The sequence below is a fragment of the Hordeum vulgare genome, chromosome 4H (assembly GCF_904849725.1).
Source record: "Hordeum vulgare subsp. vulgare chromosome 4H, MorexV3_pseudomolecules_assembly, whole genome shotgun sequence".
Classification (NCBI taxonomy): domain Eukaryota; kingdom Viridiplantae; phylum Streptophyta; class Magnoliopsida; order Poales; family Poaceae; genus Hordeum; species Hordeum vulgare.
The window spans coordinates 598,962,901-599,034,989 of NC_058521.1; the positions used below are offsets into that span (position 1 = coordinate 598,962,901).

Genomic DNA, 72,089 nt, shown 5'->3' on the forward strand with positions numbered 1-72,089 from the left:
TTCATTTTGGTCTCAGAGATCGCTGATGCACGTCTTTAAACTATGATGAAGGGAGTAGTTTGGACAAGGTTCATAGCTGGTGCAATAGCTCTAATTTGGAATCTATGGAGAAAAAGAAAGAATTATAAATTTTAGTTTTCGGTGGTCTAGCTGCTACGATTTAGGAATGTTCATCCATCCCTCCTACTAGCTTATTTTTTGTTATTTCTCGTTACATAAATTATTGAACTATTCATTACGTTCTTAAATATAAGTATTTTTAAAGGTTCATAAAAAAATTACATCCAGATGTATATAGACATGTTTTAGACTGTATATTCATTCATTTTGCTTTGTATATGGTCTTCTAAAATAATTTCTAAAAAACCTTATATTTAGAAACTGATGGAGTAGTTTTTAGAGAGTGAATCTTTAAAAAACAAATAAAAACGAGATCCAGATTGTGTCGTCAAAATCATGGGTTCATTTCACGGTTGTGTCATGTGTGGCAGTTTATATCGCGACGGCGACGGCGATCAGACAGGACCTCCGGTGTACTGTTGGAGTCGTGCAAAAAGGCGGGATGGCACAATACCAGAGCTCAACAGTTCTCATCCACAATGCAGCAGTGACCAAGCCTGCCTTTTTTATGTTACTATTGCATGACCGACGTAAATCCTTTCCACGAACGTCACGGCATACGACAGCGCCGATCTAGCATGTAGTGCACGTCCAGATCATATCGCTGCAACGGCCATTGGGCCTCTGACTCGCCAGGCAGCAAAAGAGGAGACATGGCCACGAGATGTTCTCCCTTCTCAAAAACGCACTGCGGTAACTTCTCTGTTTCTTCTTTTTATTACTTCACGTATATAAATGTCCTAGGAATAAGAAAAGGAAGTTGCTACGCGTCAGCCGGCGGATTTTTTGAAAACATCTGTCACCTTCTAAGTCGTCGGATCTCACGAATCGAGTGGAACATAGGTTGTGTTGCGGAAACACGGGTCATGTTGTAAATTTTTTTACGATATAGATAAAGTTGTAGATTTTTTTTATTGCAACAAAGGTCTTGCTATAATTTTTTTTCTTGCAACAACAATCTTGTCAAAGAAATTTCTGTAACAAAAGTTTTGTTATAGAAAATTTACAGATGTCAGAAAATTTTCAATAACATTTTGCAGCAAAGGTCTTGCTGCAGAATTATTCTGCAACTAAGATCTTGTTGCAGAAATTTGTATTCTTTCCATAATTGATGTCTGTGCGAGCCGTGGCCGTGTTCCTCGATAAGATGAAGATGTTTCTAAAATAGGAAAGGTAGACACGTGATAGACGATAGAGGCGGTTGACGCCTAGGAGCAATCCGTCAGTAGATACTAATCATTTCCCATAAGAAAATCAGAGGAAATAATATATCATGTACCTCAATTCATATAGGGAGAGAGATGCCATGTATAGGATAGAAAAAAATTCACGAAGTCTAGGCTAACTTTTTTTCAAATGTGAAGGATTGATTCCTTTCCTACATAGGAATAGATAGAAAATCATTCCTACAAACCTAGAACTCCAAAAGAAAGTTTTCAATAAAAAAATTCAATCCTGTAGAATTCCTATAAATTCTTATAAGTCAAAGGAGGCCTAAGATTTTTCTACAGTATGAAGGATAAATAATATGAAAATTAATTTCATGATGCAGCCAATGATATTGATTTGATAATATGAATGTTGATATTCTTTCTATAAACTTGATCATACATTATGAAGTTTGAATTACAAAAATCATATATGCAAAGTAAAAAGAGGGAAGTGTATTTTTTTTTCATTGCGAAATGTAATTAGTGAGCAGCGGTTCTTGTATTACTCATGTTAATCACTCGTAAAATAAAGTTAGTGACAACTTAGCTATTTCGCTAGAATTGAAGGCAGAGCCATGACTTGGTTTGGTTCTGCCCAGGTGATGCTATTGAGCTAGCTCTTGTTGATTGTATGAACACTATTAGTGACACTCCCTCCATTCTTAACTACTTGTGGCAGAAATGAATAAGAATGGATATATATAGAATTAAAAGTACCTTCAAGAACCAATTTGAAAAAGACCGAGTAGGCTCTGGAAATTACATCTTGCATGCTCATGTCGAGTCATGAACCAATTTCTAGGGAGTACTCGCGGCGGATTGGGAGAAATATATGTATTGGACAATTTGCGTTTTGCAACAGTGTTCTCTGCGAGTGGTGGCCATGACACTGGCAGACTTCATTCTTGACGGTCTCAGTTTGCGGGATCGCAAACCCTTGGTTTGATTTTCGGTGGTTTTACCTGGCAATGGAGGTTCCTAGTTGTTTTTTTGTTGAAGGCATTGTTTAGAGACTAGATTTTTTCTGGAATGAAAACTTAGGATCTAGCCATGCTGGTTAGACCGGATGACGACGGTGTGTACGCATTCTTGATGTATAGACTTAATCTAAACATTACATTGTTGCAGAGTGTGAATGTAACTGATATCATCTTGATATTAATACATTATTTTATATAAAATATAGAACTAAAAATACATTTCATTTTATTATAAATAATTTGAGACGAAAAGTGTATAATTTATCTCCCGTAAAAAGAATCTCTCCTTAATAATAAAGTAGCTATTGTTTGTGTCGTCCGTCATGAGATTGCCCCCGAAGTTGCAAATAATTACCCATCATGCCACGAATAAGTAGAAAAACAGTTCAGGTTGAAACATTAGCTATCCTCTTTGGTTCATATAAAACGAAAATTCCATAGAAAATCACAGGCGCATGGGCAGCCTGGTGGCTAACGCCTCTCTCTCCGGGAGAGCATGGTTCGATCCCCGCTACCACCATCTTTTTTCCTTCGCTATTTTTTTTACCCCCTTTTCTCTATGAATCCATAGGGACTATATTGGGCGAGTAATTCTTTGTTTATTTTTTCGGAAGATTAAAATACCTTTTAAATATCAATTCAAAATCTAAAATATTACATATAAAAATCCATCAGAAAAATATGGTGATTTTAAATATGCTATTCAAATATCAATTCTAAATCTAACATATTACATATAAAAATCCATCAGAAAAATATGCAGATTTTCAATATGCTATTATCTTCCATGTTGCTTGTTTCTGAAATTACATTTAGGTTGCCTATTGTATATATTTCCTTCACCATTTATGTAAACAAATGGCTTAATTTGATTTTCATATTGTTTAAAATTGTATCCATAAAGATTTTTAGAAACACCTTGAGCACACAAACAAATCTCCCCACCTTTATTTTTTATGCAACATCATTTATCATATTTTTCTTTACGAACAGGCCCACAAATCTATTAATAAACCAATAAGATACAAAATAGCTCCTCACAAAGATAAATAATTACTATGAAGTCCCTAAGGGGCCATTGAACTGCTGCATCTACCGGAATGAGCTGAGGACGCACCGTCGTCGTCACCGCTACACATGACCGCCTGCGAATCTCCATAGCATACGGGAAGTCTTTCAACTTAGGTCTTGAGAATCAGCACCCCGACGTAATATGATCATCATCATTAAAGATTATAATTATTTTCTTCTGTTGCGACGCACGGACCCTTTTGCTAGTACATACTCAACCGTTATCCCTTGAATAGCAGCATACGTGTGATGACGACACGACACACAATTTCTCTTGAAAAGCATGCGCGTTGCCGGCAGCGATGCCGGCGGCCATGGGCAATCGGCGGGCCCGCCACGGCAGCGACGGCGTACCCGAGAGGCGACGACAGGAGCCACCGGCCCTCAGGTGGCGCCTGCACTGCACTCCTCGTGCCACCACGAGAGAGGCGAGACTGAAGGTTTTACTCACTGTTGGCTCGGCGGACAACCTTTGGCCGACAGGAGCCACTGGGGAGGTCAGGATATTCACCATCACACTCGCCACCATCATCGGAATCCGTCCGTCTTTTCCACGGCGCGTGGAGAAACGATCAAACGACGGGGCACCCGTCCGTCCATCCAACTCGGCGGGCGCGTCGAGACGAGATCGACGACGAAATCCCGTTTCACGTCCCATCCACTCGCTCACTGCTGCATGGCATGGGCAGCTTCGTGGTCAGGCAATCCTCTCGGAACTGTTTTGGGAGGCACTTGCAGTTCCAGGGATGGCGGGCGTATGGGCGCTGGATGATGAACCCACTCCCATAAACCGGAGTGTGCGTACGTACGTACTTCAAGTTCACGGCCATGCTTTGGCGCATTTGCTTTTGCTGCAGATCTCGTTTTATGGGCAACATGGCAAGTAGGAGCACTGGCAAACACAGCCTTTGGAAAACATCACTCAGGCCTTCTTTAGTTCATAGAGTAGGAAAATCACACCCACAGAAAAGATATAAGACAAAAGATGACATGTATCTCAAATCCCATGAATAGATCAAATGATAAGTGTCGCACGCGTGACATAGGCACTCCGATCCTGACGTTTTTTACAAGCAAAGTTGTCATCTGAAAAGAAAAGAAAAGAAAAACTAAAATTTGTCATCAGAAAAAAAAGATCTCGTGCTTGACAAATAAAGTTATCATCTTCGTGTCATTAAACATGTCATAAAAACATTCGGAGTTGCCATGCTTGTTGGTTCACACCATGGTATTTTTTTTCATTGTCTATGCCAAGGGCTCCTTTGATTCAAAGAAATTCTTTAGAACCTTTGGAGGATTGAAATCCCATAAAAAAAGTTTCCTATGAAATCTTTTGTACTATATTTCATACGAAATTTAACATCCATTCTAACCTTGTTTTTTACAATTTATTTGTTTTTTTAAATCAAACACTCCCTACTAATCCTATAGGGTTCAAATGTACATGCCACTCCAACCCTCTACTTTTTATATTCCTGCGTTTTCAAAATCCTGTGAATCAAAGAGTCCCTACATGTTTATTTTCTTATGAAAGGATGGGAAGAAATCTTAGGAATAGGATTCTATTCCTACAAACCAAAGAGCTCTAAAATAGTTTTCTATAGAAATTGTATCCTATGGAAATCCTACAAAACTCCGCCAAACGAAAGGGTGCCTCAAACTTTATTTTTTATAAACGGAGGCAAACGATTTGGAAAACGGAGCTTTAGACGAGTGACGCTCCCCTGAATGTGTGCATAGCTTGGAGTGGTTAAGCCAACTCCAACGCGGCGATCCATTTGGTCCGCTTATGTTCGTTTGGATCCGTATGGACAAAAAATATAGCCCAACGCATCAACGCAAATAGACCCATGTCGTTTTTTTACTGCCAAGACCTATTTCCAGCCAAAATTTTGTTTGAGTTTACAACCGCGCGTACACGTCACGAACGTCCGTGACGCCCTCTCCTGGCCCGCCCGTCTGCGGCGCAATAACGGGATTTCCCACCAATTCTCCCAAACCCTTACACCCTCCCTCCATGGCCGACACGCCCAACCCCATCATCGCCCCCTCCCCGACCACTAGTGTCCCTCATGGCCACCCGTGTCGTGGGCCCAAAGTAGGTAAAGACGGTGCGCACCCCAGAGAAGACGACCGCCGAGATGGCAAAGAGGGTTGCCCGGAGGTAAGAAGTGGATTGCCCGAAGGTATGAGGTGGAGAAGAAAGAAGTCGTTACCACCTAGGCCAGGTCGCGTTGAAAAGAGCGAGGCCCTCGCCGCCAAGGCCGGTCAACCGACCCTCCTCCTGCTAGAGTACCAAGAGTCTGCCTTTCTCGCCGCCACCACCATCATGGCAACACGGGCTCATCGGCGCTTGAACGCCCAAGCTTCCGAAGTCGTCACGCATGTCAACAACACCGGTGTACTGGTACATCCTCGAACGCGACCCGGCCGCGTCCAGCTTCTGCACGCCATCCTGGGACAGCTCACCGGAAATGGGTGGCTTTGTGTTGTTCGTCCCCGTAGTGTCTGCCTTGATCTCAGCGCCACAGTGGTGGAGTGGCCTGTAAGTCCATCAAGACACAAAGGAAGTGCCCACGGGTGATCCCCATGGATCACTTTCAAAATGCTTGCATCATATTCGATGACATGCCGATACCAATGCAAGACGACCCGACGTACTATAGCAATTTCATGGAGGAGATCATTTATAAGGGTGGCCAATAGTATGATGCCGATGTGACTCAAAGCCAAGACGACCACGACCAACACACCCATAACCACCACGGCCAAGGCACACACAGACGCCAAGGCGAATACACCCATGGACAAGAAACTCAATACCAAGGCAACCAAGGACAAGACAGAGATGATATCGAGGATGATCCATTGTTTCGCAATGAGCTATCTCATCAAGCCATTGCACAAAAGAGGTGGCAAAGCGTGAGGATAACAATTGGAAGAGGACAAGTTACCTTTCGAATCTTGGATAAGAATTGGACAAAATCCCGAACCGGCGCCAAGAAAAAGGGAACAACATTTTGAAGGAGGGGGCCATACATACTTCCATGAAAATAGGAAGTTTCAGCCCTACAAATTTGAGAGTGACCATGGTGTCATCTTACTCCAAAAGAGGTGTGCCTTCATCCAGTTGGAGTACAACATGTTTTGTGCCTCCCATGAATGGCCTTGGCATCAAAGACACGGTATAAAATTCCTTCCCTTGTTCATACGAACTAGACGTCATGTCGTCCTCCTACCCATATGAGTCTTGTCGGTTTCCACTCCATACGCATGTGTTTCAAGCTTTGGAAATCTTCAAGGTAGAACAAGCCATGCACTTTGACCCATTGTTGAACGATGATTTGTGAGTGCCCAAAGTTTAAGGAGCATTATACGGTCCAAAAGAAAGGGGGAGCAATCGGCCGTTGAGCCGAGTGAAAGTGTGAAGCGATCGAGGGGGGAGACCAATTTCAAGGTGAATGACAAGTGTGATACTTCGATACTCACGTTGTGAGAAACTTTAAAGGGATTCGACTCAAAAGGAGGTGGCAATTGAGAAGAGGGGAGAGAGGGAAGAGAGGAAGCGTCAAGAGAAAGAGGGACGAGGAAGACCTTTTTTGACATACAAAAAAAAAAGCTCAAGATCACTATGCTCGGTCAAGAGGAAATGAGAAAAAGCTCACACTAATCACGAAGGAAGTGAAGACCATTACAGCTAATTTGAACTAGATGGCCCAAAGACGAAAAGTTTGATTCGAGAAGAAGCAAAAGGAGATGCTTGAGCTAGATGCATGGTGTGTTGGAATGAAAGAAAGAAAAATCTATACCTAGCATGCTCTGACATCATTGATAGAGTCTCTATATCAAAGTGAAGATCATTAAAAAAAAAGAAGCAAAAGGAGTAGACGATATCTAGGGTTCTAGATCAAAGAAACAGAAAAACAAACTTTTCTTCCTCGCCATGAACCACGTACGGGATGCGATTATTTTGTAAGCCGGCATGAATTCGAGCTTCGTTTTGTAAAAGATGCAAAAACTAGGACGGAGATGCTAATGTTTTGGATGCCGGCGTGAATATGAATTCTAGCTTCAATATGCAATGTAGCAGCCGCTGCATCTCTGAAGATTTTACAGATGTGGCTGGCCTCCGTGCTGTTGCGTCGACGACCATCACTTACCCTTGCCCGACAGGAGCCCTGGGGAAGTTGGGGACATTCACGCTCCCTCACTCGTCAGAATCAGAATCCATCCCTCCGTCCTTTTCCCCAGACTGACACGGCAGAGACGACGCCGTCCGTCCATCCATCCATCCATCCAAGTCGACTGTTGGCCGAGAAAAGAAGTGCCAGTGCCAATGCCTGATTCAACTTCACCGGTCGATCGGCCGCATGGCATCAGCATGGGGGCGCCATCATGGTCTTCAGCAGATGGGTTAACTGCAAGTGATCCCGTCTGTCAGAGAACCCGTCGTGCCATGGCATCATTGACATGGCAGAGAGATTTTTCAGCACTGCAGCCGTGGACGGCAAACAAAAGCGAGTGTACTTCATGGCGGCACAGCCACGCCCATGCTTCCACGCACTGCATCCGGATGCGTCCAAAACGCTTTTATATCATGAGGGAAAGACAGTAACGCTTTTATATGACGTCTCAAATGATCTCTGGTGAACAGTAAATTCGTACAATAATTTAAGAATATTTAAAATAGTTTGAATTTTTTTACAGCAAACTTTGACAAATGTTTTAATAGCTTGTAAAATTTTAATACGAAATCATACTTTTTGAAGTCGTCGCAAAAAACAAAATTAATGTTTCAAAATGCTTTTGAAAGTAGCATTTTCAGAGTTTCGATTTTGATTTTTTCGCCACGAATTCCAAAAATGTGATTTCATGATAAAATTTGACGAGCACTTAGAACATTTGTCAAATTTGTTTAAAAAATTCAGATTTTTTTAACATTTTTAAAATAGTTTTCGAATTTACTGTTCACCAGAGCTCATATGAGCTCGGGTGCAAAAACATCATGTCCGTAGCTCAGAGCATCTATAGCCGTAACTTACAAATACAACCCTTCAAACGTCCGTAAATTATTCGGACACGCCCACACACATTAATCGGTCACGTGTCAAATCTAGTCGTACACATTCAATTTTTTCATATTTCATTTCCTAGATTCATATAAAATCATGCAAAACGAATAGCCTACGTATTATGTAATATATTACTTTTCGTCGTTGTTGGAGATAGCCTCAACCGCCTGCGTCGCCTTCTCCGGAGCCTGCGTCGTCTCCATCTGTTACCGATGAAGACGCCTGGCCTTCGCAGCCGACTCTGAGCGGATAGAGTTCACGATGGTCCGTTGTTTCGGCCATAGATCCACGTCCTTCTCCATCGTCGGCGCCTCCTGCGCCGGCTCCTGCTGGTCCTCCCCCACACCTAGCAGCGGCGCATCCTCTGTCAGCTCCTCCTCCTACTACTCTTCCTCCCCCAGCTCTCCCCTTCCTCCTCCACCTCCGCCTCCTCCTTGAAATCCTCCTCCGGATCCAAAGGTAGCCCCGTAGCCCTCCAGATCGGGGCCTGCTCAAGGAGTCAGAGACGGTGATGGACCGTGTAGTACGGCGGCGTGGGGGCATGGCTGACGGGCTCGGGTGACGATGGCGAAAGGGAAGAGGTGGATGTGTTAGGGCTGGGGGGACGACGGCCGGCTTAAATAGCCGGTTGTGGTTTCGGACGGGGAGCCGTAGCGGCGCCACGCGACGTTCACACCGCGACGATGGTTGAGGCACCCGTCGGACCGTTAGGTTTCTCGGCGAGTATGCCCGGGGCCCCGCCGTCAGGCCGACGTGGCGGGCGCGCCCGGGCTCCCACATATCTGCCCCATATTTAGATTGGGTATGATGGGTGCCGATCAACTCGGGTGTTTGAGACTCATTTGAGGGGCTCGGGTGGGTCGATTTTTTATGACCTCTCAGTGACCGGGCGACCTGTCTAGGCGTTTGAGACGGGTATGAGGGATCCAGCTGTAGATGCTCTTAGAGCATCTATAACCGGATCCCTCATATCCCCCTCAAATGCCCGGGCAGGTCGCCCGGTCACTTACCGGTCACAAAAATTCGACCCAGCCGGACCTCTCAAACTAGCCACAAATGCCCGGCCTGATCGGTGTTGGAATTATGCCCTAGAGGCAATAATAAATGTATAGTTATTATTATAATTCCTGTATCAAGATAATAGTTTATTATCCATGCTATAATTGTATTGAATGAAGACTCATTTACATGTGTGGATACATAGACAAAACACCGTCCCTAGCATGCCTCTAGTTGGCTAGCCAGTTGATCGATGATAGTCAGTGTCTTCTGATTATGAACAAGGTGTTGTTGCTTGATAACTGGATCACGTCATTGGGAGAATCACGTGATGGACTAGACCCAAACTAATAGACGTAGCATGTTGATCGTGTCATTTTGTTGCTACTGTTTTTCTGCGTGTCAAGTATTTGTTCCTATGACCATGAGATCATATAACTCACTGACACCGGAGGAATGCTTTGTGTGTATCGAACGTCGCAACGTAACTGGGTGACTATAAAGATGCTCTACAGGTATCTCCGAAGGTGTTAGTTGAGTTAGTATGGATCAAGACTGGGATTTGTCACTCCGTGTGACGGAGAGGTATCTCGGGGCCCACTCGGTAATACAACATCACACACAAGCCTTGCAAGCAATGTAACTTAGTGTAAGTTGCGGGATCTTGTATTACGGAACGAGTAAAGAGACTTGCCGGTAAACGAGATTGAAATAGGTATGCGGATACTGACGATCGAATCTCGGGCAAGTAACATACCGAAGGACAAAGGGAATGACATACGGGATTATACGAATCCTTGGCACTGAGGCTCAAACGATAAGATCTTCGTAGAATATGTAGGATCCAATATGGGCATCCAGGTCCCACTATTGGATATTGACCGAGGAGTCTCTCGGGTCATGTCTACATAGTTCTCGAACCCGCAGGGTCTGCACACTTAAGGTTCGACGTTGTTTTATGCGTATTTGAGTTATATGGTTGGTTACCGAATGTTGTTCGGAGTCCCGGATGAGATCACGGACGTCACGAGGGTTTCCGGAATGGTCCGGAAACGAAGGTTGATATATAGGATGACCTCATTTGATTACCGGAAGGTTTTCGGAGTTACCGGGAATGTACCGGGAATGACGAATGGGTTCCGGGAGTTCACCGGGGGGGCAACCCACCCCGGGGAAGCCCATAGGCTTTGGGGAGACACACCAGCCCTTAGTGGGCTGGTGGGACAGCCCCAAGAGGGCCTATGCGCCAAGAGAAGAAAATCAAAGGAAAAAAAAAAAGAGGGAAGAATTGGGAAGGGAGGGGGACTCCTCCCACCAAACCAAGTCCAACTCGGTTTGGGGGGGAGTCCTCCCCCCCTTGGCTCGGCCGACCCCTTGGGAGTCCCTTGGACCCCAAGGCAAGGTCCCCCTCCCTCCTCCTATATATATGGGGCTTTTAGGGCAGATTTGAGACGACTTTCTCACGGCTGCCCGACCACATACCTCCATAGTTTTTCCTCTAGATCGCGTTTCTGCGGAGCTCGGGCGGAGCCCTGCTGAGACGAGATCATCACCAACCTCCGGAGCGCCGTCACGCTGCCGGAGAACTCTTCTACCTCTCCGTCTCTCTTGCTGGATCAAGAAGGCCGAGATCATCGTTGAGCTGTACGTGTGCTGAACGCGGAGGTGTCGTCCGTTCGGTACTAGATCGTGGGACTGATCGCGGGATTGTTCGCGGGGCGGATCGAGGGACGTGAGGACGTTCCACTACATCAACCGCGTTCTCTAACGCTTCTGATGTACGATCTACAAGGGTACGTAGATCACTCATCCTCTCTCGTAGATGGACATCACCATGATAGGTCTTCGTGCACGTAGGAAAATTTTTGTTTCCCATGTGACGTTCCCCAACAGTGGTATCAGAGCTAGGTTCATGCGTTGATGTCTTCTCGAGTAGAACACAAAAGGTTTTGTGGGCGGTGATGTGCGTTTTGCTGCCCTCCTTAGTCTTTTCTTGATTCCGCGGTATTGTTGGATTGAAGCGGCTTGGACCGACATTACTCGTACGCTTACGAGAGACTGGTTTCATCGTTACGAGTAACCCCCTTTGCTCAAAGATGACTGGCAAGTGACGGTTTCTCCAACTTTAGATGAATCGGATTTGACCGAGGAGGTCCTTGGATGAGGTTAAATAGCAACTCATATATCTCCGTTGTGGTGTTTGCGTAAGTAAGATGCGATCCTACTAGATACCCTTGGTCACCACGTAAAACATGCAACAACAAAATTAGAGGACGTCTAACTTGTTTTTGCAGGGTATGATTGTGATGTGATATGGCCAACGATGTGATGTGATATATTGGATGTATGAGATGATCATGTTGTAATAGAAATATCGACTTGCACATCGATGGTACGGCAACCGGCAGGAGCCATAGGGTTGTCTTTATACTAACATATGTGCTTGCAGATGCGTTTACTATTTTGCTAGGATGTAGCTTTAGTAGTAATAGCATAAGTAGCACGACAACCACAATGGCAACACGTTGATGGATGATCATGGTGTGGCACCGGTGACAAGAAGATCGTGCCGGTGCTTTGGTGATGGAGATCAAGAAGCACGTGATGATGGCCATATCATGTCACTTATGAATTGCATGTGATGTTAATCCTTTTATGCACCTTATCTTGCTTAGAACGACGGTAGCATTACGAGGTGATCTCTCACCAAAATTTCAAGACGAAATTGTGTTCTCCCCGACTGTGCACCGTTGCTACAGTTCGTCGTTTCGAGACACCACGTGATGATCGGGTGTGATAGACTCAACGTTCACATACAACGGGTGCAAAACAGTTGCGCACGCGGAACACTCGGGTTAAGCTTGACGAGCCTAGCATGTGCAGACATGGCCTCGGAACACATGAGACCGAAAGGTCGATCATGAATCATATAGTTGATATGATTAGCATAGGGATGCTTACCACTGAAACTATACTCAACTCACGTGATGATCGGACTTGGGATAGTGTAAGTGGATCATGAACCACTCAAATGACTAGAGAGATGTACTTTTTGAGTGGGAGTTTAGCATATAATTTGATTAAGTTGAACTCTAATTATCTTGAACATAGTCTAAGTCCACTTTGAATATATTTGTGTTGTAGATCATGGCTCACGCAAGTGTCATCCTGAATTTTAATACGTTCCTAGAGAAAGCTAAGTTGAAAGATGATGGAAGCAACTTTGTAGACTGGGCTCGTAATCTTAAGCTAATCTTACAAGCTGGAAAGAAGGATTATGTCCTTAATGCTGCGCTAGGAGATGAACCACCCGCTACGGCTGATCAGGATGTTAAGAACGCTTGGTTAGCACGTAAGGAGGACTACTCAATAGTTCAATGTGCAGTCTTGTATGGCTTAGAACCGGGACTTCAACGTCGCTTTAGCGTCATGGAGCATTTGAGATGTTCCAGGAGTTGAAGTTTATCTTTCAGAAGAACGCCCGCATCGAGAGGTATGAGACCTCCGATAAATTCTATGCTTGCAAGATGGAGGAAAACTCGTCTGTCAGTGAACATGTGCTCAAAATGTCTGGGTACTCAAACCGTCTAGCTGAACTGGGGATTGAACTCCCGCAAGAAGCTATCACTGACAGAATCCTTCAATCACTGCCGCCAAGCTATAAAGGCTTTGTGTTGAACTACAACATGCAAGGGATGAACAAGTCTCCCGGCGAGTTGTTTGCGATGCTGAAAGTCGCAGAGTCTGAACTCCGTAAAGAGCATCAAGTGTTGATGGTGAGCAAGACCACTAGTTTCAAGAGAAACGGCAAAGGCAAGAAGGGCAATTCGAAGAAGAGCGGCAAGCCTGTTGCCAATCCGCCGAAGAAACCCAAAGCTGGACCTAAGCCTGAAACAGAGTGCTTCTATTGCAAGGGTATGGGTCACTGGAAGCGCAATTGCCCCAAGTATCTGGCAGATAAGAAGGCGGGCAAAGAACAATCAGGTATATTTGATATACATGTTATTGATGTGTACTTAACCGGCTCTCGTAGTAGTGCCTCGGTATTTGATACCGGTTCTGTTGCTCACATTTGCAACTCGAAGCAGGAACTGCGGAATAGACGAAGGCTGGCGAAAGACGAAGTGACGATGCGCGTAGGAAACGGTTCCAGGGTTGATGCAATCGCCGTCGGCACAGTGTCACTTCAACTACCATCGGGATTAGTGATGAACTTAAATCATTGTTATTTAGTGCCTGCGTTGAGCATGAACATTATATCTGGATCTTGTTTATTGCGAGACGGTTACTCTTTTAAGTCTGAGAATAATGGTTGTTCTATTTCTATGAGTAACATCTTTTATGGTCATGCACCGAATGTGAGAGGATTGTTCATATTGAATCTTGATAGCGATACACATATACATAACATTGAGACCAAAAGAGTTAGAGTAAACAATGATAGCGCCATATTTTTGTGGCACTGCCGCTTGGGTCATATTGGTGTAAAGCGCATGAAGAAACTCCATGCTGATGGACTTTTGGAGTCACTTGACTTTGATTCACTTGACACGTGCGAACCATGCCTTATGGGCAAGATGACTAAGACTCCGTTCTCCGGAACAATGGAGCGTGCAAGTGACTTGTTGGAAATCATATATACCGATGTGTGTGGTCCAATGAGCGTAGAGGCACGCGGCGGATATCGTTATTTCCTCACCTTCACTGACGATTTAAGTAGATATGGTTATGTCTACTTAATGAAGCACAAGTCTGAAACATTCGAAAAGTTCAAGCAATTTCAGAGTGAAGTGGAAAATCATCGTAACAAGAAGATCAAGTTCCTACGGTCTGATCGTGGGGGTGAATATCTGAGTTTCGAGTTTGGTACTCACTTAAGACAATGTGGAATTGTTTCGCAGTTGACACCGCCTGGAACACCACAGCGTAATGGTGTGTCCGAACGTCGTAATCGTACTTTGTTGGAAATGGTGCGATCTATGATGTCTCTTACTGATTTGCCGTTATCATTTTGTGGTTATGCATTAGAAACAGCTGCATTCACTTTAAATAGGGCACCATCAAAATCCGTTGAGACGACACCATACGAACTGTGGTATGGCAAAAGACCAAAGTTGTCGTTTCTTAAAGTTTGGGGATGTGATGCTTATGTCAAAAAGCTTCAGCCTGAAAAGCTGGAACCCAAAGCGGAAAAGTGCGTCTTCATAGGTTACCCAAAAGAGACAGTTGGGTACACCTTCTATCTCAAATCCGAGGGCAAAGTGTTTGTTGCTAAGAACGGAACTTTTCTCTAGAAGGAGTTTCTCTCGAGAGAATTGAGTGGGAGGAAGATGGAACTTGACGAGGTTGTCGAACCTTGTTGGAATTATGCCCTAGAGGCAATAATAAATGTATAGTTATTATTATAATTCCTGTATCAAGATAATAGTTTATTATCCATGCTATAATTGTATTGAATGAAGACTCATTTACATGTGTGGATACATAGACAAAAACACCGTCCCTAGCATGCCTCTAGTTGGCTAGCCAGTTGATCGATGATAGTCAGTGTTTTCTGATTATGAACAAGGTGTTGTTGCTTGATAACTGGATCACGTCATTGGGAGAATCACGTGATGGACTAGACCCAAACTAATAGACGTAGCATGTTGATCGTGTCATTTTGTTGCTACTGTTTTCTGCGTGTCAAGTATTTATTCCTATGACCATGAGATCATATAACTCACTGACACCGGAGGAATGCTTTGTGTGTATCAAACGTCGCAACGTAACTGGGTGACTATAAAGATGCTCTACAGGTATCTCCGAAGGTGGTAGTTGAGTTAGTATGGATCAAGACTGGGATTTGTCACTCCGTGTGACGGAGAGGTATCTCAGGGCCCACTCGGTAATACAACATCACACACAAGCCTTGCAAGCAATGTAACTTAGTGTAAGTTGCGGGATCTTGTATTACGGAACGAGTAAAGAGACTTGCCGGTAAAACGAGATTGAAATAGGTATGCGGATACTGACGATCGAATCTCGGGCAAGTAACATACCGAAGGACAAAGGGAATGACATACGGGATTATACGAATCCTTGGCACTGAGGTTCAAACGATAAGATCTTCGTAGAATATGTAGGATCCAATATGGGCATCCAGGTCCCGCTATTGGATATTGACCGGGGAGTCTCTCGGGTCATGTCTACATAGTTCTCGAACCCGCAGGGTCTGCACACTTAAGGTTCGACGTTGTTTTATGCGTATTTGAGTTATATGGTTGGTTACCGAATGTTGTTCGGAGTCCCGGATGAGATCACGGACGTCACGAGGGTTTCCGGAATGGTCCGGAAACGAAGATTGATATATAGGATGACCTCATTTGATTACCGGAAGGTTTTCGGAGTTACCGGGAATGTACCGGGAATGACGAATGGGTTCCGGGGGTTCACCGGAGGGGGGCAACCCACTCCGGGGAAGCCCATAGGTATTTGGGGGGGTCACACCAGCCCTTAGTGGGCTGGTGGGACAGCCCACCAAATCCTATGCGCCAAAGAAGAAAAATCAAAGAAAGAAAAAAAAAGGAGGGGAAGTGGGAAAGGGGAAGGACTCCCTCCCACCAAACCAAGTAGGACTCGGTTTGGGGGGGGAGAGTCCTCCCCCCTGGCTCGGCCGACCCCTTGGGGTTCCCTTGGACCCCAAGGCAAGGTCCCCCTCCCTCCTCCTATATATATGGGGCTTTTAGGGCAGATTTGAGACGACTTTCTCACGGCTGCCCGACCACATACCTCCATAGTTTTTCCTCTAGATCGTGTTTCTGCGGAGCTCGGGCGGAGCCCTGCTGAGACAAGATCATCACCAACCTCCGGAGTGCCGTCACGCTGCCGGATAACTCTTCTACCTCTCCGTCTCTCTTGCTGGATCAAGAAGGCCGAGATCATCGTCGAGCTGTACGTGTGCTGAACGCGGAGGTGCCGTCCGTTCGGTACTAGATCGTGGGACTGATCGCGGGATTGTTCGCGGGGCGGAACGAGGGACGTGAGGACGTTCCACTACATCAACCGCGATCTCTAATCGCTTCTGCTGTACGATCTACAAGGGTACGTAGATCACTCATCCCCTCTCGTAGATGGACATCACCATGATAGGTCTTCGTGCGCGTAGGAAAATTTTTGTTTCCCATGCGACGTTCCCCAACAGTGGCATCATGAGCTAGGTTCATGCGTAGATGTCTTCTCGAGTAGAACACAAAAGGTTTTGTGGGCGGTGATGTGCGTTTTGCTGCCCTCCTTAGTCTTTTCTTGATTCCGCGGTATTGTTGGATTGAAGCGGCTTGGACCGACATTACTCGTACGCTTACGAGAGACTGGTTTCATCGTTACGAGTAACCCCCTTTGCTCAAAGATGACTGGCAAGTGACGGTTTCTCCAACTTTAGTTGAATCGGATTTGACCGAGGAGGTCCTTGGATGAGGTTAAATAGCAACTCATATATCTCCGTTGTGGTGTTTGCGTAAGTAAGATGCGATCCTACTAGATACCCTTGGTCACCACGTAAAACATGCAACAACAAAATTAGAGGACGTCTAACTTGTTTTTGCAGGGTATGATTGTGATGTGATATGGCCAACAATGTGATGTGATATATTGGATGTATGAGATGATCATGTTGTAATAGAAATATCGACTTGCACGTCGATGGTACGACAACCGGCAGGAGCCATAGGGTTGTCTTTATACTAACATTTGTGCTTGCAGATGCGTTTACTATTTTGCTAGGATGTAGCTTTAGTAGTAATAGCATAAGTAGCACGACAACCCCGATGGCAACACGTTGATGGATGATCATGATGTGGCGCCGGTGACAAGAAGATCGTGCCGGTGCTTTGGTGATGGAGATCAAGAAGCACGTGATGATGGCCATATCATGTCACTTATGAATTGCATGTGATGTTAATCCTTTTATGCACCCTATTTTGCTTAGAACGACGGTAGCATTATGAGGTGATCTCTCACTAAAATTTCAAGACGAAATTGTGTTCTCCCCGACTGTGCACCGTTGCTACAGTTCGTCGTTTCGAGACACCACGTGATGATCGGGTGTGATAGACTCAACGTTCACATACAACGGGTGCAAAACAGTTGCGCACGCGGAACACTCGGGTTAAGCTTGACGAGCCTAGCATGTGCAGACATGGCCTCGGAACACATGAGACCGAAAGGTCGATCATGAATCATATAGTTGATATGATTAGCATAGGGATGCTTACCACTGAAACTACTCTCGAGTCACGTGATGATCGGACTTGGGATAGTGTAAGTGGATCATGAACCACTCAAATGACTAGAGAGATGTACTTTTTGAGTGGGAGTTTAGCATATAATTTGATTAAGTTAAACTCTAATTATCTTGAACATAGTCTAAGTCCACTTTGAATATATTTGTGTTGTAGATCATGGCTCACGCAAGTGTCATCCTGAATTTTAATACGTTCCTAGAGAAAGCTAAGTTGAAAGATGATGGAAGCAACTTTGTAGACTGGGCTCGTAATCTTAAGCTAATCTTACAAGCTGGAAAGAAGGATTATGTCCTTAATGCTGCGCTAGGAGATGAACCACCCGCTACGGCTGATCAGGATGTTAAGAACGCTTGGTTAGCGCGTAAGGAGGACTACTCAATAGTTCAATGTGCAGTCTTGTACGGCTTAGAACCGGGACTTCAACGTCGCTTTGAGCGTCATGGAGCATTTGAGATGTTCCAGGAGTTGAAGTTCATCTTTCAGAAGAACGCCCGGATCGAGAGGTATGAGACCTCCGATAAATTCTATGCTTGCAAGATGGAGGAAAGCTCGTCTGTCAGTGAACATGTGCTCAAGATGTCTGGGTACTCAAACCGTCTAGCTGAACTAGGGATTGAACTCCCGCAAGAAGCTATCACTGACAGAATCCTCCAATCACTGCCGCCAAGCTATAAAGGCTTTGTGTTGAACTACAACATGCAAGGGATGAACAAGTCTCCCGGCGAGTTGTTTGCGATGCTGAAAGTCGCAGAGTCTGAACTCCGTAAAGAGCATCAAGTGTTGATGGTGAGCAAGACCACTAGTTTCAAGAGAAACGGCAAAGGCAAGAAGGGCAATTCGAAGAAGAGCGGCAAGCCAGTTGCCAATCCGCCGAAGAAACCCAAGGCTGGACCTAAGCCTGAAACAGAGTGCTTCTATTGCAAGGGTATGGGTCACTGGAAGCGCAATTGCCCCAAGTATCTGGCAGATAAGAAGGCGGGCAAAGAAAAATCAGGTATATCTGATATACATGTTATTGATGTGTACTTAACCGGCTCTCGTAGTAGTGCCTGGGTATTCGATACCGGTTCTGTTGCTCACATTTGCAACTCGAAACAGGAACTACGGAATAGACGGAGGCTGGCGAAAGACGAAGTGACGATGCGCGTAGGAAACGGTTCCAAGGTTGATGCAATCGCCGTCGGCACCGTGTCACTTCAACTACCATCGGGATTAGTGATGAACTTAAATCATTGTTATTTAGTGCCTGCGTTGAGCATGAACATTATATCTGGATCTTGTTTATTGCGAGACGGTTACTCTTTTAAGTCTGAGAATAATGGTTGTTCTATTTCTATGAGTAACATCTTTTATGGTCATGCACCGAATGTGAGAGGATTGTTCATATTGAATCTCGATAGAGATACGCATATACATAACATTGAGACCAAAAGAGTAAGAGTAAACAATGATAGCGCCATATTTTTGTGGCACTGCCGCTTGGGTCATATTGGTGTAAAGCGCATGAAGAAACTCCATGCTGATGGACTTTTGGAGTCACTTGACTTTGATTCACTTGACACTTGCGAACCATGCCTCATGGGCAAGATGACTAAAACTCCGTTCTCCGGAACAATGGAGCGTGCAAGTGACTTATTGGAAATCATACATACCGATGTGTGTGGTCCGATGAGCGTGGAGGCACGTGGTGGATATCGTTATTTTCTCACTTCACTGACGATTTGAGTAGATATGGTTATGTCTACTTAATGAAGCACAAGTCTGAAACATTTGAAAAGTTCAAGCAATTTCAGAGTGAAGTAGAAAATCATCGTAACAAGAAGATCAAGTTCCTACGGTCTGATCGTGGGGGTGAATATCTGAGTTTCGAGTTTGGTGCTCACTTGAGACAATGTGGAATTGTTTCGCAGTTAACACCGCCTGGAACACCACAGCGTAATGGTGTGTCCGAACGTCGTAATCGTACTTTATTAGAAATGGTGCGATCTATGATGTCCCTTACTGATTTGCCGTTATCGTTTTGGGGTTATGCATTAGAAACAGCTGCATTCACTTTAAATAGGGCACCATCGAAATCCGTTGAGACGACACCATACGAACTGTGGTATGACAAAAGGCCAAAGTTGTCGTTTCTTAAAGTTTGGGGATGTGATGCTTATGTCAAAAAGCTTCAGCCTGAAAAGCTGGAACCCAAAGCGGAAAAGTGCGTCTTCATAGGCTACCCAAAAGAGACAGTTGGGTACACCTTCTATCTCAAATCCGAGGGCAAAGTGTTTGTTGCTAAGAACGGAACTTTTCTCGAGAAGGAGTTTCTCTCGAGAGAATTGAGTGGGAGGAAGATAGAACTTGACGAGGTTGTCGAATCTCTCATCCCTCTGGATGGTGGCGCAGGGCAAGGGGAAACCCATGTGATTGCGACGCCAGTTGAGGAGGAAGTTAATGATGATGATCATGAAACTCCAGTTCAAGTTTCTGTTGAACCACGCAGGTCGACGAGATCACGCGCTGCTCCAGAGTGGTACGGTAATCCCGTCTTATCAATCATGTTGTTAGACAACAATGAACCTGCAAATTATGAAGAAGCAATGGTGGGCCCAGATTCCAACAAATGGCTAGAAGCCATGAAATCCGAGATAGGATCCATGTATGAGAACAAAGTATGGACTTTGGAGATACTACCTGAGGGCCGCAAGGCTATTCAGAACAAATGGATCTTTAAGAAGAAGACGGACGCTGACGGTAATGTGACCGTCTATAAAGCTCGACTTGTGGCAAAGGGTTTTTCACAAGTTCCAGGAATTGACTACGATGAGACTTTCTCTCCCGTAGCGATGCTTCAGTCCGTCAGAATCATGTTAGCAATAGCTGCATTTTTCGATTATGAAATTTGGCAGATGGATGTCAAAACGGCGTTCCTTAACGGTTTCCTTAAGGAAGAGTTGTATATGATGCAACCCGAAGGTTTTGTCGATCCTGAAAATGCTGACAAGGTGTGCAAGCTCCAGCGATCCATTTATGGATTGGTGCAAGCATCTCGGAGTTGGAACAAACGCTTTGATGAGGTGATCAAAGCATTTGGGTTTATACAAGTGGTTGGAGAATCTTGTATTTACAAGAAAGTGAGTGGGAGCTCTGTGGCGTTTCTAATATTATATGTGGATGACATATTATTGATTGGAAACAACGTAGAGCTTTTGGAGAGCATAAAAGGTTACTTGAATAAAAGTTTCTTTATGAAGGACCTAGGAGAAGCTGCTTACATTCTGGGCATTAAGATCTATAGGGATAGATCAAAACGCCTGATAGGACTTTCACAAAGCACATACCTTGATAAAGTTTTGAAGAGGTTCAAAATGGAACAGTCCAAGAAAGGGTTCTTGCAAGTGTTACAAGGTACGAGATTGAGTAAGACTCAGTGCCCAGCAACTGATGAAGATAGAGAGCATATGCGCTCCGTCCCCTATGCTTCAGCCATAGGCTCTATCATGTATGCAATGCTGTGCACTAGACCGGATGTTAGCCTGGCCATAAGTATGGCAGGAAGGTTCCAGAGTAATGCAGGAGTGGATCACTGGACGGCGGTCAAGAATATCCTGAAGTACCTGAAAAGGACTAAGGAGATGTTTCTCGTGTATGGAGGTGACGAAGAGCTCGCCGTAAAAGGTTACGTCGATGCAAGCTTTGACACAGATCCGGACGACTCTAAGTCGCAAACCGGATACGTATTTATTCTTAATGGGGGTGCAGTAAGCTGGTGCAGTTCCAAGCAAAGCGTCGTAGCAGATTCTACATGTGAAGCGGAGTACATGGCTGCCTCGGAGGCGGCTAAGGAGGGTGTCTGGATGAAGCAGTTCATGACGGATCTTGGAGTGGTGCCAAGTGCACTGGATCCAATAACCTTGTTCTGTGACAACACTGGTGCCATTGCCTTAGCAAAGGAACCAAGGTTTCACAAGAAGACCAGACACATCAAACGACGCTTCAACCTCATCCGCGACTACGTCGAGGAGGAGGACGTAAATATATGCAAGGTGCACACGGATCTGAATGTAGCAGACCCGCTGACTAAACCTCTTCCACGACCAAAACATGATCGACACCAGAACTGTATGGGTGTTAGATTTATTACAATGTAATTCACATGGTGATGTGAGGGCTAGATTATTGACTCTAGTGCAAGTGGGAGACTGTTGGAATTATGCCCTAGAGGCAATAATAAATGTATAGTTATTATTATAATTCCTGTATCAAGATAATAGTTTATTATCCATGCTATAATTGTATTGAATGAAGACTCATTTACATGTGTGGATACATAGACAAAAACACCGTCCCTAGCATGCCTCTAGTTGGCTAGCCAGTTGATCGATGATAGTCAGTGTCTTCTGATTATGAACAAGGTGTTGTTGCTTGATAACTGGATCACGTCATTGGGAGAATCACGTGATGGACTAGACCCAAACTAATAGACGTAGCATGTTGATCGTGTCATTTTGTTGCTACTGTTTTCTGCGTGTCAAGTATTTATTCCTATGACCATGAGATCATATAACTCACTGACACCGGAGGAATGCTTTGTGTGTATCAAACGTCGCAACGTAACTGGGTGACTATAAAGATGCTCTACAGGTATCTCCGAAGGTGGTAGTTGAGTTAGTATGGATCAAGACTGGGATTTGTCACTCCGTGTGACGGAGAGGTATCTCAGGGCCCACTCGGTAATACAACATCACACACAAGCCTTGCAAGCAATGTAACTTAGTGTAAGTTGCGGGATCTTGTATTACGGAACGAGTAAAGAGACTTGCCGGTAAAACGAGATTGAAATAGGTATGCGGATACTGACGATCGAATCTCGGGCAAGTAACATACCGAAGGACAAAGGGAATGACATACGGGATTATACGAATCCTTGGCACTGAGGTTCAAACGATAAGATCTTCGTAGAATATGTAGGATCCAATATGGGCATCCAGGTCCCGCTATTGGATATTGACCGGGGAGTCTCTCGGGTCATGTCTACATAGTTCTCGAACCCGCAGGGTCTGCACACTTAAGGTTCGACGTTGTTTTATGCGTATTTGAGTTATATGGTTGGTTACCGAATGTTGTTCGGAGTCCCGGATGAGATCACGGACGTCACGAGGGTTTCCGGAATGGTCCGGAAACGAAGATTGATATATAGGATGACCTCATTTGATTACCGGAAGGTTTTCGGAGTTACCGGGAATGTACCGGGAATGACGAATGGGTTCCGGGGGTTCACCGGAGGGGGGCAACCCACTCCGGGGAAGCCCATAGGTATTTGGGGGGGTCACACCAGCCCTTAGTGGGCTGGTGGGACAGCCCACCAAATCCTATGCGCCAAAGAAGAAAAATCAAAGAAAGAAAAAAAAAAGGAGGGGAAGTGCGAAAGGGGAAGGACTCCCTCCCACCAAACCAAGTAGGACTCGGTTTGGGGGGGGAGAGTCCTCCCCCCTGGCTCGGCCGACCCCTTGGGGTTCCCTTGGACCCCAAGGCAAGGTCCCCCTCCCTCCTCCTATATATATGGGGCTTTTAGGGCAGATTTGAGACGACTTTCTCACGGCTGCCCGACCACATACCTCCATAGTTTTTCCTCTAGATCGTGTTTCTGCGGAGCTCGGGCGGAGCCCTGCTGAGACAAGATCATCACCAACCTCCGGAGCGCCGTCACGCTGCCGGAGAACTCTTCTACCTCTCCGTCTCTCTTGCTGGATCAAGAAGGCCGAGATCATCGTCGAGCTGTACGTGTGCTGAACGCGGAGGTGCCGTCCGTTCGGTACTAGATCGTGGGACTGATCGCGGGATTGTTCGCGGGGCGGATCGAGGGACGTGAGGACGTTCCACTACATCAACCGCGATCTCTAATCGCTTCTGCTGTACGATCTACAAGGGTACGTAGATCACTCATCCCCTCTCGTAGATGGACATCACCATGATAGGTCTTCGTGCGCGTAGGAAAATTTTTGTTTCCCATGCGACGTTCCCCAACAAACCTATCATCCCTCTGGATAGTGGCGCAGGGCAAGGGGAAACCTCTGTCATTGCGACGCCGGTTGAGGAGGAAGTTAATGATGATGATCATGAAACTCCAGTTCAAGTTTCTGTTGAACCACGCAGGTCGACGAGATCACGCGCTGCTCCAGAGTGGTACGGTAATCCCGTCTTATCAATCATGTTGTTAGACAACAATGAACATGCAAATTATGAAGAAGCAATGGTGGGCCCAGATTCCAACAAATGGCTAGAAGCCATGAAATCCGAGATAGGATCCATGTATGAGAACAAAGTGTGGACTTTGGAGATACTGCCTGAGGGCCGCAAGGCTATTCAGAACAAATGGATCTTTAAGAAGAAGACGGACGCTGACGGTAATGTGACCGTTTATAAAGCTCGACTTGTGGCAAAGGGTTTTTCACAAGTTCCAGGAGTTGACTACGATGAGACTTTCTCACCCGTAGCGATGCTTAAGTCCGTCAGAATCATGTTAGCAATAGCTGCATTTTTCGATTATGAAATCTGGCAGATGGATGTCAAAATGGCGTTCCTTAACGGTTTCCTTAAGGAAGAGTTGTATATGATGCAATCCGAAGGTTTTGTCGATCCTAAAAATGCTGACAAGGTGTGCAAGCTCCAGCGATCCATTTATGGACTGGTGCAAGCATCTCGGAGTTGGAACAAACGCTTTGATGAGGTGATCAAAGCATTTGGGTTTATACAAGTGGTTGGAGAATCTTGTATTTACAAGAAAGTGAGTGGGAGCTCTGTGGCGTTTCTAATATTATATGTGGATGACATATTACTGATTGGAAACAACGTAGAGCTTTTGGAGAGCATAAAAGGTTACTTGAATAAAAGTTTCTCTATGAAGGACCTAGGAGAAGCTGCTTACATTCTAGGCATTAAGATCTATAGGGATAGATCAAAACGCCTGATAGGACTTTCACAAAGCACATACCTTGATAAAGTTTTGAAAAGGTTCAAAATGGAACAGTCCAAGAAAGGGTTCTTGCCAGTGTTACAAGGTACGAGATTGAGTAAGACTCAGTGCCCAGCAACTGATGAAGATAGAGAGCATATGCGCTCCGTCCCCTATGCTTCGGCCATAGGTTCTATCATGTATGCGATGCTGTGCACTAGACCGGATGTTAGCCTGGCCATAAGTATGGCAGGTAGATTCCAGAGTAATCCAGGAGTGGATCACTGGACGGCGGTCAAGAATATCCTGAAGTACCTAAAAAGGACTAAGGAGATGTTTCTCGTGTATGGAGGTGACGAAGAGCTCGCATTAAAAGGTTACGTCGATGCAAGCTTTGACACGGATCCGGATGACTCTAAGTCGCAAACCGGATACGTATTTATTCTTAATGGGGGTGCAGTAAGCTGGTACAGTTCCAAGCAAAGCGTCGTAGCAGATTCTACATGTGAAGCGGAGTAAATGGCTGCCTCGGAGGCGGCTAAGGAGGGTGTCTGGATGAAGCAGTTCATGACGGATCTTGGAGTGGTGCCAAGTGCACTGGATCCAATAACCTTGTTCTGTGACAACACTGGTGCCATTGCCTTAGCAAAGGAACCAAGGTTTCACAAGAAGACCAGACACATCAAACGACGCTTCAACCTCATCCGCGACTACGTCGAGGAGGAGGACGTAAATATATGCAAGGTGCACACGGATCTGAATGTAGCAGACCCGCTGACTAAACCTCTTCCACGGCCAAAACATGATCGACACCAGAACTGTATGGGTGTTAGATTTATTACAATGTAATTCACATGGTGATGTGAGGACTAGATTATTGACTCTAGTGCAAGTGCGAGACTGTTGGAATTATGGCCTAGAGGCAATAATAAATGTATAGTTATTATTATAATTCCTGTATCAAGATAATAGTTTATTATCCATGCTATAATTGTATTGAATGAAGACTCATTTACATGTGTGGATACATAGACAAAACACCGTCCCTAGCATGCCTCTAGTTGGCTAGCCAGTTGATCGATGATAGTCAGTGTCTTCTGATTATGAACAAGGTGTTGTTGCTTGATAACTGGATCACGTCATTAGGAGAATCACGTGATGGACTAGACCCAAACTAATAGACGTAGCATGTTGATCGTGTCATTTTGTTGCTACTGTTTTTCTGCATGTCAAGTATTTGTTCCTATGACCATGAGATCATATAACTCACTGACACCGGAGGAATGCTTTGTGTGTATCAAACGTCGCAACGTAACTGGGTGACTATAAAGATGCTCTACAGGTATCTCCGAAGGTGTTAGTTGAGTTAGTATGGATCAAGACTGGGATTTGTCACTCCGTGTGACGGAGAGGTATCTCAGGGCCCACTCGGTAATACAACATCACACACAAGCCTTGCAAGCAATGTAACTTAGTGTAAGTTGCGGGATCTTGTATTACGGAACGAGTAAAGAGACTTGCCGGTAAACGAGATTGAAATAGGTATGCGGATACTGACGATCGAATCTCGGGCAAGTAACATACCGAAGGACAAAGGGAATGACATACGGGATTATACGAATCCTTGGCACTGAGGTTCAAACGATAAGATCTTCGTAGAATATGTAGGATCCAATATGGGCATCCAGGTCCCGCTATTGGATATTGACCGGGGAGTCTCTCGGGTCATGTCTACATAGTTCTCGAACCCGCAGGGTCTGCACACTTAAGGTTCGACGTTGTTTTATGCGTATTTGAGTTATATGGTTGGTTACCGAATGTTGTTCGGAGTCCCGGATGAGATCACGGACGTCACGAGGGTTTCCGGAATGGTCCGGAAACGAAGATTGATATATAGGATGACCTCATTTGATTACCGGAAGGTTTTCGGAGTTACCGGGAATGTACCGGGAATGACGAATGGGTTCCGGGGGTTCACCGGAGGGGGGCAACCCACTCCGGGGAAGCCCATAGGTATTTGGGGGGGTCACACCAGCCCTTAGTGGGCTGGTGGGACAGCCCACCAAATCCTATGCGCCAAAGAAGAAAAATCAAAGAAAGAAAAAAAAAAGGAGGGGAAGTGCGAAAGGGGAAGGACTCCCTCCCACCAAACCAAGTAGGACTCGGTTTGGGGGGGGAGAGTCCTCCCCCCTGGCTCGGCCGACCCCTTGGGGTTCCCTTGGACCCCAAGGCAAGGTCCCCCTCCCTCCTCCTATATATATGGGGCTTTTAGGGCAGATTTGAGACGACTTTCTCACGGCTGCCCGACCACATACCTCCATAGTTTTTCCTCTAGATCGTGTTTCTGCGGAGCTCGGGCGGAGCCCTGCTGAGACAAGATCATCACCAACCTCCGGAGCGCCGTCACGCTGCCGGAGAACTCTTCTACCTCTCCGTCTCTCTTGCTGGATCAAGAAGGCCGAGATCATCGTCGAGCTGTACGTGTGCTGAACGCGGAGGTGCCGTCCGTTCGGTACTAGATCGTGGGACTGATCGCGGGATTGTTCGCGGGGCGGATCGAGGGACGTGAGGACGTTCCACTACATCAACCGCGATCTCTAATCGCTTCTGCTGTACGATCTACAAGGGTACGTAGATCACTCATCCCCTCTCGTAGATGGACATCACCATGATAGGTCTTCGTGCGCGTAGGAAAATTTTTGTTTCCCATGCGACGTTCCCCAACAAACCTATCATCCCTCTGGATAGTGGCGCAGGGCAAGGGGAAACCTCTGTCATTGCGACGCCGGTTGAGGAGGAAGTTAATGATGATGATCATGAAACTCCAGTTCAAGTTTCTGTTGAACCACGCAGGTCGACGAGATCACGCGCTGCTCCAGAGTGGTACGGTAATCCCGTCTTATCAATCATGTTGTTAGACAACAATGAACATGCAAATTATGAAGAAGCAATGGTGGGCCCAGATTCCAACAAATGGCTAGAAGCCATGAAATCCGAGATAGGATCCATGTATGAGAACAAAGTGTGGACTTTGGAGATACTGCCTGAGGGCCGCAAGGCTATTCAGAACAAATGGATCTTTAAGAAGAAGACGGACGCTGACGGTAATGTGACCGTTTATAAAGCTCGACTTGTGGCAAAGGGTTTTTCACAAGTTCCAGGAGTTGACTACGATGAGACTTTCTCACCCGTAGCGATGCTTAAGTCCGTCAGAATCATGTTAGCAATAGCTGCATTTTTCGATTATGAAATCTGGCAGATGGATGTCAAAATGGCGTTCCTTAACGGTTTCCTTAAGGAAGAGTTGTATATGATGCAATCCGAAGGTTTTGTCGATCCTAAAAATGCTGACAAGGTGTGCAAGCTCCAGCGATCCATTTATGGACTGGTGCAAGCATCTCGGAGTTGGAACAAACGCTTTGATGAGGTGATCAAAGCATTTGGGTTTATACAAGTGGTTGGAGAATCTTGTATTTACAAGAAAGTGAGTGGGAGCTCTGTGGCGTTTCTAATATTATATGTGGATGACATATTACTGATTGGAAACAACGTAGAGCTTTTGGAGAGCATAAAAGGTTACTTGAATAAAAGTTTCTCTATGAAGGACCTAGGAGAAGCTGCTTACATTCTAGGCATTAAGATCTATAGGGATAGATCAAAACGCCTGATAGGACTTTCACAAAGCACATACCTTGATAAAGTTTTGAAAAGGTTCAAAATGGAACAGTCCAAGAAAGGGTTCTTGCCAGTGTTACAAGGTACGAGATTGAGTAAGACTCAGTGCCCAGCAACTGATGAAGATAGAGAGCATATGCGCTCCGTCCCCTATGCTTCGGCCATAGGTTCTATCATGTATGCGATGCTGTGCACTAGACCGGATGTTAGCCTGGCCATAAGTATGGCAGGTAGATTCCAGAGTAATCCAGGAGTGGATCACTGGACGGCGGTCAAGAATATCCTGAAGTACCTAAAAAGGACTAAGGAGATGTTTCTCGTGTATGGAGGTGACGAAGAGCTCGCATTAAAAGGTTACGTCGATGCAAGCTTTGACACGGATCCGGATGACTCTAAGTCGCAAACCGGATACGTATTTATTCTTAATGGGGGTGCAGTAAGCTGGTACAGTTCCAAGCAAAGCGTCGTAGCAGATTCTACATGTGAAGCGGAGTAAATGGCTGCCTCGGAGGCGGCTAAGGAGGGTGTCTGGATGAAGCAGTTCATGACGGATCTTGGAGTGGTGCCAAGTGCACTGGATCCAATAACCTTGTTCTGTGACAACACTGGTGCCATTGCCTTACCAAAGGAACCAAGGTTTCACAAGAAGACCAGACACATCAAACGACGCTTCAACCTCATCCGCGACTACGTCGAGGAGGACGTAAATATATGCAAAGTGCACACGGATCTGAATGTAGCAGACCCGCTGACTAAACCTCTTCCACGGCCAAAACATGATCGACACCAGAACTGTATGGGTGTTAGATTTATTACAATGTAATTCACATGGTGATGTGAGGACTAGATTATTGACTCTAGTGCAAGTGCGAGACTGTTGGAATTATGGCCTAGAGGCAATAATAAATGTATAGTTATTATTATAATTCCTGTATCAAGATAATAGTTTATTATCCATGCTATAATTGTATTGAATGAAGACTCATTTACATGTGTGGATACATAGACAAAACACCGTCCCTAGCATGCCTCTAGTTGGCTAGCCAGTTGATCGATGATAGTTAGTGTCTTCTGATTATGAACAAGGTGTTGTTGCTTGATAACTGGATCACGTCATTAGGAGAATCACGTGATGGACTAGACCCAAACTAATAGACGTAGCATGTTGATCGTGTCATTTTGTTGCTACTGTTTTTCTGCATGTCAAGTATTTGTTCCTATGACCATGAGATCATATAACTCACTGACACCGGAGGAATGCTTTGTGTGTATCAAACGTCGCAACGTAACTGGGTGACTATAAAGATGCTCTACAGGTATCTCCGAAGGTGTTAGTTGAGTTAGTATGGATCAAGACTGGGATTTGTCACTCCGTGTGACGGAGAGGTATCTCGGGGCCCACTCGGTAATACAACATCACACACAAGCCTTGCAAGCAATGTAACTTAGTGTAAGTTGCGGGATCTTGTATTACGGAACGAGTAAAGAGACTTGCCGGTAAACGAGATTGAAATAGGTATGCGGATACTGACGATTGAATCTCGGGCAAGTAACATACCGAAGGACAAAGGGAATGACATACGGGATTATACGAATCCTTGGCACTGAGGCTCAAACGATAAGATCTTCGTAGAATATGTAGGATCCAATATGGGCATCCAGGTCCCACTATTGGATATTGACCGAGGAGTCTCTCGGGTCATGTCTACATAGTTCTCGAACCCGCAGGGTCTGCACACTTAAGGTTCGACGTTGTTTTGTGCGTATTTGAGTTATATGGTTGGTTACCGAATGTTGTTCGGAGTCCCGGATGAGATCACGGACGTCACGAGGGTTTCCGGAATGGTCCGGAAACGAAGATTGATATATGGGATGACCTCATTTGATTACCGAAAGGTTTTCGGAGTTACCGGGAATGTACCGGGAATGACGAATGGGTTCCGGGAGTTCACCGGGGGGGGCAACCCACCCCGGGGAAGCCCATAGGCTTTGGGGAGACACACCAGCCCTTAGTGGGCTGGTGGGACAGCCCCAAGAGGGCCTATGCGCCAAGAGAAGAAAACCAAAGGAAAAGAAAAAAAAAGAGGGAAGAAGTGGGAAGGGAGGGGGACTCCTCCCACCAAACCAAGTCCAACTCGGTTTGGGGGGGGAGTCCTCCCCCCCTTGGCTCGGCCGATCCCTTGGGAGTCCCTTGGACCCCAAGGCAAGGTCCCCCTCCCTCCTCCTATATATATGGGGCTTTTAGGGCAGATTTGAGACGACTTTCTCACGGCTGCCCGACCACATACCTCCATAGTTTTTCCTCTAGATCGCGTTTCTGCGGAGCTCGGGCGGAGCCCTGCTGAGACGAGATCATCACCAACCTCCGGAGCGCCGTCACGCTGCCGGAGAACTCTTCTACCTCTCCGTCTCTCTTGCTGGATCAAGAAGGCCGAGATCATCGTTGAGCTGTACGTGTGCTGAACGCGGAGGTGCCGTCCGTTCGGTACTAGATCGTGGGACTGATCGCGGGATTGTTCGCGGGGCGGATCGAGGGACGTGAGGACGTTCCACTACATCAACCGCGTTCTCTAACGCTTCTGCTGTACGATCTACAAGGGTACGTAGATCACTCATCCTCTCTCGTAGATGGACATCACCATGATAGGTCTTCGTGCGCGTAGGAAAATTTTTGTTTCCCATGCGACGTTCCCCAACAATCGGCACTCCTTATATCCAGCCAAAATGTGGGACGGTAATGGGGCGCCCAAACAGACAGGCCCACCGCGTCGGCCTGACTGCGTAGACCCACGCGAAATCTTCCGAAAACCCGATGGTCCGAGGGACGCCTCCTCCTTTTTCGTAGTGTGAACATTGTGTGGTGCCGCGCTGACGGGTCGCGTAATCCTAGCCATGCTATTTAAGCCATCCGCCGTCACCCAAATCCTACCACTCCACATTTTCATCCTCAAGTCTATTGCATCCGTGAGCCGTGCACCCCACGCTGCCGCCACTACACGATCTAGCACCGGCTTTGGCTCCTTGAGCAGGTCCGGATCTGGAGGGCCGCGGGGCTACCTCTGGATCCGGAGGAGGATGTGAGGGAGGGGGAGCAGGTGTCGACGGAGAAGGGTGGGGGGGAGGAGGAGCAGGCGCCGGTGAAGGACGTGGATATGCAGGTGAAGCAGCAGGCCATCCTGAACTCTATCCGCCCGGAGTCGGCTGCAAAACCAGACCTCTTCGTCGATAGGAGATGGAGGCGACGCGGGCTGCGGCAGACAAGGACGAGCTAGAGGCCACCTCCAATGACGAAGACTAGGATAATTTATAGTACATATGAATTTTTTTCATGCTTTGTACGGATTTAGGTGATGAAATATGAAAGAGTTAGATGTGGACGGATAAATTTAGGAGATGGCCGATCGTTAGCCGTCAACATTTGAGAGCCCACATTTGCAAACCGTGTGTGTAGATACTCTTGAAGCATCTTTAACCACGATTTACAAATTCGGACCATCAAACGTCGTCAAGTTAGTAATCGGACGTGTCTCCTTATTTCTATTCTCATATGTCCGATCACTTGCACGTGATCGGTGAAGAGGAAGTGAGAGAAAGAAAAAAATGTATATAAAAAAATGGTCCGTGTTGGGTAGCGTCCAATGCGATGGACTGATCGGGTGCGTCCACAAGTCCTCATATCATCTTCATATTTGAGATAAATACGAGGGTTCGCGAACATATAGGAACAATACGAGGGTCCGGTTGAATATTTTTTTCATTCTTTCTCCACGGGCTTATGGAAGACTTATACTGCACAGGAAGCACAGGTAGCAAACAGAGCCACACACAGTCACACTCTTGGTTCCGAAGAAAGCACCGGTGGTAAATCGGAAGTGCAGTTCCACCTTCCTCCTCAGCTTATCATCACACACAGTGTTGCTCGTTTGGTTGAGAGCTGGATGGCAGTTTCACCTTGAAAGCACTGCTGGTAACTAGACGGTGCAGTTTCACCTTCATCCTCAGCAAGTCAGTGCATCATCAGGGCAAATAATAAGTGAGGGGATCTGGCATTGCAATACATTCCAGGAGGGAGGTAAAAAGGTCAAGTCCATAACCATACCCAGGCAGGCTGGTCCCTGGAGTTGGGGATCCCATCAGGCCCAACTGCAACTGCACCATCCACATCCATGCATCATCTAGATGAGGGTGGGAGGAAGAGGTCCCCCCACACCCACCTGACCATGTCTACCACCACCACTGAAATGGAGGCGTCAATGTGCACAGTACAACAACAACAACAACAACAACAACATTAACTCAGTCACACAACCAAAACCAAACAACAAATCAAATGAATCCAATATGTGCACTCCATCCTGGAGATCGAGCCCTAGCTAGCTCCCCGCCCGCCCCGACCGACCGGGGCGAGGGAAGTCGAAACTGGCCAAAAACATATGTTCATCCATTCTCTCCTATATATTTACGGAGGGCTCCGGAACAACAGAGAAAACAAACATCATCAAGAGGCCTTGGTTGCCCAGACCCCATCACTAGGGCTTGCATGATTCAGCCAAGGAAGAGGGCCTGGCTACTGCTACAGCAGCATCGTCGTTGCTGGCGGGATCTTGGAGGACCACCCGGGCTACATACAACTTATGGTCCACAAGCATGTTAGCACAAGAAACCAGCCATGTGATGTGACGCTTTGTACCGCAACAGTATATCTGGACGAGCGTCAAGCTCCAGCCAGCCAGGCTTCTTGAGCCGGCATGAACTCATGAGGCGCCGCCCCTTCTGGTGAAGCAATGGTGAGAGAAGACGCCATGTCAAACTTGCACCGGTAAGCCGTAGTTCTGGAATGACCTGATGTGGCCATCCCAGCTTGCGGTGACTATGACCTGGCCCCAGGCATGTGTGGCTGCATTCTGGCAAGACGCCTTCAGGAACTTGTACTGCGATTTACGCAACGTAGATGCCGTCGCTGAGTTGGACGCCAGATGCTCCTCCGGCCACGTGGCTGATCCCCTTGGAGCAGACTCCGCAAGGAACGCCCTGCTAAGAGTGAAATTGCCCGATGGCAACCGGAACATGTTATCGTCTTCAAGGCAATCTTCAGTCTGGCAGCGTGATGTGATGTCCTGTATGTCGCAGAGGTCGCCTGAGACTTCCTGCCGTAAAGAAGGGATGTTGCAGGCCAGTGAAATGGAGTTCCTTGACTGCGAGGCGTTCCACGGTATGGCAATGGAGACATCATTGCTGAAAAACCGCTCGTACGACCACACTGTCTTCACGCGGCTTGTGACTGGGGCAAGTTGGTTCACATGATTCCACATGTAGATACGGGAGTCGTCACTAGCAGAGATAATGTGATCTCCATCTGGGGTAAATGATGCGGCAACTTGGCTTGAACTTTGTAATCCTGAGAAGAGGAGATAGAAATGTGAACTGCAGGGTCACGAATACTATGAGTTACCCCAAGACAAGAAGAGGGTGCCAGTACCTTTGTAGTTGGAAATTACATGAACCCCATCAAGAATGCGAACTTGTGAGTCACCAGATGTTACCATCAACTTCTTTGGATCAGATGGGCAGTACTGTCAACACAAGTTTGAAGAAAAGGGCAAATGTAAGAATCATTTGTAACAATAAGTAGATTCCAAATCTGTATCACACACACACAAAAAAAAAGCTCTTGTGCAGCCAACAGATATTAAGACAGTACCTGGAAACCAACTATTCTTTTAAGTGGAGACTTCTTTCTGCCATTCAGAGAGACCTGAGATTCCAGTTCTAGACGATTTTCTGTGTAAAAAAGGAAAATACATTACAATTAAGATAACATTTAACACTTCAGCATACTAAAAAAGAAACATCAGATAAATAAATTAAGACTCTTTGTGTTCCACAAAATCGATCAGGTTAACAGTTAACAATTTGCTGCCTTACTAGCAAGTTCAATTATGTTTACTATACTGCCTTTTCCAGGCATCCTAAACACTGAATTGATGGTATCACGATTTAAGTACTAAATATGAACTCCTAACACAACAATGATAAATATAAGGTGCCATGTGTTCTCCGAGGTCTATATATAAGCAGGACAAAATTACTCCAAAGGAGCATTATAAATCTTCCAGGCATCCTAAACAATGAATTGATGGCATCACTTTACCTACTGTTCACTCATGGACAGAACAGGAATACCCACTTTTGGAAATGTAGAATTTTGACTGGATTTTTCATTTTTTTCTATTTCAATCTTAGAAGTTGTAAATCCACTCCTGCCAAAACAGAAGCCACTGTTGCATTGCATTAACATGACAATGATCCTATTAAGTAATATATTGTCCACAGCACATTCCACCTATTCAGCGCCAAATATACACGCACTATTTCTTTAGTTTCCCGGCTAATTTTCCAACTGTTGGATGCCTATATTCGTTAATGGCACATTTCTGTTTATTCACCAGGACAAAGAGGGGCGTAAACAGGGAAAACGGAAAATAAGGGAAACAACTGTTTCATTAGCGTAGATGAAAAAACTCTGAGCATTATCTTCTTTCTAATAAAATCAAGGAAACTACATCCATAAGCACAAACAGGATGACTTGCGTAGCAACTAGAGGATAGCAATAATCTTGCTTTCGCTATTCTTGTACCGAGGACAAAATAAGGTATCCCTATCATTACTAATTTGCATATACATCTTTGATGTCCTCATGAAAGCAAACGATATCGACACATTAACAAACAAATGAGGATGTCGACTGAAGCTACTATTTCCAAAATCATTAGTTTGCCAATCATCAGGAAGTACAACTCAAATCTCACAAACAAACCAACTCATGATTACCTGATGCATCGTAGTAGCGGCAATTTCCTGTTATGGTCCCAACCACTACCCCCTGAATAGAGGAGCACCAGCAGAAATATAAGCATCTCAGTGAATCAAACAACAAATGGTCACTTGGTAAAAACAGACTAGTACAAGGAAATTCAAGCTAACCTTTCCATCAGGCCGGTAACAGACTGCGGTTATTATCTCCTTGCTATTAGCCCAGTCTACAACTAGGCATTTACGGACATCCCAAATGCGAACCAATCCGTCGATACAACCGCTGATAAAATAATTGTCACTCGTAGGGTGAAACTGAACGCATGTCACTGCATAATAGACAACAAAGTTGATGTCAGCATCATATGCTGAAGAGCGGCAGGCTGTAAAATGCATTAGCTCAGGTGTGGGAGGGAGGTATTACCATAGTTATTGTGGAAGAAAACCTTGAGAGAACTATTGCATCCGACCCGCCACAATCGAGCAGTTTTATCCATAGAAGCAGAAAGCAAGTCCTGCACAAAACCAAGTGTAGGTAGATGATTAGATGAGCATATAACAACATCTGTAGTAGAGCCTTCGAGTACATGGAAAGGCGCTGTCTGAATTGCCACTCACCCCATTTTTGGACCACGAGAGATCCAAGATGGCATCATCATGCCCATAGAATTCATGCACAGGGACCTGAGACAGCGCAAAGGTCCGGTGAGGAATCACGACGCAGGCCGGATCTGCTTGCCCCTTTGAACTTTTATCCTGTTTGTTCTTGGTCCCTTCGCTGGAGTTGACAGGGGCCAGTTCAGAGTTCTCATTGACAGTGAAGAAGACGCAGGAAGGATCGTCCTCGGCGAAGTCGAGCTCGTCGGGCCTGTCGCCCTCCACCACCCGCCACACCCGCACCACCCCGTCCTCGCCACCGGTGGCCAGGTACTGCCCGTCGGAGCTGAACCTCATGGCCACAATGGCGCCCTTGTGCGCCTTGATCTCTTGGCCCCTGTACACCGCTGACAATTCCTTTGACCGCTTCTTGTGTGGCCTGACCTTGACCCTGTCAAGAACCTTCCTAGAGCAGCTCCGGCAGGAGCTGGAGGAGGTGGAATTGGCCTCGTCCTCGTCCTCGGCGTCGAGGACGCAGGCGCCGATGCCCAGCCTCCGGAGCCACCCGAACCTCCGCCTCCTCCTCCGGCGCCTCGCCCTCGCCGCCGCGGACTTGTCCGGGGTGGAGGGCTCGTCGGAGGAGTCCTCCACGCGGCGCATCAGCTCGCGGATGAACGGGGAGGAGCCGGAGATCCTCTCGAATTCCGCGGCGGTGACCGTCCGGTTGGAGCGGCGCTCCCTGAGGCTCCGGAAGCTGCCGTCCTTGCCCAGCTCGTGGACCACGAAGACCGTGCCGTCGTCCAGGTTCTTGAACACGCACTCCAGGCCCTCCTCGCCGCTTCCGCCAGGCGCCCCCGCCTCCTCCGCCTCCTCCTCCCCGGCCCCGCGCGAGGGACGAGGGGCGGGAGAGGCCGGGTCCGCGGAGCCGGTGTTCCCCAGGACGACGATCTCCTCCTCTGTGGCGCCGGGCCAGGAGCGCGGCTGTGATTCGTGGGCGGGATCCAGGAGGCCGAGGGAGCGGACGAAGCGCTGGCGGCGCTCCTCCACGCTGCTGCAAGGGCCCGTGGCCCAGACCTCGAGCAGGGCCCCGGCGGAGAGCCACCCGTCGCCGTCCTCGCCGTCAAGGCGGCCGGAGCTGGCCGGCGAGGCGACGGAGGACGGCGGCGACACGACCTCCCTCGAGTCGAAGAACTCCTCCTCGACCGCGCGCGCGTCGACCCGCGCCATGGGCACCAAGCGGCCGAGGTGCTACCGCCACCAGCAGCACGCCAGCAAGAAGACAGCTTTAGCGGCGGATCTCGCGGCGCTCGGTCCCGGATCTCGGTGGCCTCCGTCCGTCCGTCCGTCGGCTCGGCTCCGCTCCTTTATGGCGCGCCCACTGCGTGGCGTCCTCTTTCTCTCTGGTGTTGGGGGCGGGCGGGCGGGCGGACGGACGATGCAGTGGTGTGGTACTGCCCCTACCCCGGCCCGGCGCTCGCTCGCTCTGCTATCTCTCGTGGGCTCCGGGTTGGGTGTCAAGCAGGGAACCAACCAACCAACCGTCCACCACACCACACCACACCACGGCAGCCAAGCCAAAAGCGAGTAGAGTATAGAGCGGACGGACGGACGGAGGGGAGGGGAGGGGAGTAGCAATAAAAGGGAGGCCAGAAAGCAGCACAGGAGCGAGGTAGGGGAGGGAGGGAGGGGAGCTTGATCCACTCCCTCGGATCGGTTGGGGTCGGGACTTCATTTCGACGATGACGGACGAATAATCGCCAAAGATAGAGAAATAGTACTATGTAAAAGAAAAGAAAATTTTCTTTTCTTTTTCTTTCTTTTCTCCCAGGAGAGTAATCGTCCGTCCAGTTGGGTTTTCATTTGTGATTATGAGAGACGGTTAGGTGACCCGTCATTGGACTTTTCAATTCAAAACGGGTTTAGAGGCCAAGTATCGTGTTTGTTTCTTTATATCTCTCTCTTTCGAGGTCATAAGTTTAGCTTGGTCTTCGTCGATCCCGCGATGATGACGACGACGACGACGACGATGATGATGCGTCGTGCAAAAAAACGATGTTTTGTAGCGATGGTTTTATTTTTGTGCGGCGTGGACCGGCAAAGACCGGGAAAAAACAATGAAGTCCATCGTCTCCAAGACTACAAGGTTTGCGCTAGTGCATCATTTCATATTTTGCAGCCCCTTATGTCTTGCCGGTCGGTGTCTCCAACACAACAAATACTGAAGACTGAAGTGACGGATGAAAATAAATCGTTGTATTGTTTTCTTTCATTTGCCGAAGAATAATCATCTAATTCGGTTTCTTGGGAAAGTGAGATGGTTGGGTGACCCCCTCAAACTCTTCTATTCAAGACAGGTTTATACGTCAAGCCTCGTGTTTGTTTGTTTCTTTCAGTCGTGACGGGCTAGAAGCTTCGCGTCATTTTCATTGATCCCACGATGATGACGTGTGCAAAAAAATGTTCTGTAGTAACGGTTGAACCATTCAATGAACCGGGGAATAGCGGCAACAATAAAGCCTAACTTTCCAATACTATGAGTATGTGTTAGTGTATATCCGGTGGCGTCTTCTATTTGACCGGCCATCGTATTGACTAAATACAATCATTTCTCCTAAACAAATATTGGAGATGGAGTGACGGCCACAATTTTTTTTTCCCCTTTGGTAGTGATCTAATGGTCTTATATTGTTTTACAGAGGTGACGGGTGAAATTCAAACCCTAGATCGATATCATATAGCTAAAATCCCAAATTATTATTAATCCGTTCATATTGATTATGTTAACTTGTCTAATTTATTCCATGCCACAGGTGAAAGAAAGACAACGGTACCACGGAATCAAGGGAGGGTTCAATCATTTGGAGCGTGCAACCCAGGTAATAGAAGGTTTATTTTCCCCATTTGAATCCCCAGTTTGTATCAATGAGGTAAATTTCTCTAATTTATTGTTGGAGAAACTATGAATTAATGCTATGGATAGAAGTGAAAGCCGCCTTTAATATAGTACTCCCTCTGCCCTAAAATAACTGTCTCAACTTTGTACTAGCTCTAGTACAAAGTTATATTAAGCTTAAGACATTTATTTTAGGACGGAGGGAGTATATAAAGTGGTACACATGTTGGAATCGATGTGTTGCATTTCCAAAAAGAAGACGTACATGTCAAATTTGACAAAGTAAATGCTGGCGATGGAAGCAGCAAGAATTTTATGCAAATAAATCAAAACAAAAACTTACTATAGTATAAAGGGTATAGGTCTAGATGACAAGTTAACGATTGAGACGTACGTAAGAACTGCGCCTGATTGCCCTCACCCCCCCTTCGCCTTTTCTTGCTCCATGGAGCATTTCATTTCAACGTTTATCAGCATTTCAATGATGAATAATCGCCAAACTCTTTTCATTCTTTTGCCAGAGAAGAATAATCCTCGAATTCGGTTTATTTGGGATTGTGAGATGGTTACGTAACCTGTCTCTTGACTTTTCTCGACCTCAAGGTTTTGGAGGCCAAGTTTCGTGTTTGTTTACATATATAAATCGTCACAGGTTAGAAGCGTCGCGTCGTTTTCGTAGTTCCCACAGTAATGATGCATGCAAAATGACTTTTTGTAGTAATTGTATTTTTAGCATGGACCGTCCAAGAATCGGAGAATTGCGACAACAAAAAAGCCTAACGTTTCCAGGACTACAAGCGATGCGTTAGTGTATCATTTATATGCATCGTCTTCTGTTTGACTGGCCATCGTATTGATTATGTACATTCATTTCTCTAGAATAAATATTGGAGACAGAGTGACGGCCATAAATTGGTACTACGATGGATGAATCATGAATCCCAGATCGATATCATATAACTAAAATCCCAAATTATTTATAGTCCTTTCATATTGATTATGTCTAATGTATTCCATAACAAAGGTGAAAGAAAGGCAAAGGTGCTTTGAGATCGGTTTTTTCCAGGTGGCAGAATTGGGATAGGGTTTAACGATTAGAAGCATGCAATATAAGATTTTTTTCCCATTTGATTCGTCAGTTTGTATCAAAGAAGTTAATTGAGAACCCTTTTCAATATAATTTTTAAATGGTGTACATAGCGAATTGACAAAGTAAATATTGGGGATGTAATAGTAAGAATTTTATTCAAAGTTCAAAGTGATAAATTAATACATAGTATAAAGGGTATAGGTATAAATGACAAGTTAACGATGGGGACATGTGTGTTGAAAATAACTCAAAACTTGTAGAAAAATATAAAGGCCTTGGTAATTAGATTTTTCAAGAAACATTTTGCTATGATGAACAAAAATTTAGTGGTAGTATTTGACCGAATATCCTTAAAAAACTATGTACCAAAAATAGATGTGAACATGCAAACAGTAACGAATATCTATCAAATCTTGTATGTACCATTGTCGTGTAAATAAAAAAAGACGTGTGTCCTACCGTTGCCCTCGCCATTCTCTGGAAGTTGTGGGACTCCAGGAACGCTCAGGTCTATCGTAACGAGCTACACACATCACAAATTACTCTTTGGAACATCATTTCGGACTTTACGCTTTGGGTCCTTAGATTTAAGGACTTTGTTAGTAGGGAGGCTGCAAGTCTTGGCGGCTATACCTCTCCTCTCGTTGTAATCTATGATGTAACCTGCCCTCGGGCCTTTTGAGTAATATATTCAGTTGGGGACTCTCCCCCCCCCCCCCCCCCCCCCGTGATTGTTCAAAAAAAAAAGACGTGCGTACCAAGTCTATACCCCAAAGTCAACTTTAAATATTTTTTAAAAATGAAAAATTGTGAATGTTTACAAGGAATGGGTTTACAGCCCCTAAAGATTTCAAGTTCAAATTCGAAACACAGATTGAGAACTAAAAAACATAAATCCCTACGTGAAGAATGTCAATTTTGCTTTTGTTATTTTGTGACACTATTCATTCTAGATTTGTCATTTTCCCCAATGTATATTTCACAATTGGATCTGATATTTTTGGGGGGTTGTAGTGACATACGTTGTGAACATTCACCAAGCAAGTTCAAGACAAATTCAAAAAGTTTAAGATTAATTTTTCAAAATTGGCATCATAGGAACATTTGAGGTGCGGTATCACCTCATACTTTCCCATATGTGAGACCGGGCTTGCCACCACACATGACTATGAATGAGTACTGAGAGTACGTACGCAAGACTACATTTTTAGGCGAAGTTATTGCAATTTTATTGTCTCATAAAATGATTTTAGTTATGAAAAGTACGTTTTTGCTACATTTCCCATCTCTTTAAATTAGGTACTACCAAGAACGGAAATAATTGTCGTGGTTTTAGTTTGATTTTGAACTAAAACCACGAGACTTGTTTTAGGTACTACCACGAACGAAAATAATTATCATAGTTTTAGTTCAAATTTAAACTAAAACCACGACACTTATTTTCGATGGATGGAGTAATAAAACTCATCCTTCACACATGTGTGCTAGTACGTCTTTCAGTGACATGTAAGAACAACTCGAGAGAGAGAGGAAGAGAGAGACTTGTAGGAGCAACATAATACTAAGATGTATCTTTTTTAATACTCCACAAATGGTGCAATGGATGTTTTGTTTTTTCCCAAAAAGAAAACTAAAGAACACAGATCCCGTAATCTATGGGAAGCTGGTCCATACAAAATCAGCACTAGTACCATATTTATATTTATATACTCCTATATGACGTGCTATCAGAGAAAGCAAGAAGAAATCCACACAAAAACTGCACTGCTAATATATTTTAAAGACCTCTTCTCCCTGGCCACGGAAATCCACGCGGAAATGATTTTTGATTTGGTTGGGAGCGGTCTGCCTGTCTGCGTCGCCTCGCGTGCGTCCTGGCCGGGTCGCACCCGGTCCGAGTCAATTGGCTACCTAGAATGGGAGTCCGTATTGGCCATTAGACAGCGGCATTTCCCATTTTAAAATCTGGAGTAGCACATGCGCAAGCGCAACCTCCGTCCGCAGCAACATGGCATCATTTTCCTCTTCATTTCTGTGTGGCAGATGCATGGATGGCGTCGCAGCAGCAGTATCATTTTGCATCTGCTGTGTGTGTGTGGTATGGTACCTGACGCTCTTCAACAGTGCGCTCCCATCCCATATCATGCAGTTATTGGAAGATAACATTGAGTAGTGGATTCCCTCCTTGTTTATTTGGTCCCATATAAATGCCCAGCCAAGCAATTGGATATCAGGTCAATCTCAGGCATTACATTGCATGTATTTGTTCTGGCTTTGTAGTACTGTATATAGACACTTGCAAAAGATATGTGAGACATTAATATGTTTTTGGTATGGAGGTAGCATGCTTTAGGACACCCCTAGACGAATGTGAGCCATTAATTCGATGTGATACGGTATTAACGATATATAAATAAATAAATAGGAGCAAGGGAATGATTTGCAAGTTGCCAAATCACGAATATAAACGAGGAAAAGGGCTTCAGAAATGTACTAAATGTTTTTATCTGGCTTTTGTTGTCCAATAGTCAAGACATGCATGGTGCTCGAGTAAGATATTAATTATTTATTCTGGCCAAAATATGTCATTTGTTAGAAATACACATATAACCACGTGGCACACGTGGTAAGCAACTCAAATTTGACAGAGTTTTTTTTAAAGAAATACACATATAAGGTAGATATCATCTAAATGCATGAGTATAAAGATATATTGATTATTAATTACTTAGGCAATCTTAGACATCTCCGTGCAAAACTACAACATGTGCAATTGATTAATAAACATTAGTTGGGTGTTCGTGTGATATCAATGGCACACTGTGAAAATTAAATTCAACATACAAAGCAAGACACAATGAGATAAAACACTAATTCATTTCATATTTGAATTTTTGTTTGATCATTCAGTGTGCGGAAATTTTTTCTCTTTTGTGTATGGTGCAGGTCATTGCGGTCTAAATAACTAGATGATACATCATATGTTGTTGGGCGGATTGGTTGCAATATATTTTTAATAAAAATTAAATGTAGATCCTTATAAGTATCATATATTTGATTATAATATAGTTGTAAACATATATAGAAAATAAGATAATATAATTTATTGGGTTATAATATAGTTGTAAATATATGTAGAAAAAATAAAATAATATATTTTATTTGATTACAATATACTTGTAAATATATATAGAAAATAAGTATCGTTTCTCATGTGTGTTAAGAAAAATATAGTGTGATTTATGAGGTGGCATGCATGTGTGGTGAGTTGGGATGTATGCATGTTGAGAAAGAATATAAATAACATTTTCCATGAATATAAAGAGAAAAAATTAGTGGGATGATGAGGTCAAACATGTACATGTTGAGAGAATTGAGATAGTGGGGATCAACTATTTACATTTATAGCATCCAACCATTTCATTACCAACTAGGACATTTTCTTTATTGTTGCATTCTCAGGGCGTATTATACTAAAATCTCGTTTTGGTATGGTTTAATTTTGTGCCATGAGTTGCGGTGCAGGTACTGCGGTCGAAATAATGCAAACTTAAAATAGACTAATAACAAGGGCAATTTTTGTTGTTAAATCTCTCCTCCAACTGCACTGGCAAGCGCCAACTGATTAAGCTGGAAGCTATGGGCAGGGCAGACGTATTTGCAAGTTGGGAGTGATACGAGATCTTGGGGTAGATACCTTTCCGTGTGCTGTGCGGGCAACTCGTGTTGTTAGTTGGCAGGGAAGCGCTTTTATTTTCTTATATTATGAGGAAGCTGGATACGTATGATCGATCAGTACGCAAGCAGTGATCGTCTATTGGTTAATCAGCCAGGGGTTTAACTAGCTATAGCTAGGAGTCCACTATCAGTCTAGCGCTAGTATATATATTTTTGTGATACGGTTGTTGGTCCCAAGTGGATTCTGACTAGTATTGTTTTCTGTAGATTAAGCATGCAGTTGTTAGGCGTGGCGTGACTTGGTTAGGGCGTGCGTATGTGCGTACGTGGATGATATATTATTGAGCGGGGTCGATCAACCAGGAGCTAGCCCTGATGAAACAAGCAAATCCCGGTTCTTCTAGTTGGTGCTGGTGTCTCTCGCGCTCTGCCGGGCGGTGCTGTACGGGACAAGGGACGGGGTGGTGGGCGCGCGCTGCCGGTCGCCGCCGATCGGGACGTGCACGCGCGTGCGCCGCATGCTCTGCCCGTGCCGCGTGCGCGTCGACCGGCGCGCGCGCTCGGCGCTCGTACGTAGTGCGTGCACTAGCAGGTAGCAGCTACCACCATACCGGGTTTGGCAGCGTTAGGCTACCTAGAGCAGACCACAGTTTATGTAATGTACATGTAAAACTCCGGCCGGCAAGGACTGGGAAAGCAGCGGCGGCGACGGGACGCGGGACGCGCATCATCTCATGCCCCGTGCCCGCGAACCCACGCAGAGCAGCTTGGCCTCGTCGCGTCGTCCGTTCGTCATCGATCACCTCTTCCATCTGTTTAACCGGCACCGGGTTGCCGATCAGATCCACGGATCACATCGTACAAGTACGCGACGCATGCACATGCAAGCATGCATGGACGCTGGAGCTAAGGCCTGGATTAGCACAAGCTATCAAGTACTACAAGGAGACGATTTAGTGGTCAAACGAAATCACACTGTTATCTCTACTATCTCTCTACATATATAGAGCCTAGGGATATGCTTTGCTTTGATTCGCCTATGACTAGCTAGACCTATGACGCACCATGTCTTTGGCTTTTCAATGCTTTTCGACCGACGATCGGCGAGACGGACGGACGGCCGGCCGCAACTGTGTTTCAACAGGAGGAAAGTTCTATGACAAGCCAAAGCCTTGCCTGCTTGGTCGCTCCTTCTCCTTCTTTCAAAGTTAACTTAATGTCTTAATTAACGTGTGTGTGAAACGAAACCACTGGGCTAGCTAGGATCAGGTCGGTCGGTCATGAGAAAGCCTAGGCCAATTAGTTATGCTCGCTCAATTAGCATCGATGCACTGGAAATTTATAATTACCAGACTGAGAGAGGGGTACGTAGGAAGGGGGCAGCTTTGACCGGACCATGGCTAGCTCCTTCCATCGGAAATCCAGGAAGGATTAGTATTTCACTTGACGTATCGTCGTGGCGGCTCTTAATTAAGTTATAAACCGTGCCTGCGCGGGTCATGGCCACGGCGTCGCTGTCGTCGTCCTTCCTTGCGGCAGGACACAACGACGGCCTCAGCCTCAGGAATGACATTCTTCACTGAAACGATGCTTGGATACGTTTTAGTCTCATGACTAAAAGTAGTAGGACTAAAACTTGCTAGCCTCATTCATGTTTAGATCCAAATACTAAAGAGACTAAAATCAAGTTAATGAGCATTTATTATCCTTCAAACCCTCCAATCCAGAACTCGCTTGTGTTAAAGGAGAGGAGTTAAATGAGGAGAGAGATGACTAATCCATATTTTAGTAGGGTTATCCCTGACTAAATTTTTTTAGTCTCAAGACTAGTTTTAGCCTCTCTTTAGTTAGGGATGCTTGAAACTTTATCCTCTTAAAGAGACTATTTTTAGTCAGACTAAAATAAGTCCCTTGAATCCAAACACCCTCTCAGCTGCATGTTCCATTCCTTACGGCGCGCCATTATTATTTTCATCTCTTGTTTTTACTCGGATGCTTCAGCGTGGCGAGTTAGCGAGGTCCACGTTTTTCTAGAAATCGGTCTCTTGTGAACAATGAATGTAATCATTTTATTAATTATTAATAAAAACCTTATAAAGTAATACTCCTTTCATTCGGAAATACTTGTCATTGAAATCAATGTATCTAGATGTATTTTAGCTGTAGATAAATTCATTTTTAATCATTTGTTCGACAAGTAATACCGAACAGAGAGAGTACATCAATAAGTTTAAAGCGATCATCTTGACAATAACTGTTGCTATTCCTATCCATTTGATGAAGGGGTGCCGAAAATCCAAGCCGAATACCAAACAGACTTTCCACCAAAGCGTAACATCTAAAACCGAAGGCCCCAACCAAGGCACAATGCCGGGTTTAGGACCGATCATCGATATAACCGGTTCGTTTTCCCCTTCCCCACCTCTCTCGCTCCCGTAGGCGGAGACAACCCAAGCCACCGCGAGCCCGTGGCCCTCATCTTCATCCTCTCCTCTTGTCTCCGCCGGGGACGGCCCACCCAGTGTGAGAGGCAACAAAGGTGCTTTCTCCCTATTGCATGGCGGGATCAACACAGGTCAAGTTGACCAGGCCGGGGCACGGCGGCGCTAGTGGCGGTGACGTACGGGGTGCTGGGTTGTCGCGTTGGTGGCGTGGAGGGTTGCACGGTGGGCGGTTTGCCTGTTGGTTATGCGGCGATGCTTGTCAGATGACCTGGATTTGGGCGGTGCGGGTAAACCTGACAATGGTTTCATACTTGAATCATACCCGTTCATTTATCTCTCAAAATCATACTTGAACCATACCCATTTAATGTCATTTTTAGCCCAACCAAAACCAATCTCATTATTTTTTCCACCCAAACCAATTTAAACCTAATACATAACCGTCGATTTAAACCCACTACATAACTATGGATTTGCTTTAATGTATATATGATTACACAAATTGACATGTTAAGAAGCAAATGAGATAGAAAAGGCATAAGTGCATCTACAACAGTTTGGAAACAAAACAAGAGGCAAAAAGGTGATAACCAGGCTCAGTGGATGACGTGAGGCTAGGAGTGGATTGAGTGCCTCTGCTCTCCCCCCTAGGGTTGATGTGTCGTTGAGTGAGCGGATGTCGGTGTCTCTGGCCTTGCATGTCGGGGTGGCGGTCTCGGATGGTGGTCCACATCGGTGGCTTTCTCACACACACCATGTCGATGGCGTCGTCTATGCCTCTTACTCATGTGAGCAGATGAGTGTAGTGGCTTGGGCTCGCTATTTGTCTTGGCAGTAGCGACATCCAGATCTACTCTAGTACCATTGGTGCCTCTCTCCTCTTGAGGACGATGTCGTGTTTTCTCTCTTCGTGTGGATAAACACCCTTGCCCATCTCAAATCAGCAGGAGCGAAGCTAAGTGTCGTTTCCTGTTCCGAGGACGTTGTCGTGGAGCTTAAGTGTTATACGCCGTGCTGTGCATGGAAAATGCCAAGGCAGCTCGAGCTACATGGAGATCATTTTCAAAATTCAATTTGCTACAGCGCAAAAGAAAAATGACTTTTTACACGCATACACATGTATAGTACATATGTGCAACATTTCACAGCATTGTACTTCCACACGTTACATACAGAAAAAAAAGACATACGTATTTTTAAACAAAATCTTGGGCCAGATTTATTTTTATTTTTGCTTTTGGGCCAGATTTTTGTTTTTCTGTATAGCCTACAAATCATATATATACCTACTAATAAAAGAAATAGGTGTTCTTAGTCCGTCATGTTATTTTATAAAAAAAAACTTGATGTCGTTAACATAAATCCATAGTACATATCAAATATTATTTTAAATACTCATATATTTTAAAAACGTAACTCAACATTTAAGATGTTATATATGGATTTTGATTAGAAAAATATGTAAAATCTGAATATGATGTTATTTTACCTGTTAAACATTTACAAATTACTATATAGGATGCAATCTTAATCAATAATGTATTATCCGTCTTTCTTTCATACCGGTACTGATCCGGATTGTGAATGAACATCTCAACAAAATAAGGATTGGAGACGAAATTGAGGATCACTTGACCGCTTCTTTGTATGTATTAAATCAACATACAAGCCGTGTTTAAATAAAAGACATGTGGAATCTTGAACTGCATTTTTGTAGTCTAACATCATCTTTATTTGGGTCGTAGGTACAAATATCTAAATTATAGACCATTTTTATAAATTAAAAATGAATGGTATTCCTTTCTCCCGTTGTAATGCACGGACCCTTTTGCTAGTAACATTTCTAAACAAAATTTCACACGTTCGTACGGAACACATATATGTTTTGGATGGATTTTATAATTCCCAAATAGGTTTTTTTGAATACCGAGTTTCCCTGAAGCTAGGTCACCAAAAATCTCTACCTATGTTAATTTTCGGCAGCATGATTGCGTGTGTCTACGCTATCCGATTATTCCAGAACCTTAAGAAAGTTTTCTCGCTACCTTCTATGTCCTGCCGTGTACTTCCGTGTGTGGTGAGAGCCTGTTTCCAGTACTTAATCAGCATAACGTACACCGCACACGGCCGTACAGCAATCATGCATGTTCGAACTAACTACTCTACTGTGTTTTTCTTTTACCTTGGAACTAAGCTAAGCTAAGCTAATCTAATGATTTCACTAACGCTAGCAGCAGGAGTAGCGTGCTTTAATCGTCCCGCTTGCATGGCAGGGGTATTAATAAGATAAGGTAAAAACAAGGTATTACTAGCAAGCAAGCGGTCCTGAGTGTCACCGACACGGAGACACGTTTACATGGTGCTCTGTTCCGTTCTGCTCCACGAAATTCATTCCACACAAAGATCGAGCCAGCAATCATGCATCCATCCGATGATGCCGCTACACAGAAAAAGGCTATTATAATCACTGTGGTGTAAGTGTGTGTCGCGCTCTAACTATGTAGCCAGAGTGCGATCGAGGGGCTTAATTAACAATTATAATTATAATTATAATTAGACGACGAAAGCATAGCGTGTGTGATGGGACATGGCACCTTCCTCGATCGGTGCAAGAAAAGCTGTGCTTGGTGGGAACACAAGTACTGCACCCCTTGTCGTCTTGCTTTGGTTCCTATGCATCGTTCTCGTCGTTCTTCTCGAGTACTCCCTCCGTTCCTAAGATCAAGTATAATAAGGTGTCAGCAGGCTGTAAGAATTAAAATATTATATTTTTGCTGAGTTAAATGAGAGAGAAGAAGAGAGAAGGGAAGCGGGCTCTTCGTGAAGAGCTAGCTCTAGCACGTGCTCCTAGATGCTTTGTGAGAATAAAAGGTGGACCATATATGATAAAAATAGTACTCTTTTACATCTAACTATTGTATAAGCTAGCTATAAGATGGACTACAAGATGACTTATAGCCAGCAGTTGACTATACTATTAACCATGCTCTAAGGTGGTGTTTTTTTACCAGGGACTAGACTAAAAAGTCCCTTTTAGTCCATAGGTAAAGAAACATGAGAGACTTTTTCTTAAGGGACTACAAACAGACTCTATTGAAGGGACTTTTTTATTTAGTCCCCGTGACTAAAAAAAGTCTAGCCCGTGTGAAAGAAACACCACTAAATATACCTCTTTAAAGAGGTTTCATTAATGGACTACATACGGATGTATATAGACATACTTTAGAGTGTAGATTCACTCATTTTGCTTCGTATGTAGACTTTTAGTGAAATGTTTTAAAAGACTTATATTTAGAAACGGAGGGAGTAGTTATTAGGCCGATTTTATTTTATCATCCCAAAGAATGATTATGTCCGTGGATCAAGGTCCACTGTCTTTGTAACAAAACTCGGGTCGAAGTATTAAAACAAATAAAAAACGTTTGAAATCAACCGGATGAATTTCGGAGGAAATCATCCGGCTCGCTCGCGTGCCACACGTCTTCGTGGGGCCACACACACCTGCCTTATCCTTTAGCGCTAGGCGAGCCGTACTTACCTTTTTTCTACCTAGCGAGATCCTTTTTCCTGCAGCTCCTCACGCCGGATGATGAAGCTTCAATGCAGCTCTCAGTGCTTCAATGGATCTCGTCGGTGCTCTCAATAAAGCACAAGCGGCGCCGCGCCCCCGTTGAGCTTGCCGGCAAGGGTGCTGCAATGAAGCTCTCGTCGGTGGCTCCCGATGTGCCAAGAACTATAGAAGTTGCAACGCTCGGTGCTTCAATGGAGCTCGCCGGCGCTCTCGAAGTTGTAATGCAGTAGCCTGGTGCTTCAATGGAGCTCTCGTCAACAGCTCCTCATGCTATGTGGCAGCGCTCAACAGCGTGCTATAAGCTGCAGTGTAGCACCCTGGTGCTTCAATGGAGCTCTTGTTGGCAGCTCCCGATGCTGCGATGTCAAGGCCGGTGGTGGCTCCAGTGCTTTGCCGACGACTACAGTAGCGGCGCAGACGGGGATTGACGCGGGGGACGGCCGATGCGATGCGGGGAGGGGGATGGGGTGTGTGCGTTGATTTTTTTTCGAAAGGCTAAGATAAAATAGATCAGACGGCTGGCAACCCGGATGATTTCCCCACAAGGCTGTGAATTCGACAGGAGATATGTGGTGGTGGCTAAAGTTACCTCGAATCTGGTTGGGCTATCTACCTCAAAAAAAAGTCGAATCACGTTGTCAAATAGCCTTGCCATTATCGTCGCCGGTGTCTTGAATCTTTATTCTTTCCTTCCAGAAATGATATTCATACAAGTTTACGGTAGTAGCGCGTAGCTTGGCAAGTGATCTTTCCCACTCCAAGAGCATCTACAACGGGGCGACTGAAACCCGTTTCAAGCATTTTGACAGACGGTTCAATCACTGAGCGGTTATAAAAAAAACGATCTAGACAGTTTTCTCAAACGGATATCAAACATTCGGACCGACTGGAACTTCTTATATCCGGCCTAAATATAGGACGAATATGAAGGCATCCGGATGCATCCGCCCGATAGGCCTACGCCACCTCAAACTATATCAAATCCACCGCTCGACCTACCAGATCAATTTGTTCTTTCCTCTCTTCTTCCCCCTCAGCAACGTCCGTCTCGCAGCTCTGCCACTGCGCGTGCTCCCCGGCCCTTCTTAACCTCTACGCCGCCAACACCGTCACAACACTCCTCTCTCCCGTCCTCGTTGTCGGGGACGTCATCGCCCGCCCGGGCGCCATCGCGGTACGTTTGACAACTCTCAGGTTGCCCCTTGTGTTCTTAGTGTTTGACATATTGTAGGACACGATTTCTTGTTACTTTTTAGGGACAACGATGAATTATGATGCTTCATTGGACGAGGAGTATGGACCAACAAAGCTTGATCAAATGATTCAAGAAGAGTTCTTCGATTCGTCGAATTCGGACAAAGAAGTGGATATGCTCATGCTCATGAGCATGTAAGAGGAAATGGGCCGGCAGGTGGATCATATTCACAACTTCAAGGGCGCAATTGAAGAAAGAAGAGTGAACAACTGGGATGGGGTTTTTGGAGAACGCTACTGCACTTTGCTTCGTACCCAACTTTTTTGGATGATCCATGGTTTTGTCGTCATTTTCACATGTGAAACTCATTGTATTTGCTCATTGTGGAGAAAGTGGAGGCTCACGATGACTACTTCAAGCTCAAAGAGAATTGTCGCACCCAACATTCATTCTCTGCTAAGTAGAAATGCACGATTTCTTTGAGGATGCTTGCACTTATTGGAAATATGCCCTAGAGGCAATAATAAAATGGTTATTATCATATTTCCTTGTTCATGATAATCGTCTATTGTTCATGCTATAATTGTATTAACAAGAAACAGTAATACATGTGTGAATAAATAGATCACAATGTGTCCCAAGCAAGCCTCTAGTTGGCTAGCTCGTTAGTCAATAGATGATCATGGTTTCCTGGTCATGGGCATTGGATGTCATTGATAACGGGATCACATCATTGGGATAATGATGTGATGGAGAAGACCCAATCCTAAGCGTAGCACTAGATCGTATTGTTCGTATGCTAAGCTTTTCTAATGTCAAGTGTCTTTTCCTTCGACCGTGAGATTGTGCAACTCCCAGATACCGTAGGAGTGCTTTGGATGTATCAAACGTCACAACGTAACTAGGTGACTATAAAGGTGCACTACGGGTACCTCTGAAAGTGTATGTTGGGTTGGTACGAATCGAGATCGGGATTTGTCACTCCGTGTGACGGAGAGGTATCTCTGGGCCCACTCGGTAGACATCATCATGAGCTCAATGTGACTAAAGGAGTTAGTCACATGATGAAGTGCTACGGAACGAGTAAAAAGACTTACCGGTAATGAGATTGAACAAGGTATAGGTATACCGACGATCGAATCTCGGGCAAGTTCTATACCGACAGACAAAGGGAATTGTATACAGGATTGATCGAATCCTTGACATCGTGATTCATCCGATGAGATCATCGTGGAGCAAGTGGGAGCCACCATGGGATCCAGACCCCGCTGATGGTTATTGGCCGGAGACGTGTCTCGGTCATGTCTGCGTGTCTCCCGAACCCGTAGGGTCTACACACTCAAGGTTCGATGACGCTAGCATTATAGGGAATTGTTATACGAGGTTATCGAAAGTTGTTTGGAGTCCCGGATGAGATCCTGGACATCACGAGGAGCTCCGGGATGGTCCGGAGGTAAAGTTTGATATATAGGACGGATGGTTTCGGACACCGGAAGTGTTTCGGGCGTCACCGGTAACGTACCGGGACCATCGGGACCACCGGAGGTGGCCCTGGGGGTCCACCGGAAGGGGGCAACGACCCCAGGAGGCTAGATGGGCCAAGTGCGGGAGGGAACCAGCCCCTAGGTGGCTTGGTGTGCCCCCCACACTCAGCCCAAGGCGCAGGACGTGGGGAAAGGGGGAAACCCTAGGGGCTAGTGGGCCTAAGGCCCACATAGGGGTGCACCACACTTCCCCCTTGCCCTGGCCGCCGCATCTCCCATCTGGGGGGGGGGGGGCTGCCGCACCAACTAGGGTGGGAACCCTAGGGGTGGCACCCCCTCCCTTCCTCCTATATATAGTGGGCACTTTTGGGATTTTGGAGACACAGTTTTCCCTCTCCCTCGGCGCAGCCCTGCTCTTCTTTCTCCTCCTCTCTGCCGGTGCTTGGCGAAGCCCTGCCGGGAGACCTCGTCTCTCCATCGACACCACGCCGTCGTGCTGCCGGAGATCTTCCCCAACCTCTCCCTCCTCCTTGCTGGATCAAGGTGCGGGAGACGTCACCGGGCTGCACGTGTGTTGAACGCGGAGGTGCTGTAGTTCGGCACTAGATCGGAATCACACCACGATCTGAATCGCCGCGAGTACGACTCCATCAACCGCATTCTAGCAACGCTTCCTCTTAGCGATCTTCAAAGGTATGAAGATGCACTCACCCCTCTCTCGTTGATGGTCTCTCCATAGGAAGATCTGAATATGCGTAGGAATTTTTTTGAATTTATGCTACGTTACCCAACAGTGGCATCCGAGCCAGGTTTTCTATGCGTAGATTCTATGCACGAGTAGAACACAAAAGGTTGTGGGCGATGATTTGTGAATTGCTTGCCGCTACTAGTCTTATTCTTTTCCGGCGGTATTGTGGGACTGGTTCCACCGACATACATGCACACCGTGCATAAAGGTGGCTAGCGGGTGTCTGTCTCTCCTACTCTAGTCGGATTGGATTTGATGAAAAGGGTCCTTATGAAAAGTAAATAGCTTTGGCATATCATCGTTGTGGCTGTCACGTAGGTAAGAAGGCGTTCTTGCTAGAAACCCAAATCAGCCACGTAAAACTTGCAACAACAATTAGAGGACGTTTAACTTGTTTTTGCAGGGTTTGACATGTGATGTGATATGGCCAAAGTTGTGATGTTGCATGTATGATGTATGAGATGATCATGTTATTGTAATAGGTTTCACAACTTGCATGTCGATGAGTATGACAACCGGCAGGAGCCATAGGAGTTGTCTTACTTTATTGTATGAGATGCAACGCCACGTGCTTACTACTTTTACTTCATTGCTAACGGTTAGCTATAGTAGAAGTGATAGTAGTAGTTGGCGTGACGACTTCACGGAGACACGATGATGGAGATCATGGTGTCACGCCGGTGACGATGATGATCATGCGATGCCTGAAGATGGAGATCGAAAGAGCAAAGATGATAATGGCTATATCATGTCACTATATGATTGCATTGTGATGTTTATCATGTTTTACATCTTATTGCTTAGAACGATGGTAGCAGAATAAGATGATCCCTCTTAAAATTTTGAGAACGTATTCCCCTAAGTGTGCAACGTTGCGAAGGATCGTTATCTCGAAGCACTACGTGATGATCGGGTGTGATAGATTCTAACGTTCGCATACAACGGGTGTAAGCCAGATTTACACACGCGAAACACCTAGGTTGACTCGATGAGCTTAGCATGTACAAACATGACCTCGAATACAAGTGTGACAGCCCGAGACCGACGTTCCACAAGATTCCTATAGTAGTAGTGATAGTAGTAGTTGGCGTGACGACTTCACGGAGACACGATGATAGAGATCATGATGATGGAGATCATGGTGTCACACCCGTGACGATGATGATCATGCGATGCCTGAAGATGGAGATCGAAAGAGCAAAGATGATAATGGCCATATCATGTCACTATATGATTGCATTGTGATGTTTATCATGTTTTACATCTTATTGCTTATTACGACGGTGGCATAATAAGATGATCCCTCTTAAAATTTTGAGAACATATTCCCCTAAGTGTGCACTGTTGCGAAGGATCGTTGTCCCAAAGCACCACGTGATGATCGGGTGTGATAGATTCTAACGTTCGCATACAACGGGTGTAAGCCAGATTTACACACGCGAAACACCTAGGTTGACTCGACGAGATTAGAATGTACAGACATGACCTCGAATACAAGAGACCGAAAGGTCGAACATGAGTCGTATGGTTGAATACGATCAGCATGAAGTTGGTCACCATGGTGACTATTTCGTCTCACGTGATTGTCGGACACGGGTTAGTCAACATGGATCATGTATCACTTAGATGACTAGAGGGATGTCGATTTAAGTGGGAGTTCATACTTAATTTGATTAAATGAACTTAATTGTCATGAACTTAGTCTAAAAGTTGTCTTTATAAATATTGTAGATGGCCAACGTCAACCTCAATTTCAATGCATTCCTACAGAAAAACAAGCTGAAAGATGATGGTAGCAACTATGCGGACTGGGTTCGCAACTTGAAGCTCATCCTTGAAGCAGCCAAAAAGGCTTATGTCCTTGATGCGCCGCTAGGTGACCCTCCCGCCCCCGCAGCAGCACAGGACATTCTGAACGTCTGGCAAACACGGAGTGATGACTACTCTCTGGTTAGATGTGGCATGCTATACAGTTTAGAAACGGGGCTCCAAAGGCGTTTTGAGCAACACGGTGCATATGAGATGTTCCAAGAGCTAAAGCTAGTTTTTCAAGCTCATGCCCGTGTCGAGAGATATGAAGTCTCCGACAAGTTCTTTAGCTGTAAGATGGAGGAGAACAGTTCTGTCAGTGAGCACATACTCAAAATGTCTGGGTTACACGGTCGTCTGACTTCACTTGGAGTCGAACTTCCGGATGATGCTATAATTGACAGAATCCTCCAGTCTCTCCCACCAAGCTACAAAGGTTTTGTGTTGAACTACAACATGCAAGGGATGGAGAATACCATTCCCGAGTTGTACTCGATGCTCAAGTCTTCAGAAGTAGAAATCAAGAAAGAGCATCAAGTGTCGATGGTCAACAAGACCACTTGTTTCAAGAAGGGCAAGGGTAAGAAGAACTTCAAGAAAGACGGCAAGCCGTTACCACGCCCGGTAAGCCAGATGCCAGGTAGAAGAAAAAGAATGGACCCAAGCCTGAGACTGAGTGCTTCTACTGCAAGGGAAAGGGTCACTGGAAACCGAACTGCCCCAAATACTTAGCGGACAAGAAGGCCGGCAACGTTAAAGGTATATGTGATATACATGTTATTGATGTGTACCTTACCAGCGCTCGTAGTAGCTCCTGGGTATTTGATACCGGTGTTGTTGCTCACATTTGCAACTCAAACCAGAAACTGCGGAATAAGCGGAAACTGGCCAAGGACGAGGTGACGATGCACGTCGGGAATGGCTCCAAGATCAATGTGATCGCCGTCGGCACGCTACCTCTACATCTACCGTCGGGATTAGTTTTAAACCTTAATAATTGTTATTTAGTACCAGCTTTGAGCATGAATATTGTATCAGGGTCTTGCTTAATGCAAGACGGCTACTCATTTAAGTCAGAGAATAATTGTTGTTCTATTTATATGAGTGATATGTTTTATGGTCATGCTCCGCTGGTGAATGATTTATTCCTGATGAATCTCGATCGTGATGTTACGCATATTCATAGTGTGATTGCCAAAAGATGTAAAGTTGATAATGATAGTCATACATACTTGTGGCACTGCCGCCTTGGTCATATCGGCGTTAAGCGCATGAAGAAGCTCCATACTGATGGACTATTAGAGTCTCTTGATTTTGAATCATTTGACACATGCGAACCGTGCCTCAAGGGCAAGATGACTAAGACTCCATTCTCAGGAATAATGGAGAGAGCAACCGACTTATTGGAAATAATACATACTGATGTGTGTGGTCCAATGAACGTTGAAGCTCGCGGTGGCTATCGTTATTTCTCACTCTCACTGATGATTTGAGTAGGTATGGGCATATCTACTTGATGAAGCACAAATCTGAGACGTTTGAAAAGTTCAAGGAATTTCAGAGTGAGGTTGAGAATCAACGTGACAGAAAAATAAAATGTCTACGATCTGATCGTGGAGGAGAATATTTGAGTCACGAGTTTGGCACACACCTAAGGAAGTGTGGAATCGTTTCACAACTGACGCCGCCTGGCACACCGCAACTCAACGGAGTGTCTGAACATCGTAATCACACTTTATTAGATATGGTACGATCTATGATGTCTCTCACCGACTTACCGCTATCATTTTGGGGATACGCATTAGAAACCGCAGCATTCACTTTAAATAGGGCACCGTCTAAATCCGTTGAGACGACACCGTATGAACTATGGTTTGGCAAGAAACCTAAGTTGTTGTTTCTTAAAGTTTGGGGCTGCGATGCTTATGTGAAGAAACTTCAACCAGAAAAGCTCGAACCCAAAGCGGAGAAATGTGTATTCATAGGATACCCTAAGGAAACTATTGGGTATACCTTATATCTTAGATCCGAAGGTAAAACCTTTGTTGCCAAGAACGGATCCTTTCTAGAGAAAGAGTTTCTCTCGAAAGAAGTAAGTGGGAGGAAGGTAGAACTTGATGAGGTAATTACACCCCCTCTCGAACAGGATAGTAGCGCAGCACGGGAAGTTGTTCCTGTGGCGCCTACACCAACTGAAGAGGAAGTTAATGATAATGATCATGAAGCTTCAGATCATGTTACTACTGAGCCGCGAAGGTTCACAAGGGTACGCTCCGCACCAGAGTGGTACGACAACCTTGTAATGGAAATCATGTTGTTAGACAACGGTGAACCTTCGAACTATGAAGAAGCGATGGCGGGCCCGGATTCCAACAAATGGCTTGAAGCTATGAAATCCGAGATAGGATCCATGTATGAGAACAAAGTATGGACTTTGGTGGACTTGCCCGATGACCGGCGAGCCATAGAAAATAAATGGATCTTCAAGAAGAAGACTGATGCGAACGGTAATGTAACCCTTTATAAAGCTCGACTTGTCGCAAAGGGTTTTTGACAAATTCAAGGAATTGACTACGAAGAGACTTTCTCTCCCGTAGCGAAGCTGAAATCAGTCCGAATCATGTTAGCAGTTACCGCCTTTTATGATTATGAAATTTGGCAAATGGACGTCAAAACAGCGTTCCTTAACGGGAACCTTAAGGAAGAGTTGTATATGATGCAACCATAAGGTTTTGTCAACCCTAAGGGTGCTAACAAAGTGTGCAAGCTCCAGCGCTCCATCTATGGGCTGGTGCAAGCATCTCGGAGTTGGAACATTCGCTTTAATGATGTGATTAAAGCGTTTGGGTTCATACAGGTTTACGGAGAAGCCTGTCTGTACAAGAAAGTGAGTGGGAGCTCTGTAGCTTTCGTCATGGTGTATGTGGATGACATATTATTGATGGGGAATAATATAGAGATGTTGGAGAGCATAAAGGCCTATTTGAACAAGAGTTTTTCAATGAAGGACCTTGGAGAATCTGCATACATATTAGGCATCGAGATCTATAGAGATAGATCGAGACGCCTCATAGGTCTTTCGCAAAGTACATACCTTGACAAGATATTGAAGAAGTTCAATATGGAAAACTCAAACAAAGGGTTCTTGCCATTTTTGCAAGGTATGAGATTGAGTAAGACTATGTCGCCGACCACGGCAGCAAATAGAGAGAAGATGAGTTCTGTCCCCTACGCTTCAGCCGTAGGCTCTCTTATGTATGCCATGCTGTGTACCAGACCTGATATAAACCTTGCCATAAGTTTGGTAGGGAGGTACCAAAGTGATCCCGGTATGAAACACTGGACAGCGGTCAAGAACATCCTTAAGTACCTGAAACGGACTAAGGAAATTTTTCTCGTTTATGGAGGTGACGAAGAGCTCGTCGTAAAGGGTTACGTCGACGCTAGCTTCGACACAGATCCGGATGACTCTAAGTCACAGACCGGATACGTATATGTTTTCAATGGTGGGGCAGTGAGCTGGTGCAGCAACAAGCAAGAAGTCGTGGCAGCATCTACATGTGAAGCAGAGTACATAGCTGCTTCAGAAGCGGCTCATGAAGGAATTTGGATGAAGGAGCTCATCACCGATCTTGGAGTGGTTCCAAGCGCGTCGGGTCCAATGACACTCTTCTGTGATAACACTGGGGCCATTGCCATAGCCAAGGAGCCCAGGTTTCACCGGAAGACGAAGCACATCAAACGCCGCTACAACTCCATCCAGAACCATGTCCAGAGTGGAGTAATAGAGATTTGTAAAGTACACACGGATCTGAATGTTGCACACCCGTTGACTAAACCTCTTCCACGAGCAAAACATGATCAACACCATAATGCTATGGGTGTTCGATACATCACAATGTAACTAGATTATTGACTCTAGTGCAAGTGGGAGACTGTTGGAAATATGCCCTAGAGGCAATAATAAAATGGTTATTATCACATTTCCTTGTTCATGATAATCGTCTATTGTTCATGCTATAATTGTATTAACAGGAAACAGTAATACATGTGTGACTAAATAGATCACAATGTGTCCCTAGGAAGCCTCTAGTTGGCTAGCTCGTTAGTCAATAGATGATCATGGTTTCCTGGTCATGGGCATTAGATGTCATTGATAACGGGATCACATCATTGGGAGAATGATGTGATGGACAAGACCCAATCCTAAGCGTAGCACTAGATCGTATTGTTCGTATGCTAAAGCTTTTCTAATGTCAAGTGTCTTATCCTTCGACCGTGAGATTGTGCAACTCCCGGATACCGTAGGAGTGCTTTGGGTGTATCAAACGTCACAATGTAACTGGGTGACTATAAAGGTGCACTACGGGTACCTCTGAAAGTGTATGTTGGGTTGGTACGAATCGAGATCGGGATTTGTCACTCCGTGTGACGGAGAGGTATCTCTGGGCCCACTCGGTAGAACATCATCATGAGCTCAATGTGACTAAAGGAGTTAGTCACACGATGACATGCTACGGAACGAGTAAAGAGACTTACCGGTAACGATATTGAACAAGGTATAGGTATACCGACGATCGAATCTCGGGCAAGTACTATACCGACAGACAAAGGGAACTGTATACGGGATTGATTGAATCCTTGACATCGTGGTTCATCCGATGAGATCATCGTGGAACAAGTGGGAGCCACCATGGGTATCAAGACCCCGCTGATGGTTATTGTCCGGAGAGGTGTCTCGGTCATGTCTGCCTGTCTCCCGAACCCGTAGGGTCTACACACTTAAGGTTTGATGACGCTAGGGTTATAGGGAATTATTATACGAGGTTATCGAAAGTTGTTCAGAGTCCGGGATGAGATCCCGGACATCACGAGGAGCTCCGGGATGGTCCGAAGGTAAAGATTGATATATAGGACGGATGGTTTCAGACACCGGAAGTGTTTCGGGCGTCACCGGTAACGTACCGGGACCACCGGGACCACCGGAGGTGGCCCCGGGGGTCCACCGGAAGGGGGCAATGACCCCGGGAGGCTGGATGGGCCAAATGCGGGAGGGAACCAGCCCTAGGTGGGCTGGTGCGCCTCCCACACTCAGCCCAAGGCGCAGGAGGTGGGGAAAGGGGGAAACCCTAGGCCTAGGGGTGCGCCACCCTTCCCCCTTGCCCTGACCGCCGCACCTCCCATCTGGGGGCTGCCGCACCACCTAGGGCGGGAACCCGAGGGGTGGCACCCCCCTCCCTCCTCCTATATATAGTGGGCACTTTTGGGCTTTTGGAGACACAATTTTCCCTCTCCCTCGGCGCAGCCCTGCTCTTCTTTCCCCTCCTCTCTGTCGGTGCTTGGCGAAGCCCTACCGGGAGAACTCGTCTCTCCATCGACACCACGCCGTCGTGCTGCCGGAGATCTTCCCGAACCTCTCCCTCCTCCTTGCTGGATCAAGGTGTGGGAGACGTCACCGGGCTGCACGTGTGTTGAACGCGGAGGTGCCGTAGTTCGGCACTAGATCGGTATCACGCCGCAATCAGAATCGCCGCGAGTACAACTCCATCAACCGCGTTCTAGAAACGCTTCCGCTTAGCGATCTTCAAAGGTATGAAGATGCACTCACCCCTCTCTCGTTGCTGGTCTCTCCATAGGAAGATCTGAATATGCGTAGGAATTTTTTTGAATTTATGCTACTTTACCCAACAATGGCATCCGAGCGAGGTTTTCTATGCGTAGATTCTATGCACGAGTAGAACACAAAAGGTTGTGGGCGATGATTTGTCAATTGCTTGCCGCTACTAGTCTTATTCTTTTCCGGCGGTATTGTGGGATGAAGCGGCCCGTACTGACCTTACACGTACGCTTACGCGAGACTGGTTCCACCGACAGACATGCACACCATGCATAAAGGTGGCTAGCGGGTGTCTGTCTCTCCTACTCTAGTCGGATTGGATTTGATGAAAAGGGTCCTTATGAAGGGTAAATAGCTTTGGCATATCATCGTTGTGGCTGTCACGTAGGTAAGAAGGCGTTCTTTCTGGAAACCCAAATCAGCCACGTAAAACTTGCAACAACAATTACAGGACGTCTAACTTGTTTTTGCAGGGTTTGACATGTGATGTGATATGGCCAAAGTTGTGATGTTGCATGTATGATGTATGAGATGATCATGTTATTGTAATACGTTTCACGACTTGCATGTCGATGAGTATGACAACCGAGAGGAGCCATAGGAGTTGTCTTAATTTATTGTATGAGATGCAACGCCATGTGCTTACTACTTTTACTTCATTGCTAACGGTTAGCTATAGTAGAAGTGATAGTAGTAGTTGGCGTGACGACTTCACGGAGACACGATGATGGAGATCATGGTGTCACGCCGGTGACGATGATGATCATGCGATGCCTGAAGATGGAGATCGAAAGAGCAAAGATGATAATGGCTATATCATGTCACTATATGATTGCATTGTGATGTTTATCATGTTTTACATCTTATTGCTTAGAACGATGGTAGCAGAATAAGATGATCCCTCTTAAAATTTTGAGAACGTATTCCCCTAAGTGTGCAACGTTGCGAAGGATCGTTGTCTCGAAGCACTACGTGATGATCGGGTGTGATAGATTCTAACGTTCGCATACAACGGGTGTAAGCCAGATTTACACACGCGAAACACCTAGGTTGACTCGATGAGCTTAGCATGTACAAACATGACCTCGAATACAAGTGTGACAGCCCAAGACCGACGTTCCACAAGATTCCCCTTCATTTCCGTTTCCGTCGTGTGGCTATTTTATTTTGTTGGCTGCATCATCATTTAGTTTGCATCGTCGCATCATGTATGACATCATGTCAAATGTGTTTTGTCGCTGTTGCTTGTTGCTCCGTGCTGTTGCTTGTGAGTGCCTTGTGAGTGGCGTCGTTTGTTGACGTGCTGAGAGTGGGTGCATGAGGGCCACCTCTAAACCCTGTTGCACCGCCGACCTAAACCTTCTCTCCCCTCTCTTTTATTTTTTCGGTTTTGCTAAGTTTCCGTTTTAACCTCCTTTAAAAAAAAGCGTGTTCTTTTAAAAAGTCTTTTTATTAAATGCAGGGGTAACCCTTGGGTTTTCTTTATTTTCTCCTTTGGTTTTATTTTAAAACAGTCTCATTTACTTTTCTCTTTTAAAGGGCTTTTATTTTATTCTTTATATAAAAGAGGTTTTATTTTATTCTTCAAAAGGGTTTTAATTTTTAATTCTTTAAAAGGTTTTAGTTTTTTATTCGTTTAAAAACGCCAATCTATTTTTAAAGTTGGGTATATTTATTTAAAAGGAGTAAAAGGCATTTTCTTCATTTTGTTAAAAACCTATTTTTTTTTTCTTTATGTTTGTTCTCTGTTTTTTTTTATTTAAAGGAAAAAAACCAAATGGGGGAGAGAGCCAGCCTCCCGAGCCGGCCCAGGCCCAGCCGGCTCCCTCCCCTGCCCTACCGCGACAGCCCCCATCCCACCTCGCAGCTTCTTCCGAGGCCGATCCCCTCCGCCCCTGCGCGCCGCCGCCATGGCCTCGAGCCGCCCCGTGCCTCTCCCCTGCCGCCAGAGGTCCCCCTCGCCGCTGGAGAACCTCGCGAGCCGCCCCTCTCCCTGGTCACCAACTCGCTCGCGCCGGAGGAGCTCCCGTGCCAGGGGCCCCTCATCCCCAGCTCCTGCGTCGCCCGCGCCTCCCTTAGTCGGTTGCTCACCGCTGTCTCGTTCCCGGCCAGCCCGAGGCCTCTGCGCGACGCTGCCGTCCTGCCGCGAGCTGCCGCCGCGAGCCCTGCGCCGCCGTCGCCCTGGGCAGCAGCCGGGCTGCTCCACCCCGCGCGCCAGCCCTGGTCCCGCCCCCATGGCCGACTGCTGCAAGGCCCCCCTGCCGGATGTCGCCGGAGGCCAGGCCCCACCGCAGCTCGTCCGTCCCTGCCTCCGGTTGCCGTGCCCGGCGTGCTCGTCTCCCATGTCGAGCTTGCCGTCGCCGACTGCTGCTGTTGTTGTTTGTTGCGTGCCTGCTGCTGTCGTCGAGGCTGCTAGTTGTTGCTGTCGTCGCCGCCTATTGCTGAAGCCTGAAGTATTGCTTGCTGCTCGCGTTAGCTGCTGTCGCCGCGTGTAGCTTGTGTTGCCGCTGCTGCTTGCTGTTGCCTGCCGCGAAGCCGCTATGCTGTTGTTGCTCTGCTTGCTTGCCGCTGCTAGCTGCATGCTGCTGCTTGCATTGCATGCTGTCACTGATGCTGTAGCTGCTGCTTGCTGCTTGTCGCCGCCTGCTGTTAGCTGATGATGCTGTCGTGTTGCCGCTTCCCGCTGGTGGCTGATGTTGTTTGTTGTCGCTTAGCCGCCGTGTTGCTTGCTGCTAATTAGCTGTTGCTAGCTTGTGCTGCCGCTTGCCGTCGCCGCGCGCACCATCCCCGACACCGTGGAATCGACAAGTTCGCCGAGTCCAGGACGTCCTCGATGACCCCCAGAACGAGTTCGACAACCGAAGCCGAAGACCGTGAACCACGACAACGAGCGAACGACTACCATCGACGAGACCGGTACCACGACTTCCACGACGTCCACGACGACCGTTGTTCCCCTTCACCGAACCGAACCGCTCCGATCCGCACGCGTCGAAGGTATACCGATGAGACGTGTCGTGTAACGAATGCATGTGTTGTATGAGTTGAATGTATGTATGCACCGTATGTTGCCCGTTGCACGTTGTCCCTCTTTTGTTGTGCCTCGACACATGGGAACCCGGTAACCGGGATCACCCCATTCTTTATTTAGCGTTCCCGCACACGCTTCCAGATCGTGGCACCGATATCTCATTGAGTATCGAGATAAGAACGTTGTCATGGCTTCGTCTCCGTTTTGCCGCCATGGTTCCCTCTCGCTCGCCGTGGCGACATATGTTTCTTTCTCCTCTTGCCGCGGTGTTGATGACTCGCATGCATGACGCATTCATGGCATATACATCTTCTGTTGCACGTTCTTCTGCCGTAGCTCCGTTCTAAGTCCCGCGTGCTATCGACTAGTATGACAGGTAGAATCATCGCTCACCCCTTGCCATGTTAACTACAATTTAATATTGCCGAGTAAATAATCGGGAGTGAATTAAATAATTAAACATGGAGTTTCGTCGATATGCAACCCGTTGCATATCGAGCTTCACTTAATGTGTAGAGTTTGCGTGAGGTGAATTGCCATGCCATCCCTTGCATGTTGAACTGATCATGCATCATAATAGGTTTGCATCATGTTGTGCATCGTGCGGTGAACATTTGTGTTGATGTTTGCTTCCGGTTTGCTCCGTGTCGATAGAGTTCCGCAAGTGTGTCAGAATGTGAGGAACCGTTCGACTACGTGGTTCGCCGACTTCACGGAGTCATTCTTCTTCCAAGCGGGATCTCAGGCAATATGACCATTTCCCCAGATACCATTACTATCATTGCCATGCTTGTTTTACCGCTTCTATCGTTTATGTCTCGTTTGTTGGGGAACGCCGCATGGGAAACAAAAATTTTCCTACGCGCACGAAGACCTATCATGGTGATGTCCATCTACGAGAGGGGATGTGTGATCTACGTACCCTTGTAGACGGTACAGCAGAAGCGTTAGTGAACGCAGTTGATGTAGTGGAACGTCCTCACGTGCCTCGATCCGCCCCACGAACCGTCCCGCGACCAGTCCCACGATCTAGTGCCGAACGGACGGCACCTCCGCGTTCAGCACACGTACAGCTCGACGATGATCTCGGCCTTCTTGATCCAGCAAGAGAGACAGAGAGGTAGAAGAGTTCTCCGGCAGCGTGACGGCGCTCCGGAGGTTGGTGGTGATCTTATCTCAGCAGGGCTCCGCCCGAGCTCCGCAGAAACGCGATCTAGAGGAAAAACCGTGGAGGTATGTGGTCGGGCTGCCGTGGAAAAGTCGTCTCAAATCAGCCCTAAAACCTCCGTATATATAGGGGGAAGAGGGGGAGCCTTGCCTTGGGGTCCAAGGACCCCTAAGGGCTTCGGCCGACCAAGGGGGGCAGCCCTCCCCTTCCAAACCGAGTCCAACTAGGTTTGGAAGGAGGAGTCCTTACCCCTTTTCCCACCTCCTCTCTTTTTTTTCTTTTCTCTTTGATTTTCTTCCTATGGCGCATAGGGCCTTCTTGGGCTGTCCCACCAGCCCACTAAGGGCTGGTGTGCCACCCCCAAGTCCTATGGGCTTCCCCGGGGTGGGTTGCCCCCCTCCGGTGAACTCCCGGAACCCATTCGTCATTCCCGGTACATTCCCGGTAACTCCGAAAACCTTCCGGTAATCAAATGAGGTCATCCTATATATCAATCTTCGTTTCCGGACTATTCCGGAAACCCTCGTGACGTCCGTGATCTCATCCGGGACTCCGAACAACATTCGGTAACCAACCATATAACTCAAATACGCATAAAACAACGTCGAACCTTAAGTGTGCAGACCCTGCGGGTTCGAGAACTATGTAGACATGACCCGAGAGACTCCTCGGTCAATATCCAACAGCGGGACCTGGATGCCCATATTGGATCCTACATATTCTACGAAGATCTTATCGTTTGAACCTTAGTGCCAAGGATTCGTATAATCCCGTATGTCATTCCCTTTGTCCTTCGGTACGTTACTTGCCCGAGATTCGATCGTCAGTATCCGTATACCTATTTCAACCTCGTTTACCGGCAAGTCTCTTTACTCGTTCCGTAATACAAGATCCCGCAACTTACACTAAGTTACATTGCTTGCAAGGCTTGTGTGTGATGTTGTATTACCGAGTGGGCCCCGAGATACCTCTCCGTCACACGGAGTGACAAATCCCAGTCTTGATCCATACTAACTCAACTACCACCTTCGGAGATACCTGTAGAGCATCTTTATAGTCACCCAGTTACGTTGCGACGTTTGATACACACAAAGCATTCCTCCGGTGTCAGTGAGTTATATGATCTCATGGTCATAGGAATAAATACTTGACACGCAGAAAACAGTAGCAACAAAATGACACGATCAACATGCTACGTCTATTAGTTTGGGTCTAGTCCATCACGTGATTCTCCTAATGACGTGATCCAGTTATCAAGCAACAACACGTTGTTCATAATCAGAAGACATTGACTGTCTTTGATCAACTGGCTAGCCAACTAGAGGCTTGCTAGGGACGGTGTTTTGTCTATGTATCCACACATGTATTTAAGTCTTCATTCAATACAATTATAGCATGGATAATAAACGATTATCATGATACAGGAATTATAATAATAACTATACATTTATTATTGACTCTAGGGCATAATTCCAACAATCGAAGGCTTCGTGATTGAGGATTTCTATGCGGCTTGTGGTAATTTGTGATGGATTAGTTGGAGCACCCCTGCAGGGTTAAATCTTTTCAGAAAGCCGTGCCCGCGGTTATGTGGCAACGTGGAAGCTTTGTTTAACACTGGTTCTAGATAACTTGAAGTTAATTTAATTAAAATATGTCAACTGTGTGCATAACCGTGACTGTCTCTTTCGTGAGTTCCTTCTCCGATCGAGGACACGGTGGGGTTATGTCTGACGTAGGTAGGTGTTTAGGATCATTCATTTGATCATCAGTAGTTCACGCCCGCTATGCGTAGATCTTCCCCCTCTTATTTCTTGTACTCGTAAGGTAGCCACCAAATATATTCTTAGCCGCTGCTGCAACCTCACCACTTAACCATGCCTCACCCATTAAGCCTTGCTAGTCTTTATATCTTTGGAAATGAGATTGCTGAGTCCCCTGTGGCTCATAGATTACTACAACACCAGTTGCAGGTACAGGTAAAGGTTACTTGATGCGAGCGCGTTGATTGTTCATTTGGAGTTGCTTCTTCTGCTTCTTCATCATCGATCTAGGATGGGTTCCAGGCCGGCAGCCTGGGATAGCAAGGATGGACGTCGTTCTTCTTTTGTCGTTTGTTTTCGTCCGTAGTCGGACCCTGCTCTTACTCTTGATGGATATGTAATGTCCTGCTGTGACTCTGATGTAGCTTGTGGCGAGTGTAAGCCAATTCTATATATATATCTCTTATTTTTAGTACATGTAGTTGTAACGATATCCATTCTTGTGACACGACGAGATGCGCTTCTACCCCTGACGAGGCCTTCGTGCCAAATTGAGGATAGGGTCGCATCTTGGGCGTGACAACAAGAGACCGAAAGGTCGAACATGAGTCGTATGGTTGAATACGATCAGCATGATGTTGCTCACCATGGTGACTAGTCCGTCTCACGTGATGATCGGACACGGGTTAGTCAACATGGATCATGTATCACTTAGATGACTAGAGGGATGTCGATTTAAGTGGGAGTTCATACTTAATTTGATTAAATGAACTTAATTGTCATGAACTTAGTCTAAAAGTTGTCTTTATAAATACTGTAGATGGCCAACGTCAACCTCAATTTCAACGCATTCCTACAGAAAAACAAGCTGAAAGATGATGGTAGCAACTATGCGGACTGGGTTCGCAACTTGAAGCTCATCCTTGAAGCAGCCAAAAAGGCTTATGTCCTTGATGCGCCGCTAGGTGACCCTCCCGCCCCCGCAGCAGCCCAGGACATTCTGAACGTCTGGCAAACACGGAGTGATGACTACTCTCTGGTTAGATGTGGCATGCTATACAGTTTAGAAACGGGGCTCCAAAGGCGTTTTGAGCAACACGGTGCATATGAGATGTTCCAAGAGCTGAAGCTAGTTTTTCAAGCTCATGCCCGTGTCGAGAGATATGAAGTCTCTGACAAGTTCTTTAGCTGTAAGATGGAGGAGAACAGTTCTGTCAGTGAGCACATACTCAAAATGTCTGGGTTACACGGTCGTCTGACTTCACTTGGAGTCGAACTTCCGGATGATGCTATAATTGGCAGAATCCTCCAGTCTCTCCCACCAAGCTACAAAGGTTTTGTACTGAACTACAACATGCAAGGGATGGAGAAGATCATTCCCGAGTTGTACTCGATGCTCAAGTGTGCAGAAGTAGAAATCAAGAAAGAGCATCAAGTGTTGATGGTCAACAAGACCACTAGTTTCAAGAAGGGCAAGGGTAAAAGAACTTCAAGAAAGACGGCAAAGCCGTTGCCGCGCCCGGTAAGCCAGATGCCGTGAAGAAGAAAAAGAATGGACCCAAGCCTGAGACTGAGTGCTTCTATTGCAAGGGAAAGGGTCAGTGGAAGCGGAACTGCCCCAAATACTTAGTGGACAAGAAGGCCGACAACGTTAAAGGTATATGTGATATACATGTTATTGATGTGTACCTTATCATCGCTCGTAGTAGCTCCTGGGTATTTGATACCGGTGTTGTTGCTCACATTTGCAACTCAAAGCAGGAACTGTGGAATAAGCGGAGACTGGCCAAGGACGAGGTGACGATGCGCGTCGGAAATGGCTCCAAGGTCGATGTGATCGCCGTCGGCACGCTACCTCTACATCTACCGTCGGGATTATTTTTAAACCTTAATAATTGTTATTTAGTACAAGCTTTAAGCATGAATATTGTATCAGGGTCCTACTTAATGCGAGACAGCTACTCATTTAAGTCAGAGAATAATGGTTGTTCTATTTATATGAGTGATATGTTTTATGGTCATGCTCCGCTGGTGAATGGTTTATTTCTGATGAATCTCGATCGTGATGTTACGCATATTCATAGTGTGATTACCAAAAGATGTAAAGTTGATAATGATAGTGCCACATACTTATGGCACTGCCGCCTTGGTCATATCGGCGTTAAGCGCATGAAGAATCTCCATACCGATGGACTATTAGAGTCTCTTGACTTTGAATCATTTGACACATGCGAACCGTGCCTCATGGGCAAGATGACTAAGACTCCATTCTCAGGAATAATGGAGAGAGCAACCGACTTATTGGAAATAATATATACTGATGTGTGTGGTCCAATGAACGTTGAAGCTCGCGGTGGCTATCGTTATGTTCTCACTCTCACCGATGATTTGAGTAGCTAGGTATGGGCATATCTACTTGATGAAGCACAAATCTGAGACGTTTGAAAAGTTCAAGGAATTTCAGAGTGAGGTTGAGAATCAACATGACAGAAAAATAAAATGTCGACGATCTGATCGTGGAGGAGAATATTTGAGTCACGAGTTTGGCACACACCTAAAGAAGTGTGGAATCGTTTCACAGCTGACGCTGCGTGGCACACCGCAACGCAACGGTGTTGCCCATACCAATGATTTTGAAGCGCTTGGCCAACAAGTTTAATCCCCAAAAATCAAGATGCAAATCAGCTTATGAACTTTTTGCAGATCCATCCGGATCTTCGCGATCATCAAGTGCACGCACAACTACTCGATGGTCTTGTGATGATGGCACCGTAATGAAAAATAAAAACTAATGTTTCAGTTGTGTACTTTAAATAAAATTGATATAAGAACTATATATTTTCGCTATTAACGTTTGTTATTTACATACGGCATTAATGTGTATGACGAATGTGTATATATTTACAGAGTCCGAATTTAAGATATATGCATGTCATACACGAGATATATGAGGCCGTTCAGATGAGCCTGCAGGCGTGCCCGGACATGTACTTCGACGTATGGAAGATCGGATTTGTCAAGCCCGGTTATAGATTTTCTTTTGAGAAAGTCCGGCTGTGGATGCTGTAACGAAGAGAAACCGTGGTAATGGCAAGTGTTATTTCTAGTATCAGCGCCTAGCTTGGCAAGTGCTCGAGCACCTTTCGGTCCCTTCAACTAAACAACTAGGTCGCTTAATCAGGTAGTTGCTGGATCATGCGCACATGTGACTGTGAGCAGCTAGGCTACCCGGGACACTAATCACAACAACTAAGCCTAGCTACACTCTACTGTACTAGCAAAGGTTCTTGTTTAACTGAGATGGGATCTGTGATTCGATTCGATTCAGCGTACGCCGGAAGAATATTGGCAGGTGCGTGCCTACGTAGACGTGATGAGAGGTTAGACCATTAATTCCTCATATCCATCATAAATGTTCAAACAGGTCATCCGATCAACAATCGATCATAAATACAGGATCTAACCGCACTCTTCATATCAGATTTAAACATCGAGACCAATCGGCATCGCTCATAGCAACGTCAAATATAAAAATGATATGAGGACTCATCGATGTTTCCGGACACGTCCGATCAGTCCGTCACATACGAGACGATACCACACTAGACCATCCTTTTTCTTTTTTGATTTATTTTTATTTTTATTTTTTCTTCTTATCAACCACGTATAAATGATCGAACATATAAAAAAAATATGACTTTACGGATATAGAAGTAAGGGCTTAAAACGGAAACGTCCAACCATAGATTGGATGCGTTCATGAACATATCGAGATCATATTTGCTAACTCGGACTTTAGATGGTCGTCTCGCTAGCTGTTTAATCTTCATTCATCGCCGCGCGCCTCGCTCGTACGGCTGCATCTGCATGCATGTGAGGTGCTGCTGAAGCCTGATTAATATCTCCGGCAGGCGACGTCTCATCTTATTAGCTTGGGAGGGGCCCGATTAAAATGTTTGATTCCATGCGGATGCGGTGTCATCCAAAGCTCGATCGTGGCAGCTTCCCTTGGCCCAACCTCACTGTCATCCAAAGCTCGGAGTATTGTCCAACTTTCCAGCTACTGCTCATTAACACACATGTTAGCGTATCAAACACTAATTTCGGATCAAGTTCAGCGGAGGGAGATATTTTCCTGTGCTAACCCACCATTAGTTCGTCGTCACAGCCGTAAAAAAAGTCCATGCATGTACACCAAACAGATGTACGTATAGTAAAGCTGGCAATTTGAGCTAACTACACTGGTGTCTAAGCTAGCTTAGTTAGGCAGGCATCTAAAACTTGAAATATCTCGATGGACCGATGCCCTACCAACCGACTGCATGCATGTTCTGCGCGCGACTGCATGCATGGAGGGATACAGTACAAAGCACACATGGACGGCCGGTGCATCTTTGTTGTATGTATGTACTCCCTCCGTTTCTAAAATTTTCTTTAAGATTTTACTAAAAATCCACATACGATTTGTTGTATGTATGCACAAGGCTCTTTCTTCTTCAATCATCGGTCACATAGGGACGGCCTAAGGGCATATTTAAAATCCAAACGGTAAAACTAAGATATGGATAAAAAAAGATATTTTAAAGGTTTATTTTAGCTACGGCCGGACATACTGTAAAGATAAACTGTAGAACTGGGATAAGAGCTCTTTCCTTCAGCCCAGTAGGCGCCGCCCCTTCCCCTAGTCGGGTGCGCCCCATCGCCCGCCTGTTGCGCCCTGCTCCGTTGCCGACCGAGTCATGCTCATTGTCGGCCGCGCAGGGAGGATTCTGGTGGCCAGGCTTAGGTCATGGGAGGCCACGACGAGGTTGAGCTCGTCCTATTCGAACTGGCGGCGACGGGTTCCGGCATCCAACGGCCTTTTAAGGTGTGCGAAGATGAATTCCGACTAGTTTCAGATGGATTTCGACAAATTCTACGGCGGCGTGTTTGATCCGACGAGGTTTGACCGATATACAAGGCATCCTTCGACCTTCCAACCTTCAAATACAAGGGACTCTGATGTGAATTTTTGGTGTGCTTTAAAAACTTTACTGGTTAAAACATTTTTACGATTTTTGTTCCGGACATTCTTTTTGACCAAAATTTTATAATGGTTTGATCATTTTTAATAGATGAACAAGAGAAGCTGTAACAGTGGCCATAGGTAGGAGCTTAAAGCGGACGCATCGACTCTATACAGCACGTAGACATCTGTCCATACACACACCTTTATCAGGTGTCACACGGTGGCTCCGGCCATGCCATGCATTGTTTAAACCCCTATTGAGTGGCCTGTAGCTAGCTTGGGCACATGATCTCGCCATTTTAGATACTACGTACGTCCATCAGCTGATCAATCATCAGAGAGAGAGAGAGGGGGCTGGCGAACGAGTGAGAGAACGTGCATGCACGGACGATCATCATCGTCGACTAAGTAGTGAGTGGGTGGTACTGGTGCATGAGTGTCTCCATGGACCGTGGACGCATGTGTGCGGACGTACGTACTGGTACTATTATACCAGTGAGATGCTTTTGTGTGATTGGTCTTGGAATCTAGCCAGCATTGTTCATCGAGTGATCGGAAGGCTCCCAAGGTCGACGGAAGTTGGAGCCAGATCATGGAGTGAGCGCCGGCCATGCACGATCACATCGCATCCCACATGACGGACGTGGCCATTTCCACACTCGACTTCCTTCGGTTTTCCAACATCTTCCCTGAACTCCGACCAGTAATAATTCGAATTTGAAAACAATGTACATGTATATATACACTGGAGTACAACTTGAGTTGGCCACCGGCTGTTGCACCTAAGCTAGCTGGCGAGGGAGAGGGATATAATGCGCGTGGCCATGCA

General features: G+C 45.8%; 1 protein-coding gene across 1 annotated transcript; it reads right to left on the reverse strand.

Moving 5' to 3' along the window:
- Nucleotides 1–32,620: 32,620 nt before the first annotated feature.
- LOC123449932 lies at nt 32,621–37,454 on the reverse strand. Its single transcript, XM_045127302.1, has 7 exons — nt 35,783–37,454; nt 35,589–35,679; nt 35,336–35,493; nt 35,183–35,234; nt 34,052–34,131; nt 33,830–33,923; nt 32,621–33,748 (listed from the first exon to the last, which is right to left on the reverse strand). The coding sequence occupies exons 1-7, from the start codon at nt 36,986–36,988 to the stop codon at nt 33,156–33,158; spliced, it is 2,274 nt and encodes a 757-aa protein (XP_044983237.1). The 5' UTR covers nt 36,989–37,454; the 3' UTR covers nt 32,621–33,155.
- Nucleotides 37,455–72,089: the final 34,635 nt, after the last annotated feature.

Coding starts and splice junctions, on each gene's coding strand:
- LOC123449932 (XM_045127302.1), bottom strand. CDS start 36,988: ATGGCGCGGGTCGACGCGCGCGCGGTCGAGGAGGAGTTCTTCGACTCG. Junction 35,494..35,588: donor TTTCTTCCACAATAACTATG/GTAATACCTCCC, acceptor TCTATTATGCAG/TGACATGCGTTCAGTTTCAC. Junction 35,235..35,335: donor GTTACCGGCCTGATGGAAAG/GTTAGCTTGAAT, acceptor TCCTCTATTCAG/GGGGTAGTGGTTGGGACCAT.